Source organism: Gavia stellata, chromosome 3 (genome assembly GCF_030936135.1).
Source record: "Gavia stellata isolate bGavSte3 chromosome 3, bGavSte3.hap2, whole genome shotgun sequence".
Taxonomy (NCBI): domain Eukaryota; kingdom Metazoa; phylum Chordata; class Aves; order Gaviiformes; family Gaviidae; genus Gavia; species Gavia stellata.
The window spans coordinates 35,960,883-36,021,830 of NC_082596.1; the positions used below are offsets into that span (position 1 = coordinate 35,960,883).

At 41.2% G+C, this 60,948-nt stretch overlaps 2 protein-coding genes across 2 annotated transcripts; one reads left to right on the plus strand and one right to left on the minus strand.

Annotated features, from left to right (window-relative positions):
• Nucleotides 1-20,613: 20,613 nt before the first annotated feature.
• SBSPON (somatomedin B and thrombospondin type 1 domain containing) lies at nt 20,614-31,989 on the plus strand. The gene is made up of 5 exons (XM_059836117.1): nt 20,614-20,830; nt 28,741-28,935; nt 29,519-29,606; nt 30,438-30,614; nt 31,301-31,989. The coding sequence occupies exons 1-5, from the start codon at nt 20,614-20,616 to the stop codon at nt 31,416-31,418; spliced, it is 795 nt and encodes a 264-aa protein (XP_059692100.1). The 3' UTR covers nt 31,419-31,989.
• A 1,824-nt stretch (nt 31,990-33,813) lies between these two features.
• Nucleotides 33,814-57,541, minus strand: TERF1 (telomeric repeat binding factor 1). The gene is made up of 10 exons (XM_059836384.1): nt 57,355-57,541; nt 52,462-52,557; nt 50,108-50,238; nt 48,861-48,947; nt 47,366-47,515; nt 44,401-44,507; nt 43,247-43,312; nt 43,120-43,163; nt 41,940-42,004; nt 33,814-34,093 (listed from the first exon to the last, which is right to left on the minus strand). Exons 1-10 carry the CDS (start codon nt 57,539-57,541, stop codon nt 33,935-33,937), a joined length of 1,092 nt encoding a protein of 363 aa, XP_059692367.1. The 3' UTR covers nt 33,814-33,934.
• Between the last annotated feature and the right edge of the window lie 3,407 nt (nt 57,542-60,948).

Consider the following 60,948-nt stretch of genomic DNA (forward strand, 5'->3'; position numbering starts at 1 on the left):
CTTTTTATTTCCAAATCAAAACTGGCACAAATATATTCCTACTGTTTAATGTAAAAAAGGTAATTAAAATTAAGTGCAGTGTCAATGCAAGATGTTCAAGAGTTTATGATAACAAAATTCTTTGCTAACATCTTTGTCCATAGTCTTGTGATTTTGTTAGCTTCAGCCTGGCCAAAGTCGTGCAGGACTACCTCATAAAAATCCTGTAGGACTGCCCCATAAAAGTTAGTCCAGAACAGCAGCTGGAAAACCCTTAGTGATTCCTTGTTATTTTCAAACATTAAATTAAGAAGTTTGTTCTGTGAGTTTTCTACTCAACTTTGCAAATTGATTTTCCAGATATTAGGGGGAGCCTTCTGCTGCTGGCAGAGCAATGGATGTATTTTGAGGAGAAAGAAGACATTGGTCCCCTATGCCGCTCTGCGAAGAAGTAGGGCTATGGAAAACCTGTCAGGAACCTACTGAGAAGAAAGTAGACTGTTGCTAAGTCCACTCACTCTTAGCTGGACTGAGCACTTCTTTCCAGAGGTCTGCTGTACCACTAGAATCAAACATAGTGGGAATGTTTTGCCCATTTCTAATCCTTGCAGAAGCCATTCACTGTTGCTGGAAGGTATTTGCCTGTGGGCTAAGAGCATTCATGCATATCATCTGGGTCCAGGACACTTTGGCACAAAGTATATGCCAGAATAAAGTCGAAGAAAAGATGTTAATTGCTATCCAGCAGAGAAAAAGCGACATTATTGGCACGAGAAAGCATATTTCAAGAGGTGGTTTGGCATCTCATTTGTAGCCTATGTGAATGCCATTTCTTTCTTTGTGAGCAGGGATCATGTTGGATTTTTTCTTTATATGAAGGGCATATGTTAAATACCACATGAACTCTCAGCTCCAAGTTCCTTTATACTAATGGAAGTCTAGAGTTAACTCCACAGCCTTCTGAATCTGGTTTATACAGCTTAATCAAAAGAGCTGCATAACTGTTCTCATGTATTTAAGAGGATTGCAATATAAATGAAGTGAAGGAAAAAGTGGGTCACAACTTTGGCAACCCTTTTTCCTTCCTTCTATTTTTGGTCTCAGAGTTAAAGCCTTCAACATTTCCTTGTACGGACAAAACAATTAATAAAAAAACCAAACCTTACAGTGGAGGCAACCATACAATTAAAATGGCTTTACTTTACTAGTGGGGAAAATACATAAAAATGGGCAACAGCCTGTAAAAGCCCCAATATCATACCACATATGGTGTGAACCGATAAAATTAGCGTAGGTGATCTGCAGATAATGTCTGGGAAATGTTAACAGTAAATCTGTATGTGCTGAAGGCCTCCAAAGTTTAAATAAATATTCCAAGTAAATGTTATGAAAACCTCTACTCCTTTCATGAGAACCTGTTCCAAGAAGGCTAAATGAGATATAGTTTATTTACATGAATCCCATTTTGATGTTCAATAAAAATAAAGTACAGGCTGTCTTGGAGAGGATGGTATTGCACACCCAGCAGGACAGGGCACAAATCCTGTTCATCTCAGAGATATGCCCAGCCTGTGGAAACAGGAGATAATATCCTCCCAGGAAAGAAAGCAAAATTTTGTTCTATGCATTCTCCATTTTTGCAGCCTCCAGGGTGCTTAAAAATGCAGGTTCGATTGATCCTCCTGTAGGAGGGAATCCCATTCAGTTTATTCCCTTTAGGAAAGCTATAAAAAGCCAAAGGGAGGGGAACACATTCTGAAATATTGTGTCCACACAGAAGGCCAAAGAGGACCCTCTGGTCAGCAGGGAGAGAGTTCCCCTGATCCTAACCCCGCAGGACAGCGCCCTTTGCTTTGCAGACCTAGTGCTTGCCTTGGGTTAAGCACAGCCTGGCTTGGAAGCAAGAGCAGAAGGAGGTTTAGTGAGATGAGGGGAAGGTGGAGTTGGAATGCTGAAGCAGGTCCATGATGTTTCTGAGGCTGGTGGACCTAACGAACCTTTAGCTGGGGATAGGGACAAGAAGAGGTTTCAGGCGCTGCAAATGGGAAAATATTTCTTGAGAAACTACAGGAACAAGGTTTCTATCTTTACCTCCCATCTTCCCAAGAACTCTCTCCTTCACACAAAATGCCCAGCCACCCTCCTGTACCTCCCAACTTGTGCAGCATGTGTGGCCAAAGGAGGAGGACAGAGGAAGGAAAAGGGTAGGGTCGAGGACCATTTCCTCTCATCAAGGGAGGGACAGAAACACAGTTGGGCTAGAGAGCCAGCAAGAGGGCCCCAGGGGGATGCGTTGCTGCTCTCCCTGTGCTGGTGGACTTTTACAGAGGGCAAAACCAGCTGGAGAAGAGAAAGGCAGAGGAGAAGGCTTGTTGCCAGCCTGGGGCGGGCTGCCTGGGGGTCAGGGTGGCAGTGCCTCTGCAAGAAATGAGCCACAGCCAGCCTCGCTGCTTGAGAGTCCCTCCAGGACTTCAGCTCGGGGCCAGGAGAAGCCCCCAGTGGGATGAACGCAAAGGCTGGCTGAAGCCAGCTTTCCTATCATTGCTCCCCTCAGCCCCTGCTGCTCGAGACTTCATTTACGCTTGACTGGAAGTCCCACTGTGTTTTATTTACAAATTAACAAATTCCTCGTAGATTCTGGACCAAAGTTTCCATAACCCCTGACTTTCAAGTGGAAACAATCCTTTCAACATGGTAGATCACCAATGCACGTTGTGGGTTGTTATCGATGGGCAGTGGGATTAGGCCTTGACACTGTAATTTCAAGACATTTTGAGATGGCACAGAGGTGGGGATGATGCAGAAAGCGAAAGCAGTTGCTGGGGCTATGGAGAGGGCAGAACTGCCTCGCTCAGGGCCAGCTTATGCCATTTTCTGTCTGAGAGAACTAGGCCATTTGAATCACTTGAAAAATCACTTTTTTATAGATTCAAACAATGGCATGGCAAATCAGGTAGAATCAAACCCAAGTGACCCACATTTCCAATTCTTGATTTTTAAAGACTAAAAATCTGAAATCCCAACAGAATCACGTTTGTCAGGTTTTAATTTAAATGAGTGTCTTCAGTTTCATAAACCAGTTTGCTTTTGGGCTGATGGTATGTGTGTCAGGTTTCATATTTATGACTGAGTTACAGACCCTGAATTAAATAAATAATACGGAACCATGAAGGCATTCTATTTTTGCAGAAATTTTTACTTTGCAGAAATATAAAAATAAATATTTGCATTTGATTAATAAGTTTTAGCTTGGTTGCATAACTGTGTCATTAACTTTTCTTTGTGTTCATTTAGTATAAATTATATGGCAGAAAAAAAGTATGTCTCATGACAGCCATGTAAAACACTCCAACAACAGGGTTTCTCCATTTACTGGAACATCTTTCTTATGAGGAAAGGCTGAGGGACTTGGGTCTTTTTAGTCTGGAGAAGAGAAGACTGAGGGGGGATCTTATCAATACTTAGAAATACTTAAGGGATGAGTGCCAGGAGGATGGGGCCAGTCTTTTTTCAGTGGTGCCCAGTGACAGGACAAGAGGTAACGGGCACAAACTTGGTCATAGGAAGTTCCATCTAAACATGAGGAGGAACTTCTTTCCTTTGAGGGTGGCAGAGCACTGGAACAAGCTGCCCAGAGAGGTTGTGGAGTCTCCTTCTCTGGAGATATTCAAAACTTGCCTGGACGCATTCCTGTGCAATCTGCTCTAGGTGAACCTGCTCTGGCGGGGGGGTTGGATTAGATGATCCTTGGATTTTTGTGCTGCATAACTTACAGGGAATACCCAAAGACAGGAAATAAATAAACTTTTATCCTTTGCCAGGCTGTGTGTCTATGTATAAACAGGTCAAATTGGGGGAAATAACAGTGGAGAATGTTCAAAATATCAGTTTTTCACTTCTGGCTTGTGCTCATGCCTGTTTTGTGCATGATCCATTTTCTAAAACCCGAATGCTAAAAAGAATGTGAAAGGTACATTGTCTCTGCCAACATCATAACATGATAAAATAATTTCTGAGGTTTTTTTTCCAATAGTAACATTTCAATGGCTATATTTTCCACAGGTAGGGTAGGATTTTCTTTTATTTATCTACATCATTACATTTGATATTCTCAGATGATTCACTGAATACAGAAATTTTACTATCAATCAGACAAAGTATCTTTGACAGAACAAACAGCAACATTTAACTTTTGGAAAGCTGGTAGTTTCAAAAAACTCCTTTGTAGTACTTACAGATTGCCAACCTCAATGACCTAGGGTTAAAATAATATTAAGCTGAAATAAACTAAAAATATCAACAACTCGGGTATTACTTAAACATCATGCTTCCCTTGACACAAAAGCAATTTCATTCATCTGCACCATTTCCTTTCATTTTTATTAGCTGTCCAAATCTTGGAGGCAGCTCTGCAAATCCCAGTCCTACTTTTTTCAATTTGATAGGTCACACTGAAAACTGATAAAAGCTGCTTATGTTTTTTCCTGCTACATCTGCAGTGCTGCCAACCGCAAACTTAAAGAAAACAAGAATATAATCCCCATAGTCTTGAAATAGCATAATAGTCACGAAGAAGAAAAAGAAAGGTGGATTATTCACATCTGACTTGGGCGTTTTAAGCTCTGAAACTATAATTGCCTCACATTCTTCATACTTTGTCTGCAAATAAAAAAGACAGAAGCTTTGCTTTTAATGCAAGGGGAGATTCTTATGAAATAGAAAAGTTCTAGCTTTCTCTCAGCCAGAATCTTGAGGCTTTAAGAAAAAACATAAGTAGTGAGACTTGTGATGAAATTGTGAGAGCTGGCAACACCCAATCAAGCTTGTTCTTCATTTCCATTGAAGTTGAAAGGAAAAATGCCAAAACAATACCTCTGGTGCAAAAAGTGATAAACTAGCAGGAAATAGTCTTGCCCAGTCAGCTTTTTCCTTGAAATGAAAGACAAGCCTCTTGTAAAAGGTCTGCTCAGAGTTCCAATGAAGTCGAATTGCAAAATCGGCTCTCACTGACTCCAGCGTTAAAATAATGTGCTCACTCACAGGGTTGTTCAAGGGAAGAGAGGGTACTCTGCTACCAAATTGAAATTTGGATATTCTTGGACTTGATAAGCCTGTAGCTCTTTAGAAGCAGGCTGACATAGACAAATATTTTTCTTATTGCCTCCTTACCAAGATGAACTTCTGCTGCTGGCTTTGCTGTGAAATATTCAAAAGAGACACTGTGTTTCTGTTTGTCTTTAAGGGAAGCTGAATTTCCCAAATTAAATTAAATGTTTAATAGAAGTTGAAGTTAGCAAGCTAAATTAACTTTTTGCAATTTACTCAAGAAAGTGAGTTTATTGGGTAAGGGGTACAAATCCAATAGGATGAGAGAAGTTAAAATAGTGTAGCTTTAAAGGTAAATATGTCACCATGATTAATAGCATATAAAGCTGTATACTCATTATCTATAAAACATGATGCCAATACTAGTGCCACGTCATATTCAACATCACAATATGCTTTCTACATGTGGTGTCTTAATCAAATGCAAGGTTATGTTGGCATCAAAGATGCCTGTGCAATCATCTGTGCTCCAGTTGTGTGTGCCCACCATGTCTTTGTCATTAGCACTGGCAATTATGCAATCTCAGAGCTGCTTGCACAGCTCCTTGAAAAACAGCCCATCAAAAAAAACCCCAAAACCCAAAAACAAACAAACAAACAAACAAAACAAACAAACAAACAAACAAAAAAACCAAAAAGAAAATATGTTAGCATTTAGATGAATCCGTAAGCTGACCTGACTCTCTATTTGTCTCAAATATCAGACAGGGGTGGTAGCAGAAATATGCCTGCGGTGACAGTGGGAAGGTAGGACTACCCTTTTTGCAGAACCATCAGCTTAAGGTAATCTGGACCTTGACATTGCAGGTTTGTCTGGGGTAACAAGGTCTGTCTGGTTCTAATGGTGCTGCCTTTCCACCATCTTGCACTTTAGGAAATCCTTCCAACCTGTGCAAACTGGTCTTAAAAAACAGAGCAGATGAACTGACAGTTCTCCGTTGGCAGTGCTTTCTATCTGCTTCCTACAGGTGTAAATCACTCCACCAGGTGCTAAGCAGAAAGCCCAAGGGCAGGATGAATTTTCCTTCCTTAAGACTGCTTTGTACAACTGTAGTAAAAATGAATGTGATCATAATAAAAAACTGTTTGCAAGTTATGACAGTATCTAGCTCAGCATTAACTTCTTGATGCTACCAGAGTGCAGAACTTTAAATTTTCGTTTATATCTACAGATATCTAAATCAAATGAATTTTATATTAAAGATAAGATTTCCATTAGGAATCAAATTAACAGACTGAAATAGCTACCAAGGTTTTGTTACTTACTGTAGCAGAGAGTTGTATACACTTCACTGAAAATCTTAAGCCATTGCTTTAAGAGTTTCTGTGTCACAAAGCACATTCCCCACTACCGTCCCTGACAGTGAGCAAAAAAATCAATGCTTGAAAAATTAAGGAAGAAGAAAATAAAGATTTTCTACAATACAACATGAAATTATTTTGTGGAACAGAAAGGGCATGTGCTATGTCTTTTACTTTGCCACTGTAAAGGAACCAAATGGGGGCAGTGAAGTCAAAATGAACTGTTTACTGCATCTAAGCAACATGTCAAGTCCAGATACACAACTGGCTGTTTGATGTGAGCAATCAAATACACAGCAGTTCAGAATTATCAGACTTCCTGTTGTTGGGAAAGCACCTATTTTTTCTCATCAGAAACCAATTATACTTGATAAGTAATTGAGAAATTACACTTGATAAGTAATTGAGAAATTAAAATCCTTTCTAAGAAAGACAAATCCTTTGCTAAGCTAATACTTAGACCATATTTCCTTTCCATGTTCACTAGGCATCTGCATTTTCTGTCCTTTTTCACTGTATAGCAGGATCCTGTCTATCTATTTTGCCTGTTTCTCTTCATACAGTGTGCAGTCCGAAGGAACAATGTGGGTGAGGTCCAAATATCTCCATTTACTCTCTGTAAATACTCAGTGTGTAGTGTGCAAGGCCAAGCAACAGATAAACACCATTGCTTTGACTCAGTTCTGGTGGCTCTGAAACAGAGGATACAGTCAAGGTCATTAGGCGTTTCGTAAGCTGTGAAAGGGATACCCCTCAATTCCTATCACTGCAGACATATTGCATTAGTTTAAGTAAGAGAAGAGCTATATTTCAAATCATTAAGTAATACTAGTCTAACAGGACGTCCAGAAGTCATCTAGCCCAAAGCAGGGCCAACTTTAAAGTTACATCAGGTTGCCTGAGGTCTTGTCCAGTCTAATTTTGAGTATCTCCAAAGATGGTAGTGATACCACAGCCTCTTTGGGCAACAACTTCCAGTGCTTGACCACTCTTACTGCGAAGAATGTGTCTGTTCTTTCCCAGACATTCAGTTCAGGAAAAGAGGGGATTACACCAAGCATTGGAGCTGAAGAAGAGGGGCAGCATGTATGTTAGGCAGATGCTGGAGTGGCAGCAGAGACATGGAGAAGATGGCTTCCAGAGCTGTGAGGTCTTTTAGGTCACATGCTGGGTGGTACCAGTGGGAACACTAATGCTGTGCAGAGATGGAGGATGATGTCTGGATCCATGAGTGATGCAGAGCTGGGAATTTTTGCTTCTATTCTTCTGAAAGTGAAGATCTTCTGTTTGAGGCCACTTCATCTTGTGGTTGAGATGGTATTCAAGCACTTCTGCAGCTCACATTGTGATGAGGGCTGTGTAAAGAGTTTGCACAGCCAGTTGCAACCTTTTTAAAATCCCTTGTAAACTTGGGTTGACTGACAGAAAAAGGCCATTTACAGTATCGTCCCTAGCCTGGGAGGTATTACTGGGAATTGGTGATCCTGCAGAGCCACCCAAAGTGTGATGTGGCTTGCCACATTGCTCTGGGGAGCTGTATTGCTTGCTTATGGTCAGACTTCAGGCTCTCCAGCACAGCACCAGTTGTTGCAGCTATTCATTCCTGACACTGCATTGCAGCAGCAGCGTTATAGGCCTGAGGCTCTCTGCTTGTTGGCTGCTTGTTTTTTACCACCAATAATAATTCAGCCCTATTAACAAACATGCTATCTGTACTAAATTCTTGCCTTCGGCCACAACCAGAACTTGGGGCTGCCTTGTGTTACATTTTCTCGGTGTGCATCACAAATCCATATGATACTCCCTCAGGGGATCAGTTTTAGTCCCGCTGCTTTAACTGAGCTGTGCAGGGCAGTAGTGATCTTATACTTTTACATCTGGTGATGTGTAAAGAAGTAGAATGCCTCTTTTGTCAATTTTTTTTGATCCAGTTCCTAACTGAGAGGGCCCGTTGATTTCAGTGGAGTGGTGTAAGTGATTAATCTGCTTTTTGTGTACTGTAAGTCCTGTTCTGTAGGCAAATGAAAACCCATTAAAGGTTCACCATCTTACCAAGATACTTCCAGAGAGCATGGCAGTTGATTGTAAGGAGGTCAAGAAAACAAGTAACACAACAAAGAAACTTTCTTTGTTTCCCTTAAATGTTTGCAGAAAAGAGGATAGAGGCTCTTTTAGGAATGCCAGGCTGAAAATCTCCATTTTAAGAAACTCTTTTTTCCTCCAGAAAAACTGTAGAAAAATTTGCTTAAAGCCTCGTGTTATGCAGCACAATCAGCTGTTGCCTGTGGCAACACTTCCAAATCAGTTTTCTTTTCTCCATAAATAATAAAGTCTATTTTGTTTGAAGTATTTTACATCCTGTGCTAAGGCACTTGTCTCAGGCACCCCTTTAAACACGTACACACAGGACTATGTTGGGAGATTTTTTTTCTCCAAGACTAAGACAGGGAAATGGTGGAGGCCACGTCTGAAGTCTCTTGCTGTCAGTGATGGAGATTCAAAGGCTACTGGATAAGCTCTGAGCCTCTGTGTGAACAACTTAGATCAGCTGACAATGTGTCAAGGTCTGTAATGTTACCTAGAAATTTTAAAACCTCTATGGATTAGGAAAACCATTCCCATGGCTTACTTTGGCTGTTAGGCAAACATTGTCATCTCAAAATGGGATAACTTATGGGGCATTACAAGTCTAGAGGCTCTAGGCTATTTCCTTCTGACAACGCTGTTTGGTCCTCAAGGGATATTAGATGATTACTTTGATTTCAGTCCTAGCTTCATCTTCATCATCAGTCTTTGCAAAATAAGAAAATGAGACGGATCATGTTTGCTCTACTTATCTGTTGGTGCCCCCATAATTCTAGAAGATACAGTTAATTTTGGCAGAAGACATATTCTTTTGCAGCAATTGCACTCCCGTGATGAAACATGGATTTCTGTTAAGCCTGAGCAGAAATAAATAAGAGAGAAAAAAAGATGTAATTCTGCTAACAGTTTTGATATTTTTTTCCCAGTAGTTTGGAGCGTGGGAGAAATAGAAATGGGAATGGGCAATCCTGATACAATAATGATTGCAAACATAGCCCAGTCAAGTAGGATTACAGAAATGAAGGCAAAACCAAGCAGGCTAAGAAACGTAGAACAAAATATACCAACTAAAATTATACCTAAGTTGGAAAAAGCCTTCATGTATGAGCTTGTTTGTAAAGCTGATGCACTACCCATCTCAGGAAAGCTGCTGATTATTTTTTCAATGTCAAATTCTCTGATCACTTACCCTGGGAGAAAATGTTTGCTGGAACTTGCTGTATTTCTACCAGACTTTTAATTATCCTATTGGGATGCTATTTACAGCCAGCATTTTAGGGCGAGTCTTGGAGGTGCAGTTCCCATTAACATTAATGATGTGTGCATGCTGTGAAGTTAACTATAATCCCTGTGCAGATTAAACACTTGGTGCTGTCAAACCTTTTCCGAAGGCTGTAAATCTGAAGGCATTCAAAATGGGTGCAGGGCTTTCTTTTTTTCCATATGAGTGTTTGCAGTGTTTTTGATTGCTTTGGATGAACAAAAAGGTCTCTCCAAGACTGATGTTGTCTGCCAGAAAGCATAGTTATGAATGGGTGGCCTGGTGAGTGTAGGTGTTCAGGATCTTTGAAAGTCACACCAAAGAGTCTCTACAGTATATCCTTGTTGGAGCTAATGTAGTTAAAGTGTATAAAAGCTTACAAATTTTAATTCTTCAATTTAATTTTAATTCTTCAATTTAATTTAAATTCTTCAATTTAATTTAAATCCACTGTCAGATTGCTGGCGGCCCATTTTGCATTGATATACATTCAGTGCAGCAGGAGGATGGTTCTGTGAGTTTCAGGAGTTGTGGATAAAACCAGAATGTGATCCCATGAGAAAAATAATTGCTCTCCTTTCTGAAATACAAGTTTCTCCATGCACTAAGTGCGGTATATCTAGTTTTGCTCTCCATGGTTACGTTATATCTCTAGCTGAACACAAAACTGATGTAAAGAATTTCAACATCAAACTTGTAGACATGCTGTGTTGGTCTACAATCAAATTAATGTGCAGATATTACATGAGGAATTGATAAACATGTTTCAGACAGAGAGGCCTAACTGTGGATATCGCCTGCCCTGGAGACCTCTGCTTTGTAACTAACCCAATACGGGAATCCGTAGAGAATCAGAAATACAGCTGAAGTACTCACATCTTCAAGCTAGATAGCAAAACAAGGCATTTAAGAGAAAGATATAATCAAGACACAATGTAGCCCTAAAATTAATTCTCTCTTTAATATTATGTAGTTGCACGTGTAATATATACATTTAAACACAGAGATATTGAGATAATTTCAGGCCCATGGATAAGCGGGTTTCCTGGGTGAGAAAAGCCCTCGCACATGGTGGCACTGGCTGATGAGGTATCTGTTCTGCTTCATCTGCTACAGGCAAAGCTGTGCTGGCTCCTGTTAATTCAGCGCTGTCTCTGCCTTTGCCATCCATCCACCCCAACAGAATGTAAAGCCTAGCCACATTTATCACCTCTTTCTTCTTCCAACCATGCAGTGGTAGTAAATTGTTAATTAATTGTTAAGGGTAATCTAAAGGTTTAGCTCATTAAAATGGCCCCTAAATACCTTGTAGTTATTCGGGGAGATTATCTGGCCTACCAAAGCCTCATGGAAACCTGGGTGGGAATGGAAAGCAAATGTACTGGGAGAGTCCAGGAGTTAGGTACTACCATCTTAGATCCCATTTGAAGTAGCCTTGAAGGAAATCAAGTCACCCATTTGCATCCAATAGACAATCTGCAGTTGTGTGATATTAAGAACAAAAGTTTTAAAAATTGTACAATAGTAGATTTGTTTTTGTGAGAATTTGGCTCAGGCTGCATAAACTGTTTGTGCTCTTTAGCACTGTTCAATACTTATGAACCTTCAGTACACTCTGGGTAATCTCCATTTCAGGTGACAAAGATGTGCCCAGGCTGCATGTACACCGGGCCAGGCTTGGTGCTGTTACTGCTGAAGTAGTAGTAAAAAGAAGAGGTGCATCTGTCCTGTCTCCAGAGTCTGAACTGGAGGCAAACTCAACACCTCAGCAGAAAAGATTATTTCTCACTGCTTATCCCCAGTTGTCACTCTCACTCCTTCACTGCTTGCAGCTGCACCATCCAGGAAGAAAGCTCTTCCAAACCTCTTTAATAATATTTGAAATTGCCTTTTAAAAAGGGAGAGGAAATACAGGTATTGCACACCAGGAAGAACACCAGGAAGAAATCCAAATTCATTCAGGGCCATTTTATGCCGTGCAGAGCACTCTGAGAATTTCCAGGCACATCAACTAGGTGAAATACAGGAGGGCAGATCTCCATGTAAAATAGCAGAAATCCATGTAAGTCACGAGGAGTGACGCCAGCTGAGACTGGGGATTATCATCTTCTTTAAAATTTATGTTATTTATCTTTAAAACAACACACAGGTTTTGTAAGCGGAACTGCAAAGCACTGAATGATATTTACATTTCAGCAGGAGGGCCTTTTGATTCTGTGATCACCGCTCCTGCCTGCACTTCTAGATAGTGTTTCTATAAATAAGGAAGTATCCATTACTGGTAGTCCAAAAAAGGAAGCGCATAATAGTCCTCCCAGTGGGATAAGTGCTAAGCAAACATCAACACTCTCCCAGCCCCTTCACGTGTACTCCTCTGCACGTCTGGGAGAGGCCACTTACCTCCGCAAGGAAAACCTTCAAAGCTGGAGACAGGGCTATACCAGGTGATAAGTCATTCAGGGTCTCTGTGGAAAATTTCCCCCAATACAGCTGGCTGCCTCTGCCCACGTATCACAAACCCGTCATGGGCTGCAAGTGCAGTGAGCACAAAGGGCATTGGGCAGTGCCTGGCCGTGCCGCAGGCAGAAGTGGCAAAGTGGAGAAGGTGGTAGCAGGGAGAAGCAAGCCATGTTTGGTGGGGGATGCAGTCCTGAGGACACCTGAAGAGAATCTCCTGAGAGAAGCCTTGAAGGTCATGGTGACTATGGAGGGATCTTCCTAGACTAGATCCTCCACTTGATGTAAGTCTGCAAGGTTAATTGGTTTCTCAGCCTTATATGATGAGGCTCGTTTTCTACCACTTGCACATATTGTGGTTCTGTGGTAGCTTAGTCAAAGGATATTGCTATCAAGACAGATTTGAACATGAGAAGAAAGTGGTATCAACTGGACTGACTGCATACTTCTGAGCCTCCCTCCCCTGCAAAGGTACCTACACATCCCCTGAGGACCTTCAGGTCCTGACCCTGGTACTTGCAAGTAGAATATACTCAAACCCCGTGACATTGAAAGACCAGAGTGGGCCATGGTGGGCCTACAGCAGACCCTCCAACCAAGCCAAGCACTGGAGCTCATCCCCTTACCCTCTCTTCTCTTTGTCATCCAGCCCTGTCCCACTCTGGCTGAAGGTCACTAGTGGCTTACAGCAGGTTTGGTAGTTACGCTGCTAGCAGAGTCCAGGGGTGGGAGGCTGAAAACATGGCTGAACACATATGAAAACACAGCTATTTGGATTACTGTAGGATCTGGTGACTTCTCCATTATTTCCAGTCTCTAAACCAATGCCCAATTTCTTCCTGGAAGCAATGCTCCGCTTTGGTGGTTATCAGCTTGTGACCTGTGTGGTTTTACAAGTTGTTTCTAAGTTGATTAAGAAAAGTAAATTTTTGTATGCTAGATATTGTAAGTTTTCTGCAGAGGTCTGTGCATCTAATGGAATATTTTAGGGACCCATAACCTGAAAAAGGATGAAAATGCCTGCTACTTTAAGTAGAGATACTTTAAGTGTAAATCATCTGCCTCTGCATGGAAATTATTTGGTGAAGTGTTAAAAGCCTGCATTGCACAGATGACAGATCACTAGAGATAATATTTTTTTCTCTCTTTCTCAAGTACTTCATTTCTTTTACTGAAAATAGTATCAGGAACCATTTCATATATGGAGCTAGGACTGATCCTAAACTTGACATGTCTTGCTTTTCTGGTTGCTGTAGTATTGGATAAACTTCTACAGGTGTGTTTAATAACATGAGTAATGTTTGTCTTCTTTTTTTTTAAGAGAGAAAGTGTGCACATTGGAGTGACTTATTTTGGTAGATTTTGGGGACCTTTTTTGGTAAACATATATGCTTCTTTTTATTTAGGCAAGAGCAAAGAATGTGGTAGCACCCGGCATACAGAAGGTGCTTCATTCTTTGGGAGAGCTCTTCATTTCTGGTGGATTCCTCCATGGGTCCCCACTATGGATACTACTGCCACACAGATAAGCTCTCCCCTAGTAATGGAGCCTTCATCGCATCAGAGGAATTTAATGGTTGACGAGAGTAGAGGCATAGTGTCGGACTGGGCTTTGGGCAGCCATGAAGAAAAGGATCAAGACTCTGAGCTTGATTTGAAATTCTGCAGGAAACTGATATGACAGGGCTCCACGTTGTGCCTCTCAGCTGAGACTGTTACATATGGAAAAGCTTTTTCTATTATTTCCTTCAGACTGAATTAGGGCTCACAAAGTCGCACTGCACCTTTACCTGCATGGTGCACGCATGTGTGTGTGCACACATGGGTAGAACTCAGGGTAGCATAAGGTCCGCCTACAATGCAGGGACTCGAAGATCTCTTAGACTTGATTAGATGAGTTACAAAGAGGTGCCTTATCAAAAATCACATTTGGCTAAGTCCATCATCTGACTGAAAAGCTTTGTTAGCTGTTCTGCTCTTAAACAGCAAGATATGCATGGAATTTGGATGGACAAAATAATTCAGAATATTCTAGATGCTGCAGATGCTAGCTGTGTGCAGTTCAGAATATTTCTCTGCAGCCTGAGAGCCAAAATCTGCCCTGTACACTGACACAATTACACTCACTTACGTGAAGTGACATGGCTGTAACTAATTGGACTAAGCACGCAAACTTTCACTGCACATAGCCAAAGACAAGCTCTAGCTCCAAATGTTATTCCCTGAATACATTTTCACGGTACCTGGCCTCATTTTAGACTGAACAATACATTTTTGTCTACAAACACTAAAAATAGTTCATGTACTAATTAAAAAAAAAACAAGCTGTGACAGAAAACAATAAAGGCAAGGAAATGAGAAAGCATTTTTACATAGCCAGCAGCTTTCCTGGCACCATTTCTAGCTATGAAGAGGGTTATTAGTAAGCCCAGAATTATATAAACAGTTTCCTCTGCCAGCCAGTGTACACCAGAATCATCATTTACTTTCAAATTATTCAAGTCAGCAAAATCCACCTTTTCATCAGACCAGTGGAAAGACTGGCAGAGGTTTTTAAAAGTGGGATTATGATCAGAAAAATTACTCTCTTTCTCAACAGCTCAGTGCCCTAATTTCATAAACTCATTGTTATTCCTGCTTTCTTCATTGACAAAAAAAAAGTGTTTGTATTCCTGCTAGCAGACCACGTTCATCAGCTGAAGGAGGGGGACCTGCATTCTTCTCTGCAAAACGCACCATCATCAAAATCATCCACTAACTCCAAGATGCTGAATCTTTGTTACTGGATGTGGTAACTGAGAAAGAAATAAACAGATTGAGTTTTGGACTATGCTAATACTGGTTTTAGTTTAAAACAGCAGGGCAAATCTGATCTGGAGTTAATGAGATGTAAACAGACTTAGCCGCTTTTTGCATGAATTTAAATCACGAATTTGAGGATAAGCTATTCATCTCTTTGGCTTTATATCCTGATGAAAAAGGAGCTGACTAAATCACGGCTAATGTTTGCTCTAGATCTGGCAGAATAGCGTGGATGCTCTGAGGCTGTGCAAGGAGAGGCTGGTGGCTGCAACATGCAGCTGAGAGTGAGGGAGCTGCATCTCAGGGAGCCCTTGGGCACACCAGAGGGTCCCGGTTCAAGTAAATCCTTCAAGATTGCATAACTTGGAACAAGTGCAGTCCTACAGTAGGGTTATTATGTGCCTCAGGTTATGCAAGTGCTTAAGTGTTTTGCTGGATAGGGGCCCTAATCTCTCAGTATCATTTTCTCCTACCTTTAACATGGTAATAATGAATCCTCCATCAGGAAGGGAAGTAAGATTTCGTCATGATTACAGAAAAGAGGGGGTCTGTAACTACCAAACAGAATAACCCAAAATCAGGAGAAACAGGGAAGTATGTGGAATAATATCCTGGGAGGCTTATTTTATAAGAGGCAGCTCTGTTTTGGAAAGTGCTTATGTTAAACTGCCCCCTTCTCTTACTCCGGCGATCATGTGCATTTAAAAAGTAAAACTACCCGGTAAACCCCGCAGGAAGATATAGCTAACAAACAGGACCCGAGTCGATTGTGTTCCTCACACATCATGAATAGATGCCTTCGCATCTAAGCAAAGCCTTTGAAAGCATGAGTGTCCCATTTGGCCTGAAGAACCAGGATGGGTTATCTGAACAACAGGCTGACTTTCTAGGACCAGGACTTAGAAAACTCATCACTTTATGCATCACTGATTATGCTTCAAATGCTCTTCTTCAAACACAGCCAGGTACTCAGCGCGCTCCCTTGTGAGTGATCCCTGGGAAATACTGTTCTCAACATCACTAAGACAAATGAAAATTGGAATGACATCATGATGACACTTCTAGATTATAATAGCATTTAGAATTAATATAAAATAAGAACTAAGATGAGAAAATGTACTTACGACTGCGATATGATTATTCCATAAGCTGTAGGCTGTTTATTCAGACAGAAGATGTAGTTGTAGCCTGATAAAGTAAGGGGAATGTTCTACCATGTGCACTAGCTGAGCCAGTCTGATGGTTAGTTGCTGCTGGTGAAGGCAGGCCTGCCGCCCTCCGCCCGCCCTGCCCTGGGCTACCTCCCCTTCCTCAGGCTGGCTCAGCTGCTTCAGTTCAGTTCAGCTCCCTGAACCTGTAAGAAGAGAAACTCGGGGAAAAAAGCAGGAAAAGGATGTTTTCCAGCTCTGATCCACTTAGCTGGGCATACAGATTTGCCTGACTTTTTCTGCATGGAAGCTTGACAGCAGCTCTGTGTTCATCTCAGTACTTGGACATTTCTTTAGTAACTTACAGGGAGGGTGAAGGCCTTTAAAAATCAGCTAAAAATATCCTGATAGATAGCTCTGCTATATTCCCACTAACCTCTAGAATGCAAGCAATTTCATGCATCGTTACCAAGTCCAGCCGAAATCAATGGTTGTAATTGAGATGCAGCAAGCCAATGTGTCTCCCGCGGCAGGGTTGCACCCGACAGGACTGCCAGGGCAAAGCGGGTGGAAGGGGAAGGCTGTTTGCACAGCAAATGACCTCTCTCAAATATAGCCAGGTACTCAGCACGCTCTGTTACGAGTGATTCGATGTAGAACCACTCAAGCTAGTCATTGAAACAGCACTGTGCTTTCTGTGTAACAGCACGGGCTATGAAACTATAGAAACCTTCTTTTATGTATCATCTACTGTGTTCTTATACAGGCCAATAGTGAAGACAAATTACTCCTCACTTTTCTTACATACAAAATGTTGCTATTGCTTTAAGCTGTCAGCTACACTAGCAAACACCATTACTTGGTTACTCACCTTAGTAGGGATTATTTCTTAACAGGAGAAAGTCTACTTTTTCAGGGCAAGGGAAATGAGGGCCTCTTACGACAAACTCAAGTTGTAGGTGACTGTGGTGCTCCCAGGAAGCATGATCCTGCGTAGCAGGACGGAGACAGCCTGTAGCCTTTGTGGTCACATCAGTCACCGTGTTGTCGCTATATGAAACGTAAGCAGGTTGCTTTCGGAAGGGTATTTCTGTAAAATAAATAGAGCTGTGTGCAAACACGGGTCTAAAAGAAAATGTAATGCCCTGCAGGATCTTTGAAGTCTCCTCATTTTGTTGCCATCGGATTAACCTCCTAGCAGCAGAGAAAAATGAGCCCTATTAGTGCAAGTTAGGACCTTCCAGAGAGTTTGCTCGTGAGGAGGTGTGGGCAAATGGAATGCTGCAGGCTGACAGATAATGTATTTGAAAAAGACTTTGAAGTTGAGCTGAATAGTCCTTATATCAGGTCCTCAAAGCCACTGCGGCTGTAAGTTAAACTTGAAAAATAAAAGAGAGGCATTTTACTATCAAACATATATTTTGTTCCCAGACTGAAGCCTTTCCCAGTTGCAGGTGTTTTCAGTCTTCTGCCTAATATTGTGGGTAGATGCACACTGTAGGAATGGACAGAGAGTAAGAGTTTGGCTCTGCTTTACATGCTTTATATAGAGAAAGCATAAATAACCATGGTAAATAATAGAGTTGGTAAGCATAGTAAATAATACAGATTAGTTCTCTTTCTAATTTACTGTTGGAGCTCATTTGGCTCAGTTTTGTCTTTGTGGTATTATAAACCAAGGAGAACTCCATGTAAGGCAAAGGGGACACTTTGGTCGGAAATAAGAAAACAATGGAACACGACTCAATGGAACCATTTACATGTTGGAGAAATTAGTTGAAAAACATGTTTCACAGTCTTGGTTTCTTTTCCCCTCTTACCATATAATACTGCAGTTATGGTTTAGTTTGGGAATTTGAGTTTTGAGTACCCAAAGCTAAAAAAGGGCAGAAATGGCAGAAAAGTACAAAAATGGCTGGCAACTTGAGCTAGACTGTGGTTTTCAAAATCTCAGAGCCAGCAGCAACACCTGCTTTTGAGAGGACTACAATATAGTCCTGAGATTTTTCCTCTGGGATTAAGAAGAAGTATTTTGGCACCAAGGGCACCTGTGGAACAGATGACTGATGACCTCTGCTCTATGCAATGCTCCTCCGTGGCTTACGAGGAAGACAGAGCAAGGGCTCCGCCCGCTCCCTAAGCTTACCAAAACACGCCTTTTATATCAGCCTTGCCCAAAACTGCTTTTCCTCGTAAAGTTAGCTGCATGACAAAAAGATAACCAATAGCAGGGCATGAGCAACACCTACTTTCTGTGGACCATCTCATGTCTAACTGGAAAGAAATCTATGCCTGTTTTGCTGGAATTGCCTGTAAGGGTTTCAGTGCTGCTTCATTGCCCAAGAACACATCGCTGTGTTTCTTCGTCCTTCTTACTCATAAGTTACCTAGTGCTACTCCTAATAGCAAGGAACTAAACTAAAGGGGAAAAAACCCAAGGTATTTGCTGGAACAAACTGGGTGAGCTTGTTCTCTCCTTTAATTAAGATTCTTTTTTCTGGTTGCTCTGAAGAATCTGCTTTACTGCATCTAGTAGAAATTTTAACATTTTTCATTTGTATTCTGTTTTCTTTTACTAGACCATTGCAGACATAGTTTCTTGTTTTTCTGTAAACATATCCACTAAGAGAAAGCCACTCTTTAATCCGTTCCAAACTCGTCCAAGTTTTACTGAGTTATGCCTTTAGCATAAGTCATCCACACACGACTTATCTACATATAAAGGTAGTTTCTACATTGATTTGCTAGTATTTTGCCTTTCAGGTGAACCACAGGAATCCAACAAAGGAAAGGAAAACATAAAGAGGCATTCCTTCTCTCACACTGCCTTTTACCACTGCAGGCTGGAAGTCATGCTCTCCTTTCACCCACCACAGGAACTCCCCCGACGTTCGCTATTCACAGGTTCAAGTTTTAGGCTGGCAGCATGCCAGCGACTTCATTAGTGGCATGCTGGATAGCAGCGCAGACCCAATCCTCTGGGATTTAAACAACATTTTAACAGCAACGTTGTGATGCCTAGAAGAAATTAAACTCTGGCTGGCCCGAGCTGTCTCAGGGGGTCCAAGTACCCACATGTAGCAGATAATATAATGGACTGTTACCTCCCATCTGTAGGCAGCTTTGGGAGACCAGATGTCTCTTGCCTTAGTAGCTAAGTAGCTGCAAATTGAAGCGTGCAAAGATAGCATATTTTTGTAGTCACCTCACTACTTACTTTTGGGATTTGATTTTTGGCTAAAATGATCAGGTCCCATTAATCCTGAAAACCTCTTAGGGCTGGAGATAACTGAAAACCAGAATCCAAATCTTTGTGTTTTAGGAAGTTACGTGGGGATCCATCGCACTTTCCTCGTGCACCTGCAAGTACAGCTTCTTTTGTTTGTTCTGGAAACAGAGCTTTTAAAAAAAAAAAAAGAAAGAAAGAAAATGAAAAACATAACACAAACAAATGCTTCTGGCTGTGTGGGATGTGCCCTGAAATGAGAACGCGCCTGTACCAATAAACCATGTCCGGTGGCCCCAGGCCATCCCCACCTGCTGGGCCGTGTGGAGGTGGATGGGGACGCTCTGGGACAGCTGTGTGGGTCACTGCTGTGTGGGTCACTGCTATGTGAGTCACTGCTGTGCAGGGCACAGCTGTGCAGTTCACAGCTGTGTGGGTCACTGTTGTGCAGGGCATCACTGGGTGGGACATTGCCGTGCAGATCAGTCCTGTGAGGGCCATCACTGTGCAGGACATGGCTGTGTGACGCTGCTGTGCAGGACGCTATTCTGTGGCTCACCACTGTGGGGGACACTGCTGTGCAGGAGATCGTTGTGTGGGAGGGACATCACTGTGTGGGACATTGCTGTGGGGGTCACTGGAGTACGGGACACTACTGTGTGGGACATTGCTGTGAGGGTCATCACCATGTGGGACGTTGCTGTGACGGACATCACTGTGGGAGACACTGCTGTGGGGGACATTGCGGGTCACCACTGTGTGGGTCCCTGCAGTGTGGGACACTACTGTGTGGGCTATGGCTGTGTGGGACATCGCTGTGCGGGACATCCCTGTACGGGACATCACTGCAAGGGTCACCAGTGTGTGGGACATCACGGTGTGGGACATCACTGTGTGGGACGTCACTGGGTGGGTCACTGCCGTGCGGATCCTGTGGGGAACATCCCCGTGCGGGACACCGCCTTGCAGGACACCCCCGGGACACGCACCCTCCCCACCTCCCGCTCCCCGAAGCTTTGCCGCTGCCCGGGGCCCCTCGGGGCAGGGAGCGGGGGCGGTCGGCGCGGTCCTGCCCGGCCCTCCCTGCCCAACCAGGCCGGGGAGGGCCCGGCGGCGCCGGGCAGGACCGCGCCGGCCGCCCCCCCGCCCCCGCTCCCTGCTCGCCGAGCCCGCCCCGCTCCGCCGGGTGCCGGTGGCGGCCGGAGCGCGGAGCGGTGGCAGGATCCTCACGTCGGGGCGGCACGGTGATGGGCGGCGCGGCGCTGTCGGGAGCGCTGTGGCTGGGGCTGCTGTGGGCCGGGAGCGGGGCCGGGGGGAGCTGCTCGGGAAGGTGTTGCGAGGGCCGGGACGCCGCCTGCGTCGGCGAGGGATGGAGGGAGGGAGGGGGCTACGGGACCTGCTACTGCGACGGAGGATGCCGGCGAGCCGGGGACTGCTGCCACGACCACGGCCAGGCGTGCCCGGGTAGGTGCGTCCGCCCCGCGCCCCGGCCCGTCCCCCCCGGCCCTGGGGGGTCGTGCTGGGCCGCAGCCGGGAGCGAGCCCTCCGAGAGGGGCGGTGGGTGGGGAGCGGGCTGAGCGGGGAGCCCCCGGGCACCCCGTCCCCTTTAGTTGGTTGCTTCTCGGTGCTTTGTGGGCTGGAAGTTTTCCTGGGGTTTGGAGGTGGGCTGTGCGGTAAGGGTCTCCGCTGTGAGGGGACTCCGCAAGGCCAAATTCCTCGCCGGTATCACCAGCCCCGGGGTGGGGGCATAGGCAGGGGCCAGGGCGGGGCCGTGTGAGGGCAGCAGCAGGCACAGGAACGGGAAGAGAGACTTTGCCCACACTAGAGATTTGCAAGGTTTCTGGGTCAGCTGTGGTACAGTGCCAGGGGTTTGCCAGTCTGAAGCTATTTTCCCTCTAAAATGTAACTTACTTTTCACTCACGCTCATCCCGAATACACATCGGTTACAGTGGGGATGTAGGATTACAGAGACAACAGGGAGATTCATTTAGCACCGTCTGTGTCTCTGAGCTGATTCCTCATGCCGTCCCAAACGTTCAATGAAATAATTGGGGAAATCCCCAGGGTGAGGTTTTGTCCTCATTTCTAGGGGCAGGAATCAGCAAGGATCCACCGTGAAGGCAAGGACTTCAACATGAGTGAGAGGGTCCTCAGCCAGGCTGCTGGGGAAGGCCTGGCTCCCAGGGGAGCAGTGGCAAGGAGGGGAAAGTGGCCCAGTTCTACCAAACTAGACCCAGCAGCCTTCTAGGTATTTACACCCCCTCTTTTTGTGGTATTTCTACACTTCACAGCCTTCACAATTTGTCTTCCCTCCCTCTGTCTGCGATGTGGGACACTGCCCTCGCTTTACAGGTGCAGCACTAGAACTCAGACAGCCTAACGTCTCTTCCCAGCTGGCTGGATGCACGCCAGCCTACAGCCAAAAAGTCATGAGCCTCCGCTGCACAGTTCTGCTAATTAGGGTGTATTTAGCAGGCTCAGCACCGTGCTGATGTAGCCACATAGCTTTGGGACACAAGTTGGCTTGCGTCTGCCTGGTTTGGGGAAGGGGAGTACGACTGTTTACGACTGTAGACCTGTCTAGGTGATGTAAAGCTGCACAGAAAGACTCAGCAGAGCAGAACTCTGACCCTGGGTCTCCAGAGGAAACACAGTCAGTTCTCTGACTGCTAAATAATCTCTCCAGAATAGCAGAAGGGAAAAAAAACCATGCACCACGAGGTCTGACAGAAGGTAGCATCTGTAAAATTAGCATTTTTTTAATATCTTGAGCTTTCATTCAGGAAAGTCAGTAGGGGGAGAACTGACAAGATGCTTGCTTGTCACAGTCACAGCATATTGCGTCTTTTCAGTAAATCAAATTATTTTTAATATTCAACAGGAGCGAGCTAATCAAGGTACGTAGTGTTAGCATTAAATGGAGCTGTAATCCAATAAAAATTTCTATGCTCTTCAAAAAGAAGCTCAAACTTGTGCTTGAAAAGTTCTAGTTCTGACACTTTTTTACGATGACTTCTAGCATGGCTTCTGGCACCTGATGATGCCTTACTGTTGTCGACATGGTATTTTTTGTCTCAAGCTCAGTGGTGGTTGCCTCAAAAGGCATGATGAGCTTGTGCTGCCTCTCTCTTGTACCCTGCGTGGACAGTGGGTGCCCTGGACCCTGGCAGGAAGATGGAATCTCAATGAAGTCTCTCTCTCTCTCTCCCCTCCTGCCCCACCCTGCCCGAGCTGGAATTTGACAGTCTGGTGGCCCAGTTCAGGGAGCTAAACCTATAGGAAACTATTTCTGTTTTCTCTATTGCCCATTTCTGGCTGGTTTGACATCCTGCACTGCCTCGTCTGCCCAGTTGTGTGAGCACAAATGCTAGCACAAGCAAAGGGACAAGGACGTTTTGCATGTGTGTAGCATTGGAGGACAGGACTTTGGCAGCCTGGTGAGGTGGTCCTAGAACTCATAGATCCAAAAACTACAAAGCTGATCACAAGAAGTCATTCTTTTGAAGGCAAATGATCATACATACTTTCTATTGCAAGCAGCCAGTAAGTTACGTTTTGTATAAACAGAAATTCCACATAGTTCCAGTGGGAGTTTGTATCAACTTAGACAAGTATGGCCAGAAATTTTAAAGTTGTTTTTGTTCCTGTTGGATGTTGAGGTCTCACCACTGAGTGTTTCTAAATTCTGCCCACGTGTTTAATGACACCAGGGGTCTTTATTGGCATAGTTAACTCCAAAATACAGTTTTGAATGTAGAGATCAAAAATTTAAAACAGAAATGTGAAGAAAGGTAGCCAATGGTTCTTGTGCTAGAGCTTGTTTGTCAGCCTGTTCGCCACTCACGATTTCAGCACCTGCTGAAATGACATTTCATCCTTTCGCAAATATTTAACAGGACAGAGTATTTGGGGAAAGTGTAAAGTGCCTCAAGTATATGTAATCAAGAAATGTGTTAGGAATAATACAAAAAACATGCTCCAAAATAATAGAAACCACTGAAAGGAGGGGCGTCCTAAAACTGCCAATGCCACGGTTAAATTCTGTCATGCCTAAAATTCATAGTAGGTCTGGTACTTTATAAATAGATGGCTCAGCAGAAGTCTATGGGCTGCTGAAGCTAGGCCTAAGGTTTTTTAAATAAATTTCCTTGTAGGTCTTTTAAAATTAACTTCCTTATAGTTCTAACAATGAAGAAAGAGTATTTTTGTACATAGAGAGCATTTTGAAGAGAAACTGTTGTGCAATGAGAAAGCCTGAAAAAGGAACAACCTCATCATTTGAATGGAAGTGGTTACTCTGAGAAAATCCGCAGATCCTTATACATTACAACATATGTTGTGCAGTGATTCAGTGAAGATACTGTAATCCTCTTTTTTCCAGAGATGGGAAAAAATTAAATAGAGTGTGACTCAGAAAAAATCTATGAATCACGGTGCTGTAAATATAAAAAAAAAGAAGTCCTGACCACTCAAGCTGTGTTTCATAGCATAGCAATGTAATTTTTCTGTGTATTTTTGAACTTCCAAGTGTCTCATTAGCTTCCACATTTTGGTAGGTACCTGAGCACAAATCCTGTCCTTCAGGTTCCTTTGACTTGCATGCCTCTCATTGTTTGAATGAATCGTCATCTACCATCATTGTGTTAAGTAAACTGGAACCATCATTGTGTTAAGTAAACTGGACCAATAGTAACATGGACAGAGACCGTAAAGATGTAGCTGTGGGTCCCTGATACTTCTTTCTGTATTTCAAGACATGGCACCACTCCTTTTATGTCAGCTCTGGGACCCACTCTCTGTCATGCTGGGGAATTTGACATCTTTCCAATGAGACACAAAACTGTTGTACTGTCCCTTAATAGTTGCCGGGTACTGACTGCTAGAGTGATGTTATTGTCCCACTGGCTAAATTCCATTCTAGCAACCCAATATTCTTATTATTCCACATGACTAAGGCAATTCATACTTCTTGTTCTAAATCTTGATGACCATAAAATTGCCATGTATTGCTGCAGACGACCAATATTTAACTGTCAGCTTGGTTTAATTCCAGTGAGATGTGAAGTCATCGCTTTATTTGTTATGCAGCTACTCAGTCCCTTTGGGAGTTTTCTGCGTGGAAAATGTGATGTTAGACCTGATGTTATCTGCATATCAAGGTGCTAATATGGGATTAAAATTATGTGGAAATTCTTACTTCTGCAGGTCATTCATACAGCCAACTTGGAAGAGGGTCAACAGATAAGGAAACCAGGCTAGGTGACACTTACTGTCCTTTGGGTACCCTAGGTAGAACTAAGATGTGTGATCAGGCATTGAAGTCTATGCTTGTACTATTAAATAAAGTGAGGCCAAGGACTGTTTTCTGGCCCTGCAGCCACGTGGAAAAGACTGCCATGTCTATACTACATTTAGCACTTGTCCTGGCTATCCCATGTCAGGGTCTAAGACATTTTTACTATCACTAGTTTGCTTCTTTTCTAGTTCAAAATGCTTGAAACAAATGTCTGAGGGTTGTGCTGCAACATGTCAGAGGGGTGCCTTCACAGCGGCAGCAACTGTGTCCTGTGCCTTGGGGTACCTAGATGTGTCTGAGGGCATGGCTGGTGGTGCAGTGTCAGGTATCTGCATGTGGCAAAGGGAGCCATATGCTTTTTCCATGTTATTTTCCAGTGCTGTTCTACAAATCGTACCCAGGAGCTGTCTAGGAAGGTGTTTATCAGGAAGTAGAAGAAAATGCCAGAGAATGCTAATGGTTAAGCAGGATGGGCAGCTGGTGGCCCAATGCCCACCGCTGCTCTGTGGTTCTGTTTCGGTGGAGTTCCTTAGGGCGTGGGATGCAGCATCCTTGGCCACTCGTGCGCCTGGCGCTGTTGGGCCACTCAAAAGCGGGCAAGTTTGGTCAGAACAGGTGCAGAGTGAGAGGAAAGGAGGGGAACTGTAATAGTGCGGTAAGGACATTTGCCGGGTAGCCTCTGTCAGGGTTTTATCTGCTTTATGATGTCTGCAGTGCTCCAAGAAATTAGCTATGTAATGACAGAGTAAACCCAGCAATTTCTGTATCTTATGAAAAGAGTTACAAACACCAAAGAGGTTGTCACATTTTACTCTTTCTTCCCAATGTCTTGTACTGGCAGAATCCCAGAGGGCATGAAATCTTTTCCTGAAAGACTAGTTTAGTCCCATCACTTTCCTGCAACACTGATACAAGTACGTAACTAGCAGTTAAGCTGTAAAGCTTCTTGGGAATTTAAATTGTAATCAGAAAGTATAGAAAAGAAAAAGATCAAAAACATGTGATATGTTCCATTACAGGGTAATTGGAAACAGCATATATGGGAAAGGAGACAGCTTCATTTAACTAGATACTGAGAGGCATGACCCAAAACAATTCAGAACCAATTTAAGACAGCCCAAACATTGATTATAACATGTATTTTGTACCATTCTCTAAGTATCATGTTGAAGACCTGCCTTTATAAAGGTATGGAAAAGCAAAGTAAAATGTGATTCACACTGCATGGAAAATAATTTTAAGCCTATTTGCAATGTGCAATGAAAACAAGTCTTTGAAGAATTGGGGATTTTCCTCAATAAGAAACTCTAATATTAACACAGGCACCTTCAGGTTTTTATAAGACACTAATATTTCAATTACATGACATTAATTATAACTTTATTGAAAAAGCAAGACCATCAGAGGACAAAAAGCAGCTAATGATATTAGGGAAAGCAGCATGGACTAGTACACACCGCTGCAGTGTTTTGACTGCTTGTCTCATTTCACGGTTAAGGAAAGCTGCAGACCCGACTGTTCCCTGCTCGCCCAGCAGCATACCGTGCACGCGTGGGGAAGCTGGTACAGCTACTGGTGTCCAGGCAGAGGACATGCCCTCTGGACACACACACTGATGAGATGGGAAGCAGCCCAGAGAAATGCAGGTGCCCAACCTGAAGCACCTACCAGCTGGCCTCCAGGAAAAGAGGCTACTGGGAATGGACCATGGGTGAGATTAAATGTCCTCGTAGGCCACAGGTTGAGGACTACTCGCATAGGGAGATGACTGCTTATCCTCAGAGGATTCTTCCTCTTGATGGATGCCCATGTGCAAGACATTTTTCTTACCTGTTTTTCACTGCTCTGCCTGCCGAGGCTGTGTAGACTTGAAGTTCCACATTGGAGGGGTTGTGTTTGTTCCATCAGTAAGCACCCAGAGATCATCCTCATCCAGTCCCTCAGGGGTCAGCGCTCAGTACAGTTTTGAAGAGGCTTGATGTTCCTGGAGATGAGGCTAAGGAAACTTCAGTTTCATGGAAACATGTGAAATGGCTGTGTGTTTTTTACTGTTGTGTAATGTGTTAATGTACAAATAAAGTGAAGACTTGTGTGTTATGTAGCTTCTTACTCAGGAATAATGTGACCATCACCTGTTTCTGTATTCTGGCTGAAAATTAGGCTGCAAAGCCTTTTCTTCCAGAGTAGATTATTTCTATCCACCTGGAAGATATCTGGCATATTGTCCATGCTTACATTAGCAAGGTTGACACAGAGCTACTGTTTTGCCAAAATATAAATGAGAAATGCATGAGAAGGGATAATTATAGATGGGAAAAATGCGTATCGTGTTTAATATAAATGAGAACTACAAGGAGCATGCCATCACTATTAGATGCACTGCAGAGAATAAAATAAGGAAGGAAATGGCTAGTGGGTAACAGATCTGACAGATGTGAGCATTTCTGAGTTTCAAGACAATACCGAAACTAAGATATGCTTAGTCTATCGTTTACATCTCTCCTGGAAAGGTTGCATGAAGTGACAAACATAAAATAAGGGCTCGTTCTCTACATAATACGATGATTTAGTTTTTTTTCTAAAGATCCTGTGTGTTATTAATCAAAAAGGTGTCAAAAGCCATAAACTGGGCTGAAGGTTTCAATATTTGCCAGAAAAATACCACAGAATACAAACCAAAGCATTTTTCTTTCTTTCTTCAGCTGGGATCTTCAGTGAGCTCACCTAATATATGTGGATTTAACAGATGAAGAAAGAAATTCTTTGTACCTCTATTAGGCTGGGTTAGGAGAGACCAAAGGTAGAAGTGTATGGTACCTGTGCTATTGATGCTCTACCGGAGGGAAATGCAGTTTCACAGAATCACAGAATGATAGGGGTTGGAAGGGGCCTCTGGAGATCATCTAGTCCAACCCCCCCGCCAGAGCAGGTTCACCTAGAGCAGATTGCACAGGAATGCCTCCAGGCGAGTTTTGAATATCTCCAGAGAAGGAGAGTCCACAGCCTCTCTGGGCATCTTGTTCCAGTGCTCTGCCACCCTCAAAGGAAAGAAGTTCCTCCTCATGTTTAGATGGAACTTCCTATGACCAAGTTTGTGCCTGTTACCTCTTGTCCTGTCACTGGGCACCACTGAAAAAAGACTGGCCTCATCCTCCTGGCACCCACCCCTTAAGTATTTATGTTTCTTAACGATTCAAAGTTTACTTTCACTTCAAAGTTTCTTATAATTCAAAGTTTACCTTCAAAATAATGGCACTTGCCCCATAATGTTTTGGTCAAGTTCAGGAGAAGTTTGTGATCCATGAGAACTAAAATTCAAATATCCAGTGGACTACTCTATAGTTAGGAATGAGCAAAAGAGGGCCTTAAAATCACATTTTTACGCATTTTATTTAGTATGTTTAAATATCTGCATTGTTATAAAGCTTTATCTGTATCAGTAGCTATACAGACACAGAAACAAAACTCTACATACATCCCTGAATTGTTCTAAGACTAAACAAAACCAAAATTATCACCAAAAATTGTCTTTGCAGCAAGGACCAGGGAACAGGACACCCTGTGTTAAAACAGGGCAACAAAGCTGTGGCAGTGGAACTTATTTCAGCGTTGAGAAAAAGGGGTTAGAAATCAGTCTGAGGGGAATCAAGAGGGCTGAAAGGCTTCCTGAATTCTGCTACTTTATGTTCCAGCCTGTAAACAAAATCTGGTGGTATAGGAACTGCCAAGGTAGGTCAGACCATTCACTGGTCTAGGTAATCCATGAGCTGGTCTCTTTAGGGGCTAATGCCGTATGCTTCAGAAGAGGGTACAGAAGAACCCCACAGCTGTAGTGAAAGGTTTCCACGAGGAGCTGTTTCTTTCTGGACAAGGGATGGAATAGGGAGCCAAGCACTGCAGGCAGGTTTGAATGTTAAATTCGAAGATGCAAACTCCTAGAAGAGCATTTAAAACCCTATAAATAAAAGTATGTAAGAAAGAAAAAAACAGACACAGTCTTATTACTCAAGTTTTTGAGAGCAGTTAGGATGAAACAGAAGTCTTGACTGCTAGTAATGTTTTCATACTGCTTTGCAGCTCTTCCATGTGTTGTGGGGGAGTGGAGTCATTGGAGTGGCTGTGCAGAACAGTGTCAGCCCCATCTGCGGATACGTAGGCGCTATATACAACAGGAACCTAAAAATGGTGGGGAACCTTGTCCTGCTCTAGAGGAGAAGGCTGGCTGCTTGGAATACCTGACTTACCAGGGAGAGGACTGCGGCCATGAACATGGTATTCTCTCTTTGATTTATCTGTACATTGTGCCCATCAGGGCCTTCAGAAATTTTACTGATGTCAATGAACAGAAAAAAAAAAAAGGCATCTATCATCTGCAGCTAGCTGCTTAAAAATACAATTTAAAACCTTACTTTCTGCTGTCCTATTGCTCTTTATTCTTACGTTTTTTTCCTACTCAGGCTTGTCTTGATTTCTATTAAGTAAACAACTAAGCTGCATGCATTCCTTCAGTTTCTTGATTTAAGCCCCTCAGTAAGCATCAAATTATCTCTGTGCAAAGTTAGAACACAAATTCAGTACGAAACAGGAAACAGAGCTCCTTGTAGGATTCCAGCATATCCTATTTCCTCACAGACTAGATGGCATGCGTTTCTAGATATATTTCTTCTGAATAAGGAGAGAGCTTAGCTGTAGGCATGGGGTTGAGCTCTGACATTGCCAACATTTTATCCCTTTTTCAATAAAGCCAGTCAGCATCACCATCCATGAGCTCCTGATTCATTCACCCACTGTTACAGTAATTGAAATATGACTCAACTGTGTCTTGCTGCCTTACTGTAACTGTTTTCTTCCTCAGTCCCTGCTTTCATAACTACCTCTGAATATGGTAAAGAAAGAAAACGACGAGCAGCATCTTCTCTCTGGCCTTCAGACAGAGAAGCTGGGTAATCTATTTATCATACGCATGTGGGTCATCTTGTTCAATAGAAAATAGCTGGCTACAGAGAAAAACGGCATTAAATTTGCAATAATTAATCAATAAGCTATAGCTTGTACTGTTTTTCTCTCCTGCAGTTCACTTGCATGTTCTAGATGTTTTTTATTACTTGCTAATTGTCCTGAATCAGACATTGGGGTCATAGCAGACCTGAGGTTAGCTGCTTTTGAAAGCAAACAGTAAATAATGCTAAACCAAAGCTGAATGTATCCGTAAGTGAGAGTCTGAGAAATTAGACATAGGTCTCTGAACAAAAAAAATGGGCTGAATATGATCAGACTCAAGAGACCTTTTTTTTAAATTAATTGACACAAGCAGTAACAAAATCTTGTTTGGTTACCAGTAGAGATGGTTATGAAGTTTAAATTAGGCTATTACTGGGTCTGTAATGTTCATAATGCTATGCCCTGTGCTACTTTCACCGGAACAATAAAGCCCATCGGTATTCTTAAAGCCTCTTTTCCATTTTCTCTTTTAGCAGCATAGAAGAAAAAATATGAGTTACTGAGATCTGTTTTTCACCATAATTTAAGAATACAGACAACCAGAAAGTGAGTTTATACATAAAGCACTGGACTGGGGCATGTAATGAGAAATAGTTTGCGCAATGTTTTAAAGAATCTATTAATTAGGCTAGGGTCAGAAACAGACTTGTTAGCAATGACGATGTCCCGCTTGCACTTCACAAATACTACCCGTATAATATGTAAGTACATTTAAAGTATATACCCAGCTTGTGCTTTATCATAACTAATTCAGCACTTTTCCTTCTGACCAGATATTGTGTGGAATTCAAAACAGAATCACTTTCACATCACTGTGCTTTGGAGAATCGGCCGTATGCTCGATGGATGCAGTACCTACGAGAAGGACATACTGTGTGTGTAGCTTGCCAGCCTCCAGCTATGAATACTGACACGCATCGTTGTTCTGGAGATGGGCATAATGCAGATGGGTAAAGAAAGCCATTTTTCTACTATCTCTTCCATAACAAAACCCAGTACAGAAGCTGAGACTTCTCAAGGTCTCATTAAAAGCTGCTTTTATTATACCTAAAAAATGAAACAGCTCATATCACTTGTAGATGTCAGAAGATTTACCCTTTCAGTTCTCATAGAAATTGCTTTTAAAACCTAGATAAAATTGGGAAATAATTTCTATATAAGAATTCAGTGCTTTGAATGCTTTATTTACTATTGTGAAGGGATGATGCAACTCTAGTATTGCAAGAGCTACAGGCGCTTTTACTTAAAAATGGTATTTCCTGTCATAATCCAAATCTGACTTCAGGTTTAACAGTGGTGGATCAGTACTCCTCTCAAACCTATACACCTTGTTTCTAGAACAGTAATTTTGAAAGCAGACATTTACTATTCGGAACAGATTTTTATTTGATCTGTACATTTATTAATATGCATACTACTTAATACCTGTACAACCAGCTACTCAATCCACCATCCTGTATACTATACTTTGGAATATAGTGCCTGCTCCAGAAAGCATTTTAAGAGCTAGATGAGCTAATTAAAGTCTTACATTATTCAGCAAATCTAATCTTCTGACATGTTATACAACACAACCTAGTAACATGAAATATACAGTTTTCAGTGTTTTAATTCCTCATTTATTGTCACATTTCAGAGGTAAAATCTTACACTGGGAAGCAGTTGGCAACTCTCAGTGCCAAGGAACCTGGAAGAAGATTCGGCAACTGGAACACTGTTCATGTCCCCTTGTGCATAGCTTTATTTTTACATAAAAGTCTAAAAGACCTTTAAAACAGCAACAACAAAAAGTTTAAGAAAATTAAGACCAATGCCAAGAAACCTACACCTTTCTGCTGCGTTTTCTGGGGCCTAAACAAACTTTAAAGGAGTCAGAACTTTGGAAGAAGCATTTCGGGAAACTCTCTCTGCCTTAATACAAAACGCTAAGACTGATCTTTATTAGAACACTAGAAGCATGTTTCCATGTTTCTCTTTTGTTAAAGGGCTAATGTTTCTAATCATAGTAGCTGCTTTTCCTAAAGTTCTCATTCTAGTTCCAGCCACAGTCCTGTCTACAGGCACTGCTCCTACTCAGTAGTGAGCCAGCCCAACATTCTCGAGTCTGAGAATAGTTACTGTCATCATTAAATAGCAAGGGTGAATAAAAATGAAAGTTTGAGAGCTAAAACTGGATCTCAGTTTAGATCCTTTGTTTCTTCCCAATATCATCTAGACAGTTGTTTATACTACAAGTGGATAGGTATTCTTCCTCTACATTGCAGTTTTCACGTTCAGCCACCGTCATAAAGACATATGACTAATCAGCGTTGTGAAGGAAGTAGTGTTGCTCAGAACTTCATATCACTAATACACAGCGTGAACTTTATGGCAGATGAACCTAAACAAGACTTCTTGACTAAAGCCTTGGCTAACATTAAAAAAATTACTTATTACTAGTTAAAACTGCTCGTGTACAATGACTAACGTAGAAACCTGCAATATTAGAGCACTGGCAAGATTGCTATGCAGGTAGCTCAAATCCCTGTTTTGTTACCTATTACTTACCTTGAATTATTATTACAGCATTAAAGAGGCTGCATACTGCACTTTCTCACTTGTCAGATACCTGCTATGACTTTTTGAATTGTTGGCTTACAGCTGCTCTAGCATTCCTTGCTGAGGGACAAAGCCTGTATTTTATCAAGATCCTGAAATTCACAATGTTTGCTAAAAAGAAATTATGCCTTAAGTTTGAGAAAATTTACTGTTAAGACATGCAGCATCTCTGTGGAACCTAAAGACTACTGCTTGCTGCTCTTTCTAGCAGCTGCAAGAGGAAACCGTAGCGTCTGGTGGCAAGAATGAGGAAGGTGACCTGGCTGAGGTCCTGTCTGCAATAAGAGTGTGAAACAAACCTTTGTAACTGTACTTTACCATTTTATCTTAATGGAAGCAGACCTCCAAAACAGAAAGCAGACAGATTATCTTAATGCTTCCTGAACATTTCAGCCTTCAAGAATAGATCTCTTCCTTCATAGCCAGGAAAAGTATCTCAGAGAGGTTTATATATTATGACCAGTTTGGACAGATGCTTTTCCCTGTAAGGTTCTTGTAAAATAAAAACCTTATCCAAGGACAAAGGTACAGAAAACATTTGAATTGAAGAGATTTCATTTTTTAAAGAATGCTGTGATATGTTAGTTTAAGTCACTAGATTCATACCAGTATGCCAGTGAAAGTATGGGGCTTCTGAGGTTGTGGAACTTTTTTTTTCCACACAATCTGACTCAAGAGACAGCATAGTACTCTCATTCATCTGTTACAGTCTCTTATGAGCAGGACATTTACTGTGACCAGTTGACACCTTGATAGTTAGTTACCCCCATCAGAGCACATCTTTGCTTGCTATCACTGCAGGCAGAGACAGTGGAGAGCATAGATGAAACATGTCTCATGAGCTGTGCTATCAGTGTCAGTATCTACTTGTTACTGAGCCTCACTTTGGCCATTCGTTTTTGAGCTTTCCCTTTCCTGCTGGTGTAGAAGCAGCCACTTCTCAAGACAAGCTAGGTGGCACAAGATAATCAAAAGACATTAAGAGCTAGTATAATACTGTTAGTTTACTGTTAGTTTCCATATGTTTTCCGTCTCTTCTGTGAGATAAAAAGTACTATTATGCCAATATACATAAGTTCAAAATAATCTTCCACCTAGAACTTAAGCTTAATTCTTCAAAAAAAAAAAGCAGCACCTTTACTACTTGTAAATATAAAATCGTATGGAGTATCACTTTTTTAACTGAAAAAAAAAGGAATCGGTCTGTAAAATTAGCAATACCAAAATTTTGAAGTGAAGCAAATCAGATTAGAATGGGTTATATGTCAGGAAGTAAAATGATAAAAAGCTCAATCTGACTAGAGATAACAACCCTTTAAAAATACAGAAGACTTGATTCTGTATTAGCCTCTATCAAGCTAAACATGTTGACAGTCATTTAATACCCCTATGTACATAATTGACCTTTCTTAAATCACTGCAAGCATTTTCACATTTCAGAAATTAGGTCATCTATTGCATGTATATAAAAGGCCAGGCTTTACATTTAAGTCATCATTACCCAAGCAAGTGAGCTTACATGAACGTTTTATACCTATTACTATTCTGTTTCATGTTTTAGGACAGCAACACTGCTAGACACTCTGAGACAAAAATAAGTTATTATTCTGAAAAGCTAGACTAGGTCCTTATGTAGGGTGGGGTCAAGAAGAGTTGATTCCTGTGGTCCAAATTAGCCTTGTTCGTTCCTGCACAGTGTTCTCCACCGGTCTTTTAACATGACACTAGTTCGGTTGTTGAAGTCACCATGGACCAAAATTTTAGCCCAGTTACCCACTCCAAACTCCCTTATTCCTGATTTCAGTTCCAAGTCTTCTTTGTAAGTCCATCGCTGGGGGAAGAACAGAGAAAAATACCAGATAGATGATCAGAGAAAGGTATTAATGTAAGAGCTAAGCTTATAGCAAATACAAAAGCAAGTTTTTATACAGCTCTCTAGTTATTATACAGTACAGATGTCTGAGGGTCAGTAGGGTCATTTTTATTTCTTTTGAGCACCATAACTTGACACTAAATACAACAACAAAGGTTACCAAGTCAAGTGTTACAACACAGTAGCAGACATCACCTGGAACGAGAACCACATGTTTCAACGTTCACAAGTTACAGGAGGAAAAGAAAAGAAAAAAGACATTGGGCAAAGTTTTGCTTCATTCTGCGTTCCCAAATTGTACTTTATTAGCCAGTTGAGCCAAGACACACCTTGATTGATCCTAGTATGCATCACAAAAGAGAAAGCATTTTGTGACACATTAACCTAGGCACTGAGAATCAAGACACCATTTACCAACAACAAATGAATTTCACTGTGCTTAGAAAAAACAAATCCCAATATTTAAAATGGTGATAGAAGCAAAATGATACATATTGCATTTGAAAGTGAGATCAGCCATATCCTCAGGTAACAGCTATGCATTTGGTTTTGGCCATTTATTGTGGCCACTACTTAAGTCTCACTGTCATGACCTACAAGCTTTTTAATCTTTAGGGGATGACATTTCTCTCATAAAAGGACAGAAAATTACTAGCAGTCATACATCTGTAAGCAATCCCTTCCAATGAAGTTCTCCATTGTACCAGTTCTTCCTTAGTTGCTTCTCCATACAAATATCTCAATACAAACAATTTTAAGACTGCACACAGAGTGAAAGAAAACTGAATTAAAAAAAAAAATCAAATACTTGATTTTTAAAAACTTAACCTTTACAGTAAAGTGTGAGGGAGAACTGAGTATCAACTTTCTTTTATTGTAGCTTTATAGAAATATGCATATATATAACAAAAGTTTACAGATCCTATATATGCTATCGTGCCTATTTTTAACCACTGCATTTTTAATAGAGGTGTATTACATACAGTCTTTTTTTCATTCTGGAATAGAAACTAGCAACTTTAATATGAAATTATTTTAAAACAACTCATTCTGCTGGAATCTGATCCTCCGCAAATGTCTTCAAATCCTTGCTTGCTTAATACACAACTAATCATACTGATACACGATCAGCACACCTCCTCAGACAAACTGAATTGCCTATCATGTATGCAAATGCAGGACAGAATCCCCAGTTGAAACAACGGTGTAGGAAAACTGTTTCTAAAAAGTAAGTATCAATTTTTATTTCAAACTGCAATTTGATAGCATGTTCTTTCTAAATTTATTCCCCAAAACCTGAAATGTAAACACTTAACTTACAGAAAAATTGTAAGCTTAAAAATGTTGATGAGATTGAGATGTACAGAGAATTGTATTGTGTAGTTGTTCCATTTAGTTTATCTGTGTTCAGTACTGCTTCTTGCACTGGAGATGTCCTGCTGCTCCTGATGGTCTCATGGACCACAGTAAATTATGAAAGGAGAGAAACAGTCAGTTTTCACTGGTCTTATGCTGGCATTTCTGTGAGCACCAGCAGATTCCATATTAAAAATCATTAGTTGCCAGACTTTTACAAAATCTGCATGCATTTATGTGCATGTCATGAGCAAATGACTGCTGAAAATTTCTGCATTTAACCATTGCCTATGCTTCACTTATTTTGGAGTTGGTCTGAAATAGCAAAAATCAGCGTTTTTGTTCGTAAGAGCACTATGAAATTTACATAGGCAAGCGATCAAAAGCACTGCAATTACTTACTCATGTTCAGTGTGTGAAAGCAAAATAGTTAATGTCTCATAGGCCTTTGCAGGCCTCAGTAGTTAAGAAGCATTTGCAGCTAATGGTCTTGCTAGTCAGAACAATTTAATTGACAAAGGAGTGAACTATTTGTAAAAGTATGTACTGTCTAGAGCCTCCTTGTCTGATGAATTTCATTCACTGTTGTTGTACCATATGCTTCTTATCAGACACAGTTTTGGTGGAAAACGGGTTGTAAAAGTCAGAGGAACTCTGTAGCTGCCCCAGCTGGGCTGAGTTCACATCAGCAGAGGCTGTCACTCTGCTGCTCCCTGTCCTCTCCTATAGCCATAGCAATAAACTGCTTCTGCTCTGACCTGCTCTGAAGTAGAATTCGGGTTATTTCCACGACAGCATCTGGTGCTGTGAACGGGAGTCACATGTCCTGCTTTGCTCAGGAGGACTGTGGGCTCTCCCCGCCACTGCTTGGAAAGGTGCAGGACCTTTTGAAATCCCTGCTGGGGGCTTCAGCCAAGGGTCATCCGTAGGGTCCTCTGGCAGGAGCTACTGAATCCCAGCTTTTAATACAGGTCAGTCCAGCACCCCACTGCCAGCTAAAAGAGGAAAAGCCAGTTGTAATTCTGGTCTGGTCAAGGTAAGTCTGGTAAAGGTACGTCTAGTATCTGCTAAAATTTAGGAGAGGTTGGTCAGGAAAGTCTGGGTTGGTTTCAGCTATTAACATGGTAGGAACGTGGAATGAACAAACTGGGTTCAGCACAGGGCTGAAGCCACACACAGCCGCTCCAGTAGCAACTGGCATTAACTCGGCTGCAAGGGTGAAGGATGGAGCTTTGGTTCTGGATTGCCAGTTATCCCCTCCTCTGTCTCCAGCTCCAGTACGAGCCTCCTCAGAACCCGAGGTTAACAGTCCCAACCAACACAGTGGGCTCAGGATAGACGTTGTGACCAGGAGGAGCCCTTGTGTGTCTTGTAGCTTTTCCTTTGACTGTCTAGTTATTGGGCTGGATGGCCAGCCCAGCAGCAGCAGTGACTGTGAGCTGACACCCAGGCAGCACAAGGTCCCCCTGCCTTTCCTTCATCTCCTTGAATGAGTGAAAATTTCACCGTTTGCCTGAAAGGGAGACATCTTGCAAGCATACACACTGGAGTACAACCAGAACTTAGAGTGTCCACAGGATGTGTGTGAGTGCTTGTGTTTGGTGCATCCAGTTGCACCAGCCAGCAAGTAAAGGACACGTGAAGCAGGTGCAAGGGCCAGGATGAGGGCAGGGGTACGGGCCAGGCAGAAGGGCTGTGCCCATACTCAGGCATCTGCAAACATTCGTCTGCCTGTGAACCTAGAGAGGCATGTGTGTGCTTTCACCAGTGAACTTACACCTCTACCAGAGAAGAGGAGAGGACGTGGCTGCCTGTATTTATGTCTTATGTGGGTATTGCATGTGGGTGCTGTTGAGGACAGCACCTTGTCCATAGCAGTCTGTGTGACCAGCTGTGTCAGTCCCATGTCTGCGTGTCTCTGGGATTTGTGCTCAGCTTCACTGCTGGGCAAACAGGAAAGCAGCAGCCAAATCCCCCAGCCTGAGCAGGGACCCAAGGTCCCTGGGCTGGGCTCCAGCAGCCAGGTAGGAGGCTCCTGGGCTGGGGCTGCTGGAGGAAGCAGGCACTTCTAACATCCCTTAACAGTTTTGTAGCCAGCAGGAGCTGTTTGAATTGTGAGTATTCCCAAGATTACATTTATATAATCCTTACATGATAGGGAACAATCCTTTTGCTAATGCACCTACAACGATAAATTTGTAACCGAACTTGTAGAGCCTTATGGGGGCTCCCAAAGGGGACCTGTGTTAATAAATCCTCAGGTTAATTGGAACTAGAGTGGAAGGAAAAAGAAAAAAAAGGTGTTTATAGAACATTAGAAGAGCAATAGGAGGTGTAAAAGGCTGAAGCTGAAGGCCTATGATCCAAATTTGTAGTCTGGGGGGCTGAAAAGAAAGGTTTACCAGAGTACATACAAGACCTGCTCCTGTAAGTAACAGATCACTTACAACTACAAAATGGATAAATGGTGTTGCCTATGAAGCAGGAGGGAAACTGAGAGAATCAGGCTGTGGCTGACCTTTACAATTGGAACTTTCAAAATTGTAAAGAATTGGGTAGAAAGGGAAATGCAGTTGCAAAGGAATAGCCTCAACTTACAGAAACTGAAGCTTCATAAAGCCAACTAGTAGAACCGAGTAGTACAGAAGAAATCTGTGAATTACAGGGGACCAAACATCACTAACTCTGCAAATAATGTACCCAGTGGAAATTTAAATCTCATGGCTGCTGTCATTAGACCATCCTGCTTGTGTACAAGGTGTGGCTGAGCAGGACAATCCAGGGCCAGCCAGTATGATTGTCAATAGCACAAGAGGTCCATATGTCCAAGGATGCTCAGATAAATCCCTGATCCATGGAAATAAAAAAAATATGTATTTTTTTAAACACTTTCTCCTCTCCTAGTGACCTGGAACCCTTCTGGGGATTCTTAAAAGATTCTGCCCTTAAGAGCAACAACAATTCAGGCACCAGGGATGGGCCAGGTGACAATTTTGAGTGCCATTCTGCATGGTTCCCCCCTTCCATTGAACTTAATCTGCTAAAAGTGGCAGCGGCACTCAGAGGTGAAAGGTGGGGGGGTGGGGTGGGCGTGTCTCTTGTGTGTGTGGCAGGGGAAGAAGATAACATTCAGCCTGATCAAAACTGTATTCTGGTTATTCTGCAACAAGCAAAAATTTGGCATCTACACAAAGTGCAAACTGAGGTACGTGAAGATTAAACCTCACATCTGAAAGTTGGACTTATTCCAGCTTAATGCAACTATCAGTGGCTTTTCAAGAAGCTATGATCACTGATAAACCTCACTAAGCAATCAAAGAATTAAGAGTGGTAGTAGTTCAGCTGCATTTCTAATCAGTTAGAAACATAAAACTTCTCTAAAGTAGTCTACCCATTATCAAAAATACTTTCTTTTTCCAATACTTCCTGTTCTAGAGATCTTTTGCAATGTTAGTAGTGAATGGTGGGGTTTTTTTACTATTATTAAAAGGCCAGAGATTCCATTGGAACCATCTAGTTAATCTCATTTCAGAGCATGCCAGAAAACTTTCCTAAATAAAATCTTTATTCAAGTAACACAGTTATGCTTGACCTACAGCACCAGATAACTCAAATACTTCCAGCAACAGAGACAATCATAAACCTTGTTACTTGTTGTAACAATTAATTACATTTGTGGTTAAAAAGGTTGGTTTTTTGCTTGTTTTGTTTTGCAATTGCTTGTATTGAGCTTTTTTAAAAATAAATTTCTTCAGTTTAACAGATAAATGAAGAGCCTGCCTTACAGGTAAGCCAGAGACTGACTCATTTTCTTTCACTGAGGAACTGTACAGAGCAGTAACTTGCCCCCCTGCCACTCACTAACAAACTGCCTGTGCCCTCTGGGATGGCAGTTATGTAGACTCTAGCATTGCACTGTTAGAGGCTAGCAAGACTAGTTGAGAGACTGGACGAGAGACTGGACATAATGCAGCACTATGCTTGAGCTAACATAATCACAGCGCCTACTGCAGAGCAATGTGACATTTGGCTAGCTCAGAACACTGGCAGAGCAAGCTTGAGTTTGCCAGACAGACTGTGTAGACATACCCTCACATACCTAAAGATCTTGTTATTTCTTAGAGTCAGTTCTGCTCTAGTAACCTGTCTTCCTTTGATTATGTGTTCTGAGACTCTTCTCTGATTTCCACCGCCCCTCCCCCCCCCCCCCCCCGAGTTTAAATATATGGTATTTTTTTCCATGCACGTCTCACTAAGTTCTGAAAAAACAGATTTTCAGACACATTCCTTAACTGAAGCAAACTGTCAGCCAGATTTTAGACAACTCACAGGACTTGCCATACGCATACAGGATATAAAGTTGGGTACAAACAGTTCCCTAAAATCTGTGACACTTGCATCCCCTAATTTAGGAATGAGAAAATAGAGTACAGTTCCTTTCAATAGCACTGCAGACTGTTGTATGCAGCTAACTGAAAACACAGCAATGAAAGGCTGAAAACGGGCACTGAACCATTGCAGTGAAATGCCATTTACAAAACAAGAGCAAACAATGCCAACATTGAAAGAGGGACTACATGGAAAAGGAAGTTCTAGAAGTCAACAGCTCTGACATTCACTGCATTCTTTCATGCATGCAGACAATTTTATAACCCAGATAATTAAGCAGAGGAGCAGATTTATTATTTATAAAGGCCAATATCATTGCTTTCTATACAATATTTATGAGATGTCTCACTGGCAGGCAGTATGGCGTAAATTTCAGGCAGACAGCAAAGTGTTTCTAAGTGTTTAAAGAAACATAGTTCGGAATTTGAATCTCCTTCAAGTTCTTATACAATTTTTAATGAGTTCTTCGCTACTATCAGATGTAGTTTTCTATAAATTTAGTCTTTACATTTCAATTAAGGTTGAATTATAATAACAGAATTAAGCACATGACATCTATTTTTTTTCTAGTGAGATCTGTGCACAAAACCTAGACCAGGATACAGTGCTTGTAGCTGACCCCACAACAGACTACCTCAACATAAAAATAGGTGAATATAAAGCTGTCGTTAGCTCTGTGTCAGTTGTAGTCCAATTAGTTTAAATCTTGAAGTTGAAAACAAGATTGATGGAAGTGTGCATGCTTACCAGCAACTGGCTGACAAGGTACCTATCCAAGTTGTAATAAAGTAATTTACTGTGTTTTCGAAGGCAAGAAGCAAATCCAGTAAGTGCTGATATATTTTTTTAGGGCATTGGTTATATTTGCAACTTTTAAGGAGGCTCTCAGCAATTTAACTATCCCTGAGATTTGTGAGAAAGTGAAAAACTGTTTGTATGTAGCAGTGGGCTTAACCTCCAAGGATAGACGAGCTCTCATTAGGAACTCAACCAATTTGAGAACAGCATGTAACTGACGATTTAACCAGTACTTCAACTTCAGTAAAAATGCTTAAAGAACTAGGAATAAGTACAATTCTCCTCAAGGACAATCTGAAAAAACACATAGGCAGGTTTGTCCTTTCCTGTTATATGAAAAATGAAATGCCAAAATAAACACCAGAAAAATGAAACAGCTCACACCAAAATGGACGTGTGTTGATAACTTGCACTGTAATCTAAACAGAAAGACTCCATATTGCTTCCTAAGATAGATTCTCAAGAGGAATTCAACAAAAGGGGATACATTTATTTAATACTAATTTCATTCAGAAGTGTTTATCATTTTATCATGATAACTGAAGAAAATTGGCTATGCACAAAAATCAGTTTGTAACAGTTCACCCCAACATGAAATCAACTTCAAATTGCCTTCTATTAAGGCATACATTTCTGGACTTCCCACCAATAGGGAATTCTAGCATTAGTGAACATAGTAGAATTATTTGAAAGTAATTCAATGAAGTAGGCTTACCCATGAAGAGGATTCAAAGGACTATTTGAAATGTAGCATTATAAAAAGAGCCTATTATTTGGTTAATAAAAACTAGAATAGTTTCCCAAGTAAATATAAGTTTTCACCTCATATGAACAAAGTATTGAATTATAAAATTGCTAAACCTTTAACCTAAGTGGGAAAACAAAAAAAGTCTTTGATGTTCGCCCAAAACTCTCATGGGCAAATGACATCCTGAATTCTTTATTCTGAACAGTAGAAAGAATTTTACTTTTTCACATTTTAAAAAGACTCAGACTAAGCTTTAGTTACAGTGTATTTCAACAAATTAAAGGCTTATAAGCATTAGTAACAATATCTGAGACTGCAAAAAAAGTCCTTTTCTTTTTTAAAGAACAGAATTAGAACTTAAAAAACAGTTTCAGGAGCTGTAGCACAGCTTGAGTAACGCGGAGAATCTTAAACCCCAGCTTTTTGGAGACAGAGTCAAATGAAGTTGGGAAAAAAATTCTATGCAGTGCAGATTAACTTTATCTACATTTAGACTAGAGAATGGGTACAAACCTGTCTTCTTCGGCCACAAGCCAAAGCATCTCCATTTTTTTCCACATTTTGCAAGCTGTTCAAACCTAGAAGACAGTTAATATACATCCAGACCAATGAGGAGTCAACATTAAGGCAGTAGTTTTGCTATCTACCATTTACATGAGACAAGAATGTACACTATTTTGATATGCTTTGACAGACTGGGAAAATTTCAGTGTCTGTTTGTATATGAATATACTTTTATATATGTATACACATGAATCTCACCTTAGTCCAAGGACTCAAAAAATAATCTGTTCAAAAAAGTCACTATATTTTCTATGCAACAGAGCTCACAGAAGAATTATATTTTAAACAGTTAGGTAAAAATTGGTACATAATAATGAAACATTGTTATTTAATTTTGGTAAAAACATTTTTACTATACATACTGCTCTCAATTTACATAGAGAGAATGGAAACTAACCAGCAATCAGAGGTATGATACTTCATACACAGGTTCCATCATTTCCACAGAACACGTGTCAGGCTCTAACTGTGGCAAGCATCCAAGGCATCTTAAGAGTTTGTCCTTCCAAGTATAACATCACCACATACAGAAGCTATAATGTCATCTCTTTGTGGTAAGAGGGTGCTAATGGTTTTCAGAACCTACTTATAAGTATTACATAATCCATGTTGTAAGTTTTTAAAAAGTAATACCAGGAAGATGCACAAACATCATAACTTTGTGCATTTTACGCTACAATTTGTTCTTCTAATCAGCCAGCCTCTTTAGTTCCTTCCCCCCAGAGTTATCTAGGTCAGAAGTCAGAAACAGACAAGTTTCAGTACTCATCTGGCAGCTTTCTTTTGCACAGAATACTGTAAATCCCAGTAAAGCAAACAAGCAAACAAAAACCCAAGCAAACCAGAAAATAGTGAATGATTTTGCAAAGTGCTTTGCCAGAGAACCTTAAGCCATTTCACAGCTTCCTAAAGGTGGCAACCGCCAAATCTACATTTGTGCAGAAACCACACACAACGATTGGGAGGGGTTTTTTCACCATGATCATTTTTATATTAATCCAAACACATTGGATAGCAGTTATCAAACCACCAACCCATTTATTGGGGGTGGTGGTGGGCAGGAGAAAGTGTTTGACATGACTGTTTTGCCTGTTTTACAGTGGAAGTGTAAAAATAAGCTAATACCCACTCTGAAGAACACTGCTTACTCTGTGTTTCCGTCCTGAACAAGGCCTGCAAGAAACACAGAACTGAAGTAAGAATATACAGAACTTCATGAAATGTCTATGATCAAGAGCAACAACAAAAATTTTTACCTTCCTGTGGGGTTTTTTATGTCTCCAGGTGGCTGATTTGTAATACTTTGTTGCTCTTTCATTGATCTTCAAAAAAAAAAAAAGCCAAAAAATAATTTCCTAGACAGCAACTTGCCATTTACGTGATTCAACAATATTTAAATGAAAGAAAATGCCAAGATTTCTCTACAGAAACAGTGGCAAACACTAACTGCTTCAATCTGTTAACCCTCTTAACCTTGTCTCCCTATACTTGGAGGAGAAATACACAAGACATTACAGATTTAAGTGAAGATATGAGGCATTTTGCACATCTATTTTTTCATACATTCTTCACAATCTAGGAATTGTTTCCATAGGTTTTTTGATCAAATCTTTCATCATACTGCTCAGATGTAATTGTGCAGGAGCTGTCCTTCTAAAAATGTCTTACGACTTGTCTTCCTGTATACTTTGTGTCAGTCAATTTCCTTAACTAAACAATGCCAAGTATTCCAAGTATAAAACTGCAGAAATACCAGCTCTATCCCAACTAAAGACTACAATTTATTCTCTGTGAAAAACAAGTGATGATAAACCTAGAATATTAATATTTTTCAAAATAAAGTCAAAGGAGGGGGGAAAGAACTGGGCTTTAAGTTCCCCCAGCATTTCTTAGAAATGTGTGTAATTGTTTTGAGGGTTCACATTGTCAGAATCATGAAGCAACATAACTATTTCCCATCACGCTAGTATCACTAAGTAAGAGAATCCTGTGCTTAGCTGTAAGGAAAAAAATAGACTAATTCCTTTTCCTCATCCTCTTTCTTCTCCAGACAACCTATAGCCTGAAATTAGGAGGGCAGGACTAAAAGGAGCTTGCTCAAGCATAAGGGGGGAAAAAAAAAAAGGGGGAAGTATTTCTGTTTTTATTGCTATACAAGACTGACAGCTGTTTGAACTGAAAAACGTGCTTCTTCAACAAGTACTTAAACTTAATGCCAAGCTATTTGATGTAAATGCCAAAAGTGACAACCATAGAAAAGCCAAAATTTAAAAAGAGAATGTGCTTGTAGTGAATTTTCTATTGGACAGCAGTTTGGAATTTAATGTCCTTCCTTCTACCTACTCTTAGTTCTACAAGTTTCAAGTCATGCCCAATCATGTCCCTCAGCAGTATAATGCTTAATACAAACCTTTGTTTTGTTTCCAAACTCCTTTTGTCACTTTCCTTGACATTCACAGTTTTGTTTTGCAATGCTGTTGCTCCCAATCCTTTAGACTCTACCTGTTTTGTGGCTGCCTGTGAGAAATAGAATTGATACTTTAAAATTAAAACCAGCCAGCACCTACATAGTAATTTACACTAAGATTAACGCGTACTCTCTATTAGGACTAACAGTGCTTATTTCACAGACCCTTAAGAGGTATTACCGTTAAAAAAAGTAGTTTCAAAACAACTGTAGAGTCTTAAGTTGAAGTCCATTGAGATCTTTATCAGCTAATAACTCAGAGAAATTTTAGTCATAGTCACAAGTGATATTTATATGGACACACAGAAATACAATGAATTGTTGCATAATAAGTAAACATACAGATGTATGACATGCATCGCAGAGATTAACTAAGACTGCAAATACTGTCAAAGTACTCCAAAGTCTGATTTTTATAACTAGATTAGACACTGAAAACTGACAGGGCTCACAAGTTCATCTATTTCTGTAGCACATAGACATGCTTGATCCTGCCATAACACTTGCAAAAGACATGTCTAATCAGACTTGTAATGTAACTTCTTCTGTATTAGCAAAAGAATTTTGTAACATCCTGCCTAAAATTTTAGCCACAAACTAAGATTACTTCTCCTCCATTCCCAAGAGGAGAAAGGAATAGTTCATTACTCTTTAAAAAATGTCCAGAGGATTGTAAGGTTTATACCTTTGCCTAGATCCCTCCGACTTCCCCGCTATAATAAATAGCACCTTAAAAAAATAATCACTTAGTCCACATGAAGTCATTCTGGCCACTTTGCTATCAACTTTCTTCTCTAGCATCTTAAGGTAAACTTACCACCCAAACCATAAAAAAATCCTGGTTGTGCACCATTATTACTAAGCAGAGCCAACCATCTTCCATACAACACTGTCTATACATCCCAAAAGGTGACCTGTTTTGCAATATTGAACTATCAAAATGATTCAAAGTTGACAGATATACTATAGGCCAAATATAAATTCTTTTTCTGCTTAGCCAGTTGCTCCCACTTTTCATCTATTTCCTCTTTCAGGGCTTGCTTTTGCCTCCTGTTAATTTTCTGTCATACATCCAATTTTCAGTCATCTTGAAATCTTAACCTGTCCTTTGCAGTAGCTTGCAGAATCTCTCAACATTTGGAAAAGAGTCAGATAATATAAAAACATTCTGTTTCACTCATTCATTCATGAAAATACTGGAAGGTATTCTGGTCACAGAATGCTTCCAATCACAGAAGAAAATGTTTCACTGTCAGAAATTTCATAACTACCCAACCTACCACATCTTTCAGCTGTAAGATTTCAAAATACCGGCTCTTTCACAGTGGTTGATGGTAGCAGAACATGTGTGAAAGTGAGGACATGTTTCCATACAGACAAATGGCTATAAAGCATTTAGTTATAAAAAACCCCAAAAACTTAAATCCACCATGTTGTATTTGAAAGCTACTGTTAACTTTTAAGTTGTACTTGTCCCTAGAAATAATTCTTTTGAAAGAGAAATGAAAGTTCTAAAGAAAAATTAAGAAGTATTCACTGAGTATTCAGATCAATGCTTTCTTGGTATTGGCCCTTTTTCCTTGTATTGCATTATCTGCAGACTGTTCTTAGGGCAGCTAACCTGTAAGATTTTCTTGAAGCACAAAAACTTCCATCAACAGCAGGAACTGCAATCTTGTAGATTCCAAGCTTGACAATAACCTAGAAAAAGCAGCCTACAAAAGTCTAGCAATATAGACACCTTATACTTCCATATATGGCACCAGAAGACACAGGAGATAGATTAACAGTTAAAGCCAGGGTATTTTTCTGTAGACAATGCAGGGTACGCTGCTGGGAAAGTTATGTGTATCACACAGCACAAGTGGGAACTTTTCACAGAGTGGTCTCCTCCATGTCCCAGACTAACTTAGTCTAAAGTAAAAAGATTTCAGAAGTAAGATTTGCAACATTGGTGCAGACAGTAGGAAGAATGTGCAGGCAGTGGCGGTGCAACTCAGATGGCCTAGGTATGCTAGTGTGGCATTCTGGGCCTTCTCTGACACCTCCAAACTTCCATCCCCTCTTAGACTCAAAGAAATAGCCTTGAAAAATAAAATTCAAAACTGACAGCTGAATGAGACCCTTAAGAGGTATTCTTTCTATTAAATGTATTCAAAGTATAGTAAGTTCTTTAGTCTCTTTTTCTGGTAAGAAAATTAAAACCCCAAAGGAACTTCAGGTTTGTTTATTTAAAAATTGCTTCTCATTACTTTTAGATGTTTGTGCTGTTGTAATTGAATAATTCAATATTCTTTTATAGGAAGTAAACATAAGAGAAATTCTTCACAATCCTCCTGAAGATGAACTGCAGGAGGAATGTTGTTCCTGCCAATTTTAAATCACTTTTGAGCAAGATGGTTTGTAAAGAGCTTTTTTTATTTACAGGGGAAAAAGCAATAATAGTTTTCTATCTCTTAACTCCTCTGACATGCCTAAAGCTTTTAGCAAAATTAACAGCTTTTGATCTTTTAGTTTTAGTATAAGTAGTCATACAGACTTAAACAAAATAATCATTAAATATATTGTTACATTATCTTTTAAGGAGTCTCCTATCAGAACTGTTTTTCTTAAACATACACTAATGACAGACATAATTTTAATTATGCTTTTTTCCTAACTATTTTTCTAATCAAAACAGTTGTAGAAAAAAGCTCACAAAAGATTTTTTAGAAGTCTTACTCCTACTGTTTCCTAAACATATATTCAACATTTTTTTTTAATTAATAAGACAATCCAAAGGAAGGTAAAGCTTCCCCTTCATCTAATACAATAATTGAACACTGTCTAAACAACTCCCTTAGAAGTATAAATCTAATCTTATCAGACACCTCTTTTGAAATAAGTTTTGAAAATAGTTTTGACATACCTGCATTAAGAAGTTAGCTTCATTTTCTTTCATGAAAAGTTCAACGTAAGACTTGATTTTACTTATCAAAAGACTGTAACTGAAGCTTTGGAGAAGGGGAACATATGGATCCTTGCTTTTAATTATGGTTGCCAGCTTCACCCTTAAAGGCTAAGAAAAAGCACAGCTTTATACAACACGAAAATATATCCTGCAGTAAACTTGGCATCTCTGCTAAACAGGACATACATAAAGCTAAACATGTCTATACAACTTCATGCTACAGTTTGAAAGGGTTCTAAAGTTAACTAGGCATAATACCAGGAGTTTACTTTATGTGCTCAGTAAATGGTTATGTGTAACTTTCCAGAGATCCTAATTTTCAATCCCTTTATGAATAACACTGAAAGCAGGGTTGTCAGTGGAGAAAAAACACCCAGAAAAGGCCACTCGTTACTGGGTTCTCTTTTCTCATTTGCTGCCTCAAAAACATTGCCATTGAAAGGGGTTTACAGTGTTCAGGAAAAGGACTATTTAGTACAGTAGCATTAAGGACACATCGATACTGATAACTGCAACTTCACATTTTGTCTACCAACTACTCTGAATCTTACAGGGACCAATATAGCCAGAAATTAACTTCTGTGTACAGGCTGCATTCTTATTTATGAATCTGAATACTATTAGCACAGCCTACACTTTCTGAACATCTGAATCCTCTGAATGAAGAGTGTATCTGAAGAATAAGTTATACACATGCTACTATTTACATAGAACATGTCCTAATATACCAGAGGAAAATAGAGGCAGCATTTTTGCCTTTTTTCCTTTTTGCCTGCAGTCCTTCTTTTGCTCTTTTCTCCACCCCAGCAAATTCAGGTGCGTGCACTAGTTATTATTTTAAAGAGATATGCACTCAAACTTGCATCTTTCTGAATGATGCAGTCAACATCAAACCAGGAGGTGGCCTGACCCACGTATGTTACCTTTTCCAGATAGAGGCATAAGAATATTCACTCTGTACTACAGATGCTAATGAGCTTTCCTTCCCTGTGATGCTTCAGTCTGTAGAACACTAATCAACAGAGACAACAAATAGTGCACTGCAATGGTTCAGAAAAAGTCAGCAGACTGATTATTAGGGAGTCACTATGTCTCTAAAAGCATGTTTACGCTGTCCTTACTCTGAGAAAACAGCAACATCAAATTTCCTGAATCTGCAGTGACACTTCATTCCTCATATGAAGTGGGAAAGAGGATAAAGTTCAGACTGATGCTGCCCACAGTGAAGAACAACTGCTGCTAGAAGCATTTTACTCCCCCAAATCACTCATCATTTCTTTCAATCCCCTAGCCACAAATTTCCTTTTGTATTTACAAGTGCCATGGGTGTGTAAATCACTGCATAGGCAGTAATTAGGACAAAGCTATGCAGGCAGCATTTGCTAGCTTTGGAAACCCATTCCCCTCTTCTCTGGAAATGGAAGAGCTTAATGTAAGTTAAGCAAGTTACTACCTTATTTGATTCCGACTCCGTAAATAGCCTTTCAAGAACTTCAGCAGCCTCCTTGAAATAGCCATTTTCCATATGGACTGCTACAACCTACAACCAATATAATTACAAGATATGCTGAAACACGTTTCACCTGAGATTCAGAAAAAACAAGAAAAGTCACACTTTTACAGTTTTGTAAGACTTCCAAAATCCAGAGGATTATATATTTAAGGGTTACCAACAATTATCTAGTTATAACAGTTAGTTCTGAAGTAACATGAAACCTTATGTATAAAGGCCTAAAACCTCTCCCATCAGGCATTTCAAAGGACCCTCATTGATGCAAAATGTGCCATACTTAGCTACTAAGTATTGCTTTCTTCTTTCCCTGAATGACTTTCACAGTGCCAGTAGCTGTCAACTCTCCCTCCAGTGCAACTAAATAGCATGCTCTCGTTTTGCAGTAGTAATAAAAACGTCAATTGATCACACTAAATGCAGTTAAAAAGAGGACATGCCCAATTCAATAATGCACCAAAGCACACTGTGATAAGCATGTAAAATTTAAACAATGGTTTAAAGAAAAGAAAAATCAATTGGCAATCAACCTTTATTTAAGGAAAAGTAATTTGTAACCATTGCCAAATAAAAACACTTGTTCTAAAAATCTAAATATGAACTCTCCTATCTTATCTTACTTCTGTTCAACAGCATGTCTACACTCACTTTTATAGCATGTTAGGGAAGAACAGAAAAATGGAGATGTTCAGAAACACTTTAACACATATCAGTCTCATCAAGGGATAGCTTTAGATTTAAAAAATTCAGAGCAGGCCAAGAATTTGTTTAGGTATTTTAATCTTAAAACACATTTCCTCAAACCCAGAAAATGTCTACCAGAAACAGGTTAGTTTTACACATTTCTCTTTGAAATCAAAAGTTTTCTAATACAAAGAATTATTTTTAAGCAAAAAGCCTACAATAATATATTTTAAAGCTCAAGAAAGTAGTGTTTTGAAATTGAGCTCTCAATTGATATCTCTTTTTTCAGACTGGCAGCTTTTGAAACAATTTTGATCTAGGACAAACAGGAACCAACTTAGACAGGTCTGCATAGGGGACCTTTTCCTATTTACTCTGTACTTGAAAATACAACAAACAGAAAATTCAGTTCAGCCTGCTAATAGCCCAAGCTTTCTGTAAAGGACCCCTGTTTTAGCAAAATGAATAGGTAGCATCCTGAAGCACTTTGAATAAGTCACACGGACCTGAATTTGAATCAAGCGACGAATATCTTCATGAAGCTTTTCCAGTTTAATTTCTTCCCTTTCAAGTAAAGTCCAGAAAGACAGAGCAGATTCCAAAGGTGAAATTCTTTGATCATTTTCAAAATGGCATTCTTAGGGGGGGAAAAAAATAGAAAAAATGTATTTAAAAAGCTTAAAAGATAAAGCTAAATATATTTATATTATTTATACACAATAAAGTAATATGTACTATACATAATTTCAACTCCCTTTTCCTCGAATAATTTTTAGTCTCTCTCTCTTCAGGTGTGTTTAAGAGACCTGAAGTAACTGCCTTCTTTTCAGAGAGACTGATTCTTCCTACCATTGCTAAAGACATTACTGTTGCATTTTTAAGAGAGATTATGCATCTGCTTATTATCGTTCACATAAAATGCCACTTGCAATAGTGCTAAGTTTAGCATCATGTATTTGGGCTGGTATTAAAAATACTCTTACAATAAGCTTGGCATCAGATATCAAAACACTTGGTATTGATACTGTTAATTTTGTAATATAACCACTATCCTAAGTTTTTTTTCCTGAGTCTATCTCTATATTTCCTGGTCTTTTAACTTTTTGTTATATTTGAAGGGGTTAAACCGAGAGGGAAATCCAAACAGCTTAACACAGGCGTGTCACTGAAAAAGCAGAAGCAACCGCTCATGTCATCGTGCTGCTGTGCCAAAACTAAGGTTTGTGCAAACTCCCAGCAAGCAGGATCAGTGACCAGTTCTGGCAGAAATCCAGCCCAGCCAACTAACCATCCCCTCAACGCCCTAGGAACAGTTTCCCAGTCTGGTCATTGCACAACTGCACAAGCAAGTGTGCCAACATAACAGATGCATTAGGAGCTGGCAGGTGTGCAAGACTGCTTTTTTCCCATGGCACTGCCAGCTTAGCTCAAGATGTTCACTGAACTACAACCTCACTTATTCCTTCGTTTTGTGTGACATCATAGCAGAATCTCTCTCAGTATCTTCTTATTCCTCACAATAAGTATTTTTCAGACAGAAGGTAAACAATTTAAGCAATAAAAAAAAAAATTGATACCAGCTACAGTAAAAGACAAACACTGAAAATTTAAGCAGTATTATATATATATTAAAAAAAATCACTTCCGTGTTTTTCTAATTATTGTTTCTATCAAATAATATGACACTTCATATTAAGTTTATTTTAATATTGTAAAATCAAAGTATTTAACTCAAAGAGCTAGCATCTGAAACAACTTTTTAAGACTCAGTACAGATTAAATATTTAATAATTGGAAAAGAATTAGGAAAACTACCATACAATATGTTACCTTTCTGTGTACATTGTAGAACTACATCTGACTACTACCTACTAAGTGCACGCAATCTTTCTCCCCACACAGGTCACTCTCCACACTGATAGATAAAAATGCACATTGAAGTCATATACCCAAGTGTTACATACAATAATAGTTTTAAAGCATTATCAGAGAAGTTTCATAATTTGTATATTATGAACTATGTTAAATATTAGACTTTGATTCTCAAGTTGAACTAAATCAAAGAGAGTGTTATAACCTGACAAGCAACATAAGAAATTTCATTTTTTAAGAACAAGCCTTTGCGGCACTGCTAGGCTAGAATACACTTTTTTCTTCCCTGCTCATGCTGTCAAGACTGCTTTTGAAGTCCTTAAATTCCACTGAGTTTTATCAAGCAGTCAAAACTTGCAGCAAAAAAGTAAGTCTTCCAGAAACTTGAGCGTGGAAGCAAAATCAGCTTGGTGAAACCAGTAAGTTGTGAATACAGCCAAACAGGAGACATGGTAGTGAACAGGAGTCCCAAGGACCTGGTGACAGCTGAAAGTCTTACAGCCTTCTGTAAGAAAGAAGGGCAATCATTTTTTTAATTCATATTCTTATTCCTACTGTCTGTCCTACTTTAACCTCTAGAGTTATATGTGCAGAAAGAAGTGCACATTCTGTGCTTTAAACTTGCAAATATTGCTCACTAAGAGCTAGTCAATCTTTTCCAGTATATTTCTTTTGTTGATGCTACTCTGACAAAAAAAGACCTGTAATTTAAGAGGCATATAATCATTCAAACTCAAAGCAGCTAAATCAGTCAGCAGAGACTAACACTGGTCCTGCATACATGGTCCTGTTCAGTCACATGTGGAATACGGACAGTCCAAAATGTAGAGTTCAGGGGGTTTTTTTATATATATATATATATATATATATATATATACACACACACACAGAGTAAAGGCTATGTGAAAGCACATCTAATACACCTCTGTGCAAGCTCATGCAAATCTACTTAAACAAGTGGAAAAAAAAAAAGAATCAGAGAATTTACCAAGGTTTTTTCCTTTTGCAATTCTTATCAAAAGCTGACAGAGATACACCATTTTTCTCTGATGTGTAGCTGTTTTGGAGAGGCCATTAATAACAGCTGGAAAAGAAGAGAAAAGTTAAGTCAGTCTTGCTCCAGCACTGCCCCAGTGTGGCTAGAAATATACTAGGCACTGTGTTATCAGACTTTAAATGCGCTATATGTTTCCTGATGAATTAGAAATTTATTAGATTATTAGTTAATATTTTTCTGTGTTAAAAGAACTTAAATCATATTTAAGAATTTGACTAGAAAAACCTATTCCTCTTGCAGTTCATAACAGTAACCAAGAAGTGGTAAGATGCATCACAGGCTTATATTCATCAAAATAGAAGGCCAAAGTATCTTACATAAATAAATGAAGTTTTGTTTTGCTCAGTAGCTTACTATGAAACACAACTGTCTGCTCCAGAGAACATTTCAGTGGAATGCCCACAAAACATGAGCCACATGCAGACTGGTAACACTTAAATGTTGCTATGGCAACCAACAGACCAAAAGCATTAAAAGCTACAAGGAGAGCTTAGTCAGAAATGTAAGCCTACAAGGGAAATCCTCCTCACAAGATTGGAAGGTCACAAGGATTATCATATATTTTAGAATGGGAGCTGTCACAGGATTATTTCCATCATGCTGGTTACTATGAACTTCATATTTTAATGTACTGGATATAGTAATTTATCTTCACAGCATAATACAGAAACATTCAAAATGAAAAGTGAAGAATGTGTCAAGTGACTTGCCTAAGCTGCAGACTGAACACTTTAGTTCAGGAAGCATTTATGTACGCATTTTGGTGTCAGCCTAGCAAAAGCCAGGATTCTGGAACATGGGACCCCCAAGTTTTGCAATGACACAACTAGAGCACATAACACATTGTTTTAGCTGGAAGTACTCAACCTACTTGCTTATTAGTGTATGATCATCTCCTATGAACACTGGATAAGCATGAAATTACAAGGTAATTAAATAGCCCTGAACAATCACCTAAGCTAACATCAAGCAGGACGTTGTCATTTGGGCTTGGAAGAGCACATTTGTAACTGCTTCAGTGGGGACAGGTGATACAAGACCTTTTAATTCCTATAGCCAAAATAGGAAATAAAAAAAGAACACTGCTTAGAACAGCAGTAAAGTGCCACTCATTATAATCACAAATTCATGCATCTTCCATAGCAGACAATACACTTCAATTTCAGAAAGAGTTCGGACAAGTTCAATGATAGAGATAAGCACCATCATCATGCCCTGAAGATGGAGCCAGAGCTTGGAAATTTTGGAAGGCAGGATACTGTAGCAGAATGATTCCACAGAACAAAAGGGCTGATCTTGGCAAGTAGCTTGAGATCTTTCAGCTTTCTCTGTTCTTTTAAGGTGCACCTACATTAATGCTATAATTCAGAGCAGGGGTGCATTTTTAAAGCAAACTGCCTGTGCTTGGTTTGTACAATGGAGCAGTCTTGAGTACACAAATTGAATTCCTTTAGGGCTATTCCAAAGAGAAAGAAACCTTGAGATGCTTACTGTGTGGACAGCAGGTCCTTAGCAGCAGGACTAAGGAAGTGATTGCCCCCCTGTGCTCAGCACTGGTGAAACTGCACCTCAAATACCGTGTTCAGTTTTGGGCCCCTCACTACAAGAAAGACATTGAGGTGTCGGAGCATGTCCAGAGAAGGGTGACAAAGCTGGTGAGGGGTCTGGAGCACAAGCCTTATGAGGAGCAGCTGAGAGAGCTGGGGTTGTTTAGCCTGGAGAAGAGGAGGCTGAGGGGAGACCTTATTGCTCTGTACAACTACCTGAAAGGAGGTAGTAGAGAGGTGGGTGCTGGTCCCAAGTGACAGGGCAAGAGGAAATGGCCACAAGTTGCACCAGAGGAGGTTTAGACTGGATATTAGGAAAAACTTCTTCTCTGAAAGGGTTGTCAGACACTGGAACAGGCTGCCCAGGGAGGTGGTTGAGTCACCATCCCTGGAGGTTTTTAAAAGGCATGTGGATGTGGTGCTTAGGGACATAGTTTAGTGGTGGACTTGGCAGTGTTAGGTTAATGGTTGGACTTGATGGTCTTAAAGGTCTTCTCCAACCTAAATGATTTATGATTCTACTCACAAGTAATGGAGACAAACAGAAAGAGACATAGCCGTAGTAACCTTTTCTAGACTGTTCCCCGCCCCCCCCAAGGCAGTTTCTTTATTAATTCTTTTGTTAATAGTACCCTCAATCATAAATTGCTTTCCTCCCTATGGCCACTCAAATGTATTCTTGTCTTAGCCTTTCATTAGAAATTCTAGAAATCCAGTTCCTTGCCAAGTAGATACCCACACAACCTAGTTCTGGTATATAGACCACAATATCCTGTCAGGGCAGAATAAGGTAGGCAAGGCATGTAACCTTACCACGCTGTCTTTAAATCCTTAATCCCAGGTAACCTAGCTATTTCTACTTGGCTTTGTACCGAGCTGTACAGAAATATTATTTACCTCCTAATAAAATAGTTTGTATTGTTTCCTTAGCCCTTCTACATTTCTGCACTTGCTTCAGTTTGAATTGACCTTCTTGTCGACAGCCAATCATTATTTCATTAGGGTCTCACTTCGACATATGCAAGAGTAATAGTTCTTCATTTCTATGAAAAACAACACACACCCACTTTTCTAATGCAATCTTATGCTTGCACTTAGCTTTTTCCGTAGACTTTTATATTTCTGACTTTGTAATCTTATAGCATCAATATGCCCAACTCTTTCCTCTGCTGCTGAACAGAGCAGGAGCAAATTCCAAATTTGCTATTAGTTCCCAGTTCCATGTGACCTTGCATTCTGTACCATTTAATTAATTGTTTCTACTAATACGGTCCTCGAAAGTCTTCCTGTTCTTCTCAGGAGATACTCCAATCCGCTCCTGTGCTGACAGTATCTCTGCTTCTCATCTATGTCTTTATGAAAGTTCAGTATGATTCTCCCACTGAGCCATAGTCCCAAGGCCAAAAAGAAAGAAGCACCATTAACAATTTAATCTAGCAGCCCCTCATTCAATGCACTTCATTATACTATCTTTAGATTTCTCACCTCTTACAATTTCTCATATCAGTCTCCTTACTAATCATTCTGCATGCCATTGTATTCGGTTCTTTCCAAAAGTTCAAACAAGTCATACTATCATATTTACTTGAGTCAAGAACACACACAAAAAAGGCCCCAAAAGGTCTAACCTGATATCTTCAGGAAAATTATTTCTAACAGAAAAACCATCGTAAATCCATCAAATTTATCTGAGACCTAGACATTTACTTCCAGCTGTTAACTACTCTCACTCTTAAATATTTGTCATTTTAAATACATGTTTTTGCATTCAAAATCCAGCCACTAGACTTCATTTCACCTTTGCCTGCTATAGTTCCTTGAAATACTTCTAATATTCTACCCTAATCCTGAATATAAACCCAAGAAACTCAGTGTAGTTAAGTTATTCTACACTTGTTTTTACCATGCTTGCATCTCTTCACTAAATCCTCTTCAGGTTTTCAGTAGCCCCAAACTCTCAGCATCTGAAGCCTCAACTTCAGTAACCGCTGGTGGTATATAGGCAACCATATTACACATTCAAGCTTCATAGAATCAAGATGATAGATTAAAAACCAATACTTGTATTTACCTAATCATCTACAAGACCTCACCCCCCAACCCCTCAGTAACCACTCTTTTATTGTAACAGTTCAGTTAGCTTCCCTCCCTGGTCTCATTTAACTAAAACAGCAAAATTCCCCCAAATTGTGATTATCTTACAATACTCCAGCAGAGCTGCCACTGCATGCTAAACTCAAACACCATTGAATTAAAAAAAATATATATATATAATCAGCCTGCACTGTTTTATTTCCACCATGTGCAAACATCGCTGATACCGTTAAATCGCCTCAACAGACTACCCTGTATCACTCTAGGAATCTTCTGAAGTCCTCAAAAGCCCTGAAAACCTCCTCAACGCTAGCAACCACGATCATCAGAAGGGTAAAGGTGATACCAAAGACTTAAACAAATTAGTTAGCAGACAAAAGCAGACCCCTTTGTGCAAACTTTGTACAGATGAGTTAAGACAATAACTGCATCACACAAACTGAAATATGCATTAGTTTTCCCGGAAACAGGCTGGCTGTGACTGGCTGTGGCGATTAGCTCTATTGGGTTATGTTAATGTTGTCTACCTGGAGACAAAAGTATACTGAGATCTAGCACCTGATACAGCCTCTGGGTCTCCTGATAATGGCTGATATGCAAACTTGAGACTTGGCCAAACAGCAAAGTCAGTGAAATGCCCCACATGGGCGCCCTAAGGCTGACCTACCTCATTATAATGCTAAAAACCACACCTCCGAGCTAGAAAAGCCCCCAACCCAAATAAGCCCCCTACTCTCTAGGCATGCGTAGTGAATTAAAAGAGAACTGTATCTTTAAAATGAAGTAAGAAAGATCCTAACCAATAGTTAGCTAAAGGGTGGGACCAGTAGGCGTAACTAACTTTGTTAACTGTTTAAATTCCTGTCATGATTTCAACTGGGTGTGCATGCTAGGAGGAAAGATCCCCCATGCACCCAGCGCTGCAATAAACCAATGTCGGCTTTCTAAACTATCATTTGGTTTGGAGAGTTTTCTTGGTTACGATTTTCGGTAACAAAGGCACGCATACACGGAAAAAGAAATAAGTACAGAAGCACTTTTAGTGCGTTAAACTCTTCAGTGTGCTAAAGAAAGCGGCCCCTCACACTTTGCAGGGACACAGTGCCTCCAGAGCAGCCGCAGCTGCTTGAGAGCCACAAGTGCCCGCACCCTCAGAACCCCAACACCCGCTGCCGGCCCTCACCCTGCGCCACGTCCCTCCACCGCCGGAACTCCGCCGCGCACCCGTCCCCGAAGTGCCGGCACAGGCAGTAGCAGGCGAACTCCAGCATCCAGTCCGCAGCTACGGCTTCCACCTCAGCCAGCGAAGCCGAACAGACCCGACCACCCCCACCCGCCTCTCCCGGAGAGCTCCCGGCGGCCCCGGCCATCTTCAACCCGCGCGCCAACGGCTGCCGGCCCCGCCCCCGCCAACGTCCGGCTCGCGCTCTCCCCGCCCCGCCCCTTCCAGCGCGGCAGCCATTCAGCGCGGCCACCTCTTCCCGGCCCTGGCCGCCGTCACCTCCGCCGGTGGGCGGGGCCGCGCCAGTCACTCCTCTGAGGATGGGGGAGAGGCGGAGATGGGTGCGACGGTGACGTCATGTGCCACCCCGCTGGAGGGCGCGCGATGGGGCCGTTGGGCGGCCGCCCGCTGCGTGTCCGCCCCGCGGCAGCCTCGGCCTGTCGGAGCCCCACTGCAGGGCATCCCCTTCACCTCGACCTGAACAGCCGGCGTGATGCAGCCCACGCGGGTGTAAGCAGCTCACAGTGCCCTGTCCCCTGGTAGGAATGTTCTGGAAGGTCTGGTCCGTGCCCCGGCTGGCCAGTGGTGATTTGAGAGCTTTCCCCGGCTGTTGCTGGATCTTGAGAAACTTTGGTGTGGCGATGTGAATACAGATGTCTTTTGGCGTCACGAGGCTGAGAAGTTGAAGGAATGTCCTGCTTGGAGCAGGGGGCTGTGAGAGCTGCCACGTCCTGTGCTTTCCTGGAGACTAAAAGGCAAAACACCGGTGTTCTGTGCACATGTGGTACGAAAGGCTTTGCGTAAGCATGTCTGCATGTGGGTTCTGGAGAGAGAAGGCTGCTGGAGGAAGGAGGGAGAAGATACCAGTGTTGCAGAGCCTGGAAACTGAAAAGTGAAAGCCTCGACTTGGCAATGAAGCCCGGGGATGGAATGTGAAGAGGGACTGAATTCGTTGAGTGTGGAGTGCATCTATCTGAGAAGGCAATCCTTTGTATATGTTAAAATGTAAAACCTAAAGAGGAAGAAGGTAGTCTACGAAGAGGTGAATTTAAGGCAAATGTTGAAGGGCAGAACTGTTTTCCTGTCTGAGACTTGATGGAGTGTGGAATAGTCTTTTGGTAGATCTGGTGAAAGGCTTTAATTTGAGCTTTACTTTACTTCTAGGATGGACCATGTGATATCAAACAGCAGAATGAATGAACTGGTAGGCCTTTGCTGCCTTTGACTCTTGTGGTCACATTAAACGCACTTGCAGCAGTCTTGCTGTGGCATATGTAAATTCGAGGTCAAACAGAGAAGAAAATACATAATTTAACTTTAAAAAATCATCTATTTGGACATCTTTATTAACAGAATACAAGATTTAAATGTGCACTTTGAAAGAGACAATGTTTGTCAATAGTTGTAAGCTTATGTTGCAGTAAGTTTTCAGATGCGTGTTTGCACACGTATCTACAATAACAGCTTCAAGGACATGAATTCTTTAGACTGGGCAAATTTGCTGTTATTTGCTGTATTGCTTGATAGTACTTCAGGATAATGGCAAGCCCAAAACTGTGACAAGCTTTATCAGGCTGCTGATAATCTCAGGAATCAAAATTCTCAAAGTGTTTGGCATGAACCTGTTAGACATAAAAAATTGAGATCATTATGCATTCATCTTTAATTGAGCATGCATTTTGGGGGTTTTGCAGTAGGAACTGTAGCAGGAAGGTATATCAAAGCTCAAAATTACCATGATCAAACAACAGCAGGAACAAACCTGCAAACCGTTGGCTTTTTGGCAGCAATCCTGTCCTGCTCCTCTTAGAGGATTCTGACTGCAGTGGTTCAAATGGAGAGAAGATAGTTTCTTGAAAATGTACTTTGGGAAGCCACAGTAGTCACTGTGTCCTGTTCAGCCTCAGCAAATATGCCCCAAACAGTGCAGTATCTCTACATTACATTCTGTGATGAACACTTGAGTGTTGTTTGATCTTCCTTTAGTTATCATAGGATCATAGAATGGTTTGGGTTGGAAGGGACCTTAAAGATCATCTAGTTCCAACCCCCCTGCCATGGGAAGGGACACCTTCCACTAGACCAGCTTGCTCAAAGCCCCGTCCAACCTGGCCTTGTACACTTCCAGGGTTGAGGCATCCACAGCTTCTCTGGGCTGTTCCAGTGCCTCATCACCCTCATGGTGAAGAATTTCTTCCTAATATCGAATCTAAATCTACCCTCTTTCAGCTTAAAGCCATTACCCCTTGTCCTATCACTACATGCCCTTGTAAAAAGTCCCTCTCCAGCTTTTTTGTAGGCCCCCTTCAGGTACTGGAAAGCTGCTAGAAGGTCACCCCAGAGCCTTCTCTTCTCCAGGCTGAACAAGGCCAACTCTCTCAGCCTGTCTTCATAGGAGAGGTGCTCCAGTCCTCTGATCATCTTCGTGGCCCTCCTCTGGACTCGCTCCAACAGGTCCATGTCCTTCTTATGTTGGGGGCCCCCGAGCTGAATGCAGTACTCCAGGTGGGGTCTCACAAGAGTGGAGTAGAGGGGGAGAATCACCTCCTTCAAGCTGCTGGTCATGCTTCTTTTGATGCAGCCCAGGGTACGGTTGGCTTTTTGGGCTGCAAGTGCGCACTGCTGGCTTCTCATCAACTAACACCCCCAAGTCCTTCTTCTCAGGGCTGCTCTCAATCCATTCTCTGCCCAGCCTGTATTTGTGCTTGGGATTGCCCTGACCCAGGTGCAGGACCTTGCACTTGGCCTTGTTGAACTTCATGAGGTTCGCATGGGCCCACCTCTCAAGCCTGTCAAGGTCCCTCTGGATGGCATCTCTTCCCTCCAGCATGTCAACCGCACCACACAGCTTGGTGTCATCTGCAAACTTGCTGAGGGTGCACTCAATCCCACTGTCCATGTCACCAGCAAAGATGTTAAACAGCGACAGTTCCAATACTGAACCCTGAGGAACGCCATTCGTCACTGGTCACCACTTGGACATCGAGCAGCTGACCACAACTCTTTGAGTGCAGCCATCCAGCCAATTCCTTATCCACTGAGTGATCCATCCATCAAATCCATGTCTCTCCAATTTGGAGACAAGGATGTTGTGGGGGACAGTGTCAAATGCTTTGCACAAGTCCATCGTCTTTATTTAGGGGTGGATTTTTGTATTTAGATAATCTCCACTCCTAAGACCTGGAGAGTCCAAGATACCTGTGCACCTTACAACAGTACTACAACATTTTTGCCTGCCTTGTGGGTAGCATCAGAGGACAGTGTTTTAAAAACTAAGTTATCTCTTCAATCTGAAAACAATGTGTGAAGATACTTCTAATGCAACTAACTTTTCAACTAGGAAAGTATACACGTAAGGTCTTTTTCAAATTTATTCCTGCAGCCTATCCCTCTCTGTAGTTTTAAGGTAGTCTGTGTTAAATTCTGTGATAAAAGCTTGCCTGCACACCCACAAAGGAGTATAGAGAGACAGGAGTGGGGGAGGGAGAGCCCAAATAATCCCCTGCCATGGATACTCCTAGGCCATCAGCTCATTGCAGGCCCATCTCCACAAAC

What these genes read in the sequence shown, in the direction of transcription:
- SBSPON (XM_059836117.1), top strand. Translation starts at nt 20,614, where the DNA reads ATGGGCGGCGCGGCGCTGTCGGGAGCGCTGTGGCTGGGGCTGCTGTGG. An exon ending in GGACTGCGGCCATGAACATG is followed by an intron (nt 28,936 to 29,518) that starts GTATTCTCTCTT and finishes TTTCTTCCTCAG; the next exon opens with TCCCTGCTTTCATAACTACC. An exon ending in GATGGGCATAATGCAGATGG is followed by an intron (nt 30,615 to 31,300) that starts GTAAAGAAAGCC and finishes GTCACATTTCAG; the next exon opens with AGGTAAAATCTTACACTGGG.
- TERF1 (XM_059836384.1), bottom strand. Translation starts at nt 57,541, where the DNA reads ATGGCCGGGGCCGCCGGGAGCTCTCCGGGAGAGGCGGGTGGGGGTGGT. An exon ending in GTCGCTTGATTCAAATTCAG is followed by an intron (nt 48,948 to 50,107) that starts GTCCGTGTGACT and finishes TATTGGTTGTAG; the next exon opens with GTTGTAGCAGTCCATATGGA. An exon ending in CGGAGTCGGAATCAAATAAG is followed by an intron (nt 47,516 to 48,860) that starts GTAGTAACTTGC and finishes GCTTTTTCTTAG; the next exon opens with CCTTTAAGGGTGAAGCTGGC.